At 41.1% G+C, this 72,089-nt stretch overlaps 1 non-coding gene and 1 pseudogene across 1 annotated transcript; one reads left to right on the top strand and one right to left on the bottom strand.

Moving 5' to 3' along the window:
* Window positions 1-14,781: 14,781 nt before the first annotated feature.
* LOC132652686 (U6 spliceosomal RNA) lies at window positions 14,782-14,888 on the bottom strand. Its single transcript, XR_009590263.1, has one exon. It is a non-coding gene; the product is annotated as a U6 spliceosomal RNA (small nuclear RNA).
* Window positions 14,889-52,623: 37,735 nt separating this feature from the next.
* Window positions 52,624-53,872, top strand: LOC110545148 (forkhead box protein J1-like; annotated as a pseudogene).
* Window positions 53,873-72,089: the final 18,217 nt, after the last annotated feature.

Raw genomic sequence — 72,089 nt, 5'->3', positions numbered from 1 at the left:
GAGGTGACTTCCCAACTGAAAGTCTGAAACAAAAGTGTGGTTAGAAGAAACAATAAGTGATATAACTGGGGCATAGTCTGGGCTTTTACTGAGAATGAACAGCATGTATGGAGACGGGAGGATCCTTAGCTCTTTGGAGAAATGAAACAGGGATCAGTGATGGACGTAACAACCCAAGAAGGAAGAGGAGATTACGAAAATGGGTGGAAAGCCTGAACCACGTTGTCAGTAAAAATAAGGAATTTAGACTTTATTCTAAGAACAGCTCTTATGAGTTTGTCACATTTAAAGATTGCTCTGCATGAAAGTAGGTAGCTTTAGCAATAGTTCCATGGGGATTATAGTGCTTAAGGCAGGACTGTGGATAGAGCAAATGGAGAAAAGAGACCCTGAGAGGTATTTAGGAGCTAGAACACGGAGATAGAGAGGGAGGAACACAGGGGATGTCCTTCAAGACTCATTGCATGTACAAATAGGTAAATAGTGCTGTCATTTTTTGAGAGGGAGTTGGAACATGAGATTCAGAATTTTGAGTTTAGGTGTAGGCAGGTTGAGTTTGAGATGCCTAAGGTGGGCATGGGAGGAAATCATTCTAGCAGAAAACGGAAGACATGGTTCTTACAAGACACAGAAGTTTCAATACTATGATAGTTTTGTTCATTCCTCTACAGAGAAAAGAGATCAAAATCAGCATGTCTTTGAAAGTCAGAGAGATGAACACAAACACAAGCCATGAAACTCACCCAGATACAAAACCAGCTTCAGAAACATCGATGAATATGGAATTAAACAAGGTCTTGTAGACATAAGCATCCCGCAGTCAAACTTTTTAGCTCCTTTTCAATATTTTATCACTTTCCCCAACGTTCTTTACTCAAAACAGCTACCTTATCCCTTTTTTTTTCTTTCCATAACCTTTATCTTCAAGCTTGCTTCTGCCCCCCACCTCATCTTCCATAAAGGATCCTTTATTTCTGTGTATAAGTTCAGTTGTGCTACATTTCATGACACATGTCAGTAAGATGAAGCTCTCTTTTAGAAGCTACCTGCCCAGGGTGATGGGGTTGTGAAAAGAAATGGAGAATGTAAATAATGGACAAACATTTTCTTGTAAATAACAATGTTAGTGGAGTATTCCTGATAGCACAAGTTGTAAGAATGGGGTTCAGAAATTGAAAAACTCAGGGAAGGAGGGAAAGAGCTATGGTCTAGTAATGATAGAAAGAATGTCAAGATACTTGAAAACCCATGAACCAAGTATCAAGGGCCCAAGAAGGATCCAGTGATCAATCTGTCAAATCCATTGAAGGCTCATTTATGTTTTTTGAAAGAAGAATGCATCAATTCTTTCTTTAAAATATCTACTTCTAATACTTTCTGCCAGTGGTAGATTGGCAGGACCCAACCACACAGCAGTGACTATTTGTTTTGTCTAGACACACCAACACAGCTTTTTTTTTTTTTTTACTGTTTTTTTTTTTTTTTCTTTTGCAGAGCAGAGGATGGTCATGAGAGTAGATGAGCCTTGTATCTCTTTGTATAGGGATCCTGAGATAAGAGAGGTAGTCAGGTCTTAAAGTGCTAAACACAGAGGTGGTCCAGGAACAACACTAAACTGCTCAACAGACAGCTGGGTAAAACAGTCAGATCTTCAACAGATGGCAGAAGTGCCAAGCTGGTTAGGAAATGCATGCTTCTAAAGAGAAATACCATTTTAAATGACAGGGCAAAGTAAAATTGGTGTAACTCTTTTTTTTTTTTTCAATGCAGTTTATTCAGGAACCTTGAACAATCATCTGACCCTGGGTAAAGCCAGCCCACTTTAAATAGCCTCTGGGTAGCCAACCTCAGCATGCCACGTGGGCAATGCAGATAGGTCCACATACATGGAAGTAAGCCAGATCCTCGGCCTTAGCCAAATATGGAGTTGTTCGTAACAGAGAGCACTCACCATCGGGAAAGTGGAAGGCGGAAACCAGCTCCATCTTTCAGGCGCGGCATTACACAGCTCTCTACAGTTCCCCCTTTTTGTTTTAGACGCATCAGGCAAGAGTAGAGGTCTGATCTCTGATATTAGAAATAAATTGGGACTTTGTACTGATGTTCATTTAGGTGTCATCCACCCAAAGAGCATCAGACCCGTCTGATACCTTTTTCTCAGAGGCGGTACCTGGGGCATCAACCCGCATGCAATCAGACATGCTCTTCTCTGGGTCGAAAGCGGCTGACCCTGAGTGCAGTGCTTAGCCTCGCATCCTGAGGTGTAACTCTTTCAAGCAGTTTAATGCTTCAAAAGGAGGAAAATGGGCAATTAAATATGACTTGGATTGGAATGTGCATTTATCTCACTCCTTTTCTATTCTTCTTCTAAGTGACACATTCAGAACTTCCTTGTGTGTCTATCCTAATCTCTAAACATTTTTTTTCTATGTACTGCCTTGAGTTATCCACGAGGGAGATCCTCGTGGGAGCTTACATCCTTCCTGTCTTCACTAACACAGTCTTTTGCCTTCTTTATTTGTTTCCATAGCTTAGCATTGAGAGTTAGCAGTTTCTGGAGTGAAACTCGATGAGCTGAACTGTTGACTTAGGCAGACAGAGGAATGGAGAAGAGGGATATGCCTAGTTTTTCATTAATGTTTTAAAGCACATACCATGACTTTCAGCCTCAGCTGCAGAAGAAAACTTCCTTCCTCTGAACAGTGATTCTGCCTGGGCATCATGCTCCATCTGTGGACTCTGTAGAATGGCTGAACATTTAAATTCTTTCCTGCTGGACACTTACACACACAGCCTGCTCACTATGGCTTCCCCTCTGCTCACTGTGGGTCTGCTTGGAATTCACGATCAGAATAGGAATTTCTGGATTATTTGAGTAAGGCCAGTAAGGTTTACTTTTCTTGATGTCTCTCAGGCTTCCTTAAAAATCTGACTAAAGCATTCCTCAGATACAGCCATGGCAAGCAGTGAGCTATTCCTCTGCTCAGGAAAGGCAAAGCAGAGGAGCAAGAGGAATGGGGGAGAGCTCATCTTTGGCTGCCTCTTTCACTGATGTTTTTAGCTCCTGTACAGAGAAGAGAGATGGGTGTAAATCAAACTTCTCTTGCCAATAAAATTATGACAGTTTGCCTCTTGCTGCACATCCTGCTTTATCACGATAAAGAAGCAGGTAGCTTAGAGTGGAAGTGTCCTGTGACTAGTCAGGCGATTGGCAGTTGATCAACCCTGTCTTAAGGACAGTCAGCGTCACTGAGCTGTGGCTGTTGAAAGAATGTGAAATGTGGCTGGTGGCACCGAGGCAGCGGATGGTAAATCAGCTCTGATTTCCCCTCTGAGAGCACAAAACCAACCTTGTCGTTATCAGGAAGAGAAATGAAATCTCTAAATATTTCTCAGTGTTTTGTCATCTCTGCCTGTCGGGGTGATTTAAACATAAAACATCCCCAAAGTAGGAAGTGCGGGTATTATTTCATCACATTTCTAAGATAAACTTCATAGATTTTAACTATAAATTACTTGAAAAGCCCCCCAATTTGCAACTGAGGAGGTAGGTTAGGATCAGTGGTGTTTTAAAGTAAAATATTATTAGTTAAAAAAAAAGCTCTTTGTGTTTCGCACCCTGCCAATACCTTGGCCATCCCTGAAAAAAATGATTTCCTGTTTTTGTTTTTTATCAAAATGGTTAAGGGAAGTTGAGTGCAAATGCTTTAAGTTGCCTCTGTTGCCAAGGAGTTTGTTTACTGGACTTTTGACTATATGTTTCTTGCATGACCTTTGTTTACCTATTTTCATGTTTTGAACCCCTCTTTGCCTTTTATCTTATCCTCCATTCTCTTTAGTGGATAATACGACTCTGGAGGCAATTATAAAATTCCTATTACCTCTAAGATCTAAAATACTGTTTCAAAGACCCCCCCCCTTTTTTTTGCTTTTTATTGTCGGGGTATGAATAATGAACGACCACCGCAGAGAACAGGGCGACATCAACAACCACATCAGATGAACCTGCTGCTCAGAAGGAGCCAGTGCTGAGGTCTCTGTAGGGGCCTCTGTGGGCTGTACACCTGATCGTGTTTTATTTAATTCTGGGTCATTTATTTTCCATGGCAGAGCATTAGAGAATGTGGCCTGGCAATTTTTTGTTCTTTGGTCTCAGGGGTCAAGGTGAGTACGCAAATGAGTTTATGTAAAAGTTCCCTTCAGTCTTTGATTACAGAAAGGGGATCTATTTTCTCTTCAGTTCCACTAATCACAGAAGAGGAAGACTGCCAAATACAATCAAGTGTGCTCAGGTTCTATGTCTGAAGTGTTTGCTGGTATTATTATTCATTACTGGAAAATGCCATATCTATTTCTAATATCTTACCATCTTCATCATCATGGACATCAATAATCATACCATTTCTTGAACAGCTGTCGGATTTGACTAAATGGCAACCAGCAAAAAGCTCAATTCCTATTTGGTGTGGGACTCGGTTGGAACAAATAGCTTCCATAGCTGGCAACCCAAGACAATGCCCATGATAAGGACTTCAATACACTGAGAACAGAATAGCAAAGTCTGATGAAAAGCAAAACTGATTGATGTTTTGCTGATTCTGTCCCATATTTCTCTTTGTCACACATTTGGAAGCAGATATTAGCATCAATATAGAAAGAGTTCATGTTGGCTAGGACTTTTGAGAATATCACACAAAATGTCTTTTCCCTGTAATTATAAGTTAGGAGGTTGGGCACTATTGCCATGCCTGTATTGTAGACTCAAGAGCAATAGATACTCACTAGCAATGGAGATACTCACTAGCATCTACCACATGCCTGCCATTGTGCCAGCTGCTGGAATATGATAGACTGAAGTTCAAGCACAAAACCTTGACCCTCCTGCAAGTTATAGTAATAGAGATGGAAAATAATGAGGTCAACAAACAACATTCAGCAAAAGAAAGTAAAAAAATAAAAACAGAGGAGAGAGATAGGGAGCATTCTTATACAGAATTTATTTTCAGTTTCAGATATCCTACCTAAAAAATACCTGTACTACTTTGATGATTTTTGTCTAAAATACTGTCCAAGATGCAGTCATAGGAAAGGATAATTTCTGAGGTTCATTATATTCTCTTTCAAATGAACAATAAAGAGGGAAGAAATGCCATAGAAAATGGTCTGTAATCTTTTCACATCTAAGAAAGCTAAACTTCAGTTTTCAAACAAATACAGGCACTGTTATTTGGCCCGTGTTGAAAGACAAGATCTGGATTTAGTCAACCTCAGTGGCTTGTTTACTTCTTCCACTGTGTCAACAGCCTCATGCAGGACTCAAAGCACCCTGGACCAGTGGATGTTGGAGATGTATTTATTTTGTCAAAATGTCAACATGAATTATTTTCATCTTGTGAATGCGTATCCTCACCTTTGAACTCTGTCCTAGTTTCTGCCTAACACAACCATTCCTCAATTTTTTCTCACTATATTAGCCAGTTCTAGAGAACTGGTGTCTTGTGATTTGTGTATATTGGATCACAGAACCATTGATTCTTTATCTATATTGCATTGTATAATTTTAAGAGAAAAATAATTATAGAAACATTAGTGAAGGGTCAGCAAGATGGCTCAGTAGGTAAAGGTGCTTGTTATCAAGCCTGAGGTCCCCAGATCTCACATGGTAGAAGGAAAAAACTGACTTCTTTGAGTTGTGCTCCGACTGACATACATACAAACACACACACACACACACACACACACACACAATGTGGCACATGCCACCTCTACCTTCCACACAAGATAAATAAGTAAAAGTAAGAAATAAAGAATTGAAAAAAAATTAAAGTGAAGAAGGAACAATATGAAATAAGAAGATGGTCCTGTCTGAAGGAGTTTAGGTATATCAGTTGAAATTCAACCAGAGAAGCAAGATCAGTGAGATGCTGCATGTATGATAGATAGATGGTATCTATAATAGATAGAAGATGGATACTAGACAAACAGATGATAAAAAGATGATAAATATTGAGGTAGATAAGTAGTTAGGTGAATGAATCAGTGAGAGGCAGCTACGTCATTGATGGGGATGAAAAGGAGAAAAGGGAAGGAAAGAAGAAAAGGAGGAAGATATGTCACAAAGACGTGGCTTTCACACTGTGAGCTCTGGCTGAGCAAGCCCACAGAGAGAGTGGCAGGAGGGAGAAATTCACCAGCAAACTTGCACATACCCATGAAGGTGGAAGCTATATGCATACGTGCAATTCTCCTCAGGGAGAATTTCTTCTCTCTGTCGGAAACTCAGCCTTGCTCTTAAGTTCTTCCTGCCACTCAGATCATTCCTCTCCAGAGTATGAGAGACAAGCTACCTAACTTGAAGTCCAGCTGGTGAGGGGCTTCCATTAGTCTACAGAAAGTCTTCAAAGCAATGCCTGGAATGCTGTTTGACTGAAAAACTCAGGATGTCAATCCAGCTTAGCCTACACAAACAGACACACCAACAACAAAGCAAAAATAGAAAAATTCACCTGATAAATTTGAGTTTTGAGAATCTTTATTGGAATGTCTATAGCAAACCCTTGAAGTGAATCACTCTCCTCTCAAAGCTTTTAGCTTAAAGCATACCTATTTTGTTTCAATGTGTTGTTTGCTTTTGTGTTTTTCAGCTGCTTACATGTCACAAACTAAGAAATTCACTCTCAAATGTCATGATAAATCAATCTATTCAATATCTTGTCTTTCAAATTGATTTTACATTAAAAGCCAAGCAAAATGAAAGATTACCTGCTAGTCACACGCAACATTTGTGCCCTCTGAGAGAACAGATTTCTTTTCTCTTATGAACCAGCTCCATCAAGAGCTTTTCTGAAGGCCAGAGAAAAAGAATGCCTGAGACATATACAAAACGCAAAATAAAGCAAAACAACGACAACAAAATAAATTCTAGTTTCCCCTGGCATGCAGGCTGGGCCTGTAAACCTGTCTGGGAGTTAAGAAAGACGGACACAAGTAATGTAAAGCTGGAATGCAGAGGGCCATGGGCTTGGATAGAGCTGCGCCAGCAATCTAGAAACTCAGCTCACTGATTACATACCGTGGTGGAGGCAGTAGCTTAGATCATCTTGACGAGGGTCTCTGGAGTCAGGTGGTCTCAGAAGCATTAATCCAGGATAAGGGGCTGCAGCTGGTACTTTTTGCTTATACTGCTTTTAGGTAATGATCAGCTGTCCGTCAACATTTGTATTCATAGGGGAAGCTCTTGCCATTTCCCTGAGCCTGACCCTGGAGAGGCTTTGTCATTCCATTGAATCCGATACATTGTGGTCTTTGACATGGCCATGCTATTGGAAACAATACACAGTCCCTTGACATCTCATCTGCTTTCCACACCAGTTTCTCTATTTTTTTCTAGGTGTGTGTGTGTGTGTGTGTGTGTGTGTAGATATGCACTCTATTCAGCCTTGGAAGATACGATTAGTTAAAACTAGTCCATGGAAATCTTGGGGAATTGATAGGTCAAGCCTGGTCATGTGACCCAGCTTTAGCCAAGGCAATGCTAAGCATCGCTAAACAATCGAAGCTCGGTAGAAGAAATAGCTTTTACTTCATCTGGCCTCCTGCTTGGGAAACCTAAGGTTATTCCGTAGGTTGGACATTATCCACCCCACGTGTGATGGGAAGAGGCACTGTAAACACGGTGTGGATGGCGAAGGGTCCAGATGACGCAGCTGAGCTGCCGAGCTGATACCGCACCCCATCCCCCCATATTTAACGTGCAGACTTAAGGAGTGTGAGCCATGTTATAGCGGCAGACACTAAGGAAGTGCTCACACTAAAACCAAACACAAATGAAAATAAAAACCCAGAAAGGTAAAAAATAAATAAAAATAAAACAATAAGCAGACTGCCAAGGGGACACAGGACCCCAATGGAAGATCTGTGAATGTCTTTCATTGTTTGAACAACAGAAGAGCAAAACAAAGCACACTTCCATTAGACTGTGCCACTGCTCCTCCATAATTATCTGCAAAGTAAAGGAAAACAGTTGGGAAATAAGCTGGAAAGAATGTAGATGCCTAATGGGGACATTTAACAGCTTACTGTTCTTAAAGTGAAGACATAATTTGAGCCATCTTGTAAAGATTGATTTCGTCAATTTTTTAAAAACACTGTTGTGATGGAAAGTAGAGAATAAGGAGAATAGTAAATGTTCACAGATAAAAGTTATGAAGTATTTATTTGCTAATAACCAACGAGTCACGAGTGAAATTGGGCTTTTATTTATGTCATAAAAAGCCAGTAATTCACAGCAAATGATGCCAGAGCCTCTGCTGTAGCCCAACAGTTGCAGTGTCTCTGTCTCAGAGCCCACAGATTCTCCCGTCTCCCTCCTTATTTCTAAGGCTCAAACACAGATAGCTCGTTCTTGAGTTTCAAATTTTAGATAGTATCTTCTGAGCTTTATCTGGAAAATGAACATTTTGTTGTCACGGGTCAGCCCATCATCCTGTCCACTCACCCCCATTCTTCTCTCCTGCTCCTGTGCAGCTATGTTGACCATTTTTGATGTGGTATACACATTAGTGATGTGTAAGTTTGGTGCATGGCTGAGCCACCTGGGTGACTAGGGCCACATTTCCCTTCTTGCCCTACTTGCTTTGTGCTGACTGTAATAATTGCCTCATTTGTTTACTTGTTGTAGCCTTTTCAGTGTGCTTGGGCTCTTTATCCTCCTCCAACTCAGAACAGGTGCTAGCTAAGCCTGTGTACAGAATAATACACTGTTACATCTGAGCCATTTTATCTTTGAAATGCAAGATTCTTCTTGTTTGAATTGACTCTACTTTTTAATTTTCTTTTATTTTCCTTATTCATCCTGCTTTCTTGAAGTATGATGGAGTATTAGTAGCCTACTATGTCATCTGGAACATAATATTTTTAAAAGATTAATATCTATGTACTATTGCTTAACTTGATATATAACACACAAATGAAGATTACTTTTTCTTAGAATTTTGAGGATTGGTTAAGCATCTCCTTGTTCTCAGGTATGAAACTGTTTGATGCATACGTAATTAACATATTTGTTATATCTCAGGGATTTTAGGATTTAAAAAGTTCTGTGATAGTCTTAAGCTGTTGATGTGGGAAGTTCTTTATCATTTTTAATGTTTTTTTCTTTGCTTTCTTCGTCAGTTGTTTTGCCCAATTTTAATTTCTAATATTTCCATCCAATAAAAATATTTCATACCCTTAATCTGGTTATGTTGTTTATTTTCTGAAAAAAAATTAAAGGTAACATTATTTCTGGTCTTATTTTATGGATATAATCCTTTATCTTTCTGTGGATATTAATTACTTCTCTGGGCATGTTTTTACCCAGAATTCATTTTCCCACTGGTTGTATTTATTCTTTTGTGTCCTCAGATGTCTAATGATCCTTGACATTCATTCATTCCAATTAAGAGTTCTGCAGACTCCGGTGAGATGCTTGGGAAGGTGAACAGATGGAATTTCTGCAGTCTTCCTGGGAACTTCTAACTGTCAAATGGATAGATCTTTGGGTTTTGACCATCTTAGGGGAAAATCCCCAAACCTCTGACATTCTGATAGGAATTCTGCTATAAGGTTTGAATTTTGAATATCCTCAAAGCTCTATCCTTGGCCCCCATCCTATTGTACCATCAGGAAGTTACAGAGCATTTGAGAGGTGAGACCACAGGAGAAGCAAGGCTGTTGACCTGGGACATGCTTTTGAAGGGGATACTGAGACTTGAGGATCCTATCTTCTTTCTTTTGCTTCCCAGCTATTTTTCCCGTCTTCTTGTCTTGATGTACTGTGATAGTACATGTTCACAGCAACAATGAGACCACGAAATGGAACCTTTGAAATACAAAGAAGAAATGGCGCATGTCTATAATCCTAGCCCTTAGGAGAGGTAGACAGGAGGCAACACATGTTCCTGTTTCAGTAAACTCAATCCCCAGGCTATACCTGAAAACCAAAGACGAGGGAGATGGCTTAGGATTTGACAGACATGCCACCTGAGAAAGAAGCAAAAAGTAAGGTGCTGCAGAAGGCACATCTATGACCCGGTGCTGGCAGGGGTGTGGTGTGAGACAGGTGAGACGGAGGGGATCCCTGCTGTTAACTGGCCAGCCAGCCTAGCTGAGTCAACTAGGCTCTGGGTTTAGTGCGAGACTCTATCTCAACAATAGCAACAACAGACAAGCAAACAGACACATGGGAGAGGTTGGCGAGGACCTTGGCCACTGGACTCTGATTTTTATGTGAGTGGAAATACTTCATCATTGACATCTGTAAGCACACACCTACAGTAACGTGTGCCTTTCCCGCTCCCTCCCCCACATCCCCAGAATAGGATCAAGCAAAAACAAAACAAAAGCAAAGACAACAATAAATCTTCCTTTCTTAGATCTTGGTTGTCTTGGACATTTTGTCACAGAAGTACAAAGCTTCTGCAGTCTTCCTGGGAACTTCTAACTGTCAAATGGATAGATCTTTGGGTTTTGACCATCTTAAAGCTTCAAGCACATGCCCGTTCCTCCCATCTGTGAACCTATGAGGAACTGGGGTCTAAGTCTCCTGTTTCAGGCTTCAGAATGGGTACCATATATGAGCCTCGTGGGGCAACACCTCACAGAGGCTAGAACTCACTTTGCCCAGAGCACAGGCCTCACAGGTTCTGGAAAAGGCTCATTACATAGTCCCATAATGTCTTATACAAATGCCTCAGGGGTAGATATGTTTGAGAATTCAAATTAATTTTTAGATCTTTAGAAAATAAGAAGGTATGTAATTGACACATCATCAAACAGGACTTTCCATAATTAAACATAGATTTTTTTTTTCCTGTCATGGACCATGAATACTTGTACTAGGAGAAGATTAGTAAAGATTATAATTAGCCTTACAACCTTTAGATCATATTATGAAAGCAAATAAGTTTAGAGAAAGAAAAATTTTGCCACCAAAAAAAAAAAAAAATTCTACAAGTTTACTTGTCAGAGATTTTGCATTTGGAGGTGTTAAGAAAAGGCTTGTTAAATTTTTATAGCTCACTTGGGGCTTTGAAAATAAGAGTACATCAGCCAGGCGTGGTAACCTATAATCCCATGCACTCAGGGAGGCAGAGGCAGGCAAATATCTTTGTTCTACAAAGCGAGTCCAGGACAGCCAAGGCTACACAGAGAAACCCTGTCTTGAAAAAACAAACAAACAAACAAACAAACAAACAAACAAATAACCCCCCCCAAAAAAAACAAAAAGAGAAGAAAACAATACCTCGATTTCCTAGCTTTTCTTGAATGTTTTTTTTTGTGTGTGTGTGTGTGTGTGTGTGTGAATCAGTGTACAGATTTTAAAGAATTATTTATTATTTGTGTTGTGTGTGAGAGAGAGACAGGGAGAGAGAGAGAGAGAGAGAGAGAGAGAGAGAGAGAGAGAGAGAGAGCACATGCACACACATGCTTGTGACAGCCAGAGGCACTGATTCTCTAGAGCTTGAATCCTAAGCTGCTTTAAGCTTCCTGATGTGCCTGCTGAGAACTGAACACCTGCCTTCTGGGAGAGCAGCAAGCCCTCCTGTCTACTGAGTCTCAGTCCCATCTATCTTCATTCTATTGGCTTCTCCTTTTGCGAGCTCTGGGTTGTGGTTTTTGCTGGGTTAAGTAGGTTACCCCTTGTCCATCAGCTTGCTATTTCTATGCATTTGATTCATGTGTTTCTTTCTTTTGCACCTTCTTTCATAATGTGTGATATGTTTTCTTCCTTAGCTTGTGTTTATAGGGGAGTTTTGGGAATATGCAGAGATCATTGGACATGTACATTCTGCCTTTTTAAACGTGACTTTCCAATGACAAAGTTGAGTAGAGCTCTTCCCCAAGACCTAGATAGAAATGGTGAGCTGAGTTCTCTAATCAAGCCTCAGTTAATTAAGAAAGAATGGGTTGTTGGGCAAGTGGCAAAGGGTAATTTCTTTTTAAAGGTTTTATCATGAAGCCTTTCAGAAGTGCCATCTCTATTTCAGACACACCCATAGGCTTGCTAGTACTAAAAGTTATGGTGGGCTCGATGTTCTTTTTACCACCTCTCTATCTTTCACTCTCAGATACTTCCACATCTTGACTAGTCCTTTGACTATTGCCTTAGAGAGTCAAGAGATGAATAATGCTTTCTGTGATAAATGTGATCATCCAAGGTTCTAGAGAGGAAACACTTCTGGGTTATTATTGTCCCCTAGGCGTTCTAAGTGCAGAAATTAGGAGTTATTGATGGATAGGAAGTATGGTTGAGAAATATGAGATGAACAGCAAGGGATTCCAGCTGCTAGTGAAAGCTGGAAGTGAGGCAGACACATGCTCCCCTGGGCCTCCCAGAGGGGACACAACTTTGCTTGTGTGTTGACTTGATATGAAGCCATCCAGTTTGTGTCAATCTGTTATGGTAGCCTTAGGAAACCAACTCCATGGCCATTCAGTGTCATACTGTTCTTGTCATAGGAGACCCAGTTATTTTTCTGTGAGCCATACCAGCAGATAAACCCACTTGCCTTATAATTTTGAAAAAGTTGGCTCTATTCTGTAGGCCTCAGTTTTGAAACTTGGAAATTAGAGGTGATGATTAATTATTTAAAGTGTTATTAAAACCCAATCGTACTTTAGATACTTAACAAGGTGATTAGGAAATTTACTCTTTATATCATTTATGTTGTCAATATGTAAATACTTTCCAGGTAGGCCTAATACCATTATTGGTATCTTAAGACATGTTTGTTTTTTTTCTTTGTTTTCTTCTCTTTCTTTTGAAATAGCTATTGACAAGTGCTCATATAGGAAAGATGTAATGTATTTTTATAGGGGCCACTTGCTTCATTTACTTGGCATAACTAGTCTAGGCCCATTTTAGTATGAAATTTTAGATAAGCCATTCTACTTTGCAGATATTTATATTAATCATAAAAAAGGCTATGTGAAAATCAAATTAACAGGTTTTTTAATCTCTATTTTTGTTGCCTAGATAGCTGTCTATCTTTTCTATAGGGCTTCTCTTAATTTAAAATTTAATGGTTGGCTGATTCAATCCCAGGACTTACAAATGTTCATTCAAAACACATTTAACTTCATTGCCTAGTTCAGCGACCTTTCTTCTTGCAAATAATTGACATCAAACAGCCTTGAGTTTCTTTCCCTTTTATGCATCCAAGGAATTTTCTATCCTTCATTTTTGAAGTCATTTTTGAATGAAAAGGTTTCCTTTCCCAACAAAACCACATAAACGTCTCATCATTTTCCCCCAACTGTTTCTTCTTACCCTCTACTCAGATGCCAATTTAGGCATAACCAAGGCTTAGGGAGTATTTTCTTCTTCTGTGTGTTATTCCAAGTATGTCACTTTTTAAAGATGTTTGTGAGGGAGATGCGTTAGTGTGCCCTCCCTGTATAGATAAAACAGTGGGGGTGCTGAGAGGTTAGGTAATTTTCATAGAACCCACGTGACCATTGACCATTGCACTTGGACCCCAAGGCCAACAGTTTCTCCAGGGCCCTGACCCACAGTACCTGGCACTGTTGAAAACTACAGAGACCTCAAGGACATTCGTTGGTGCCCTTACAGGATTCTCCAATAAAATGTAGAAATCTTGGTGGAACTGTTCTTCGTAAAAGTTTGTTTGTTTGTTTGTTGATTGGCAGCTATCTTTGGTCATTGAATAGGTATGTTGCATAGATACATGTGTTAAACATACGAAGCAATTTGAGCCGACGAGCACTGCCTCATTGTCTGACATGGGAATCTGCACAAACCAAGCACCAGCACTGATAAGAATAAACACACACCAATGACACACTTGATCTGGGCTCTTCAGTTCTCCCTTGCCTTTGGCTGTAGGCGTCTTACTTGAACAAGACACAAGGGAAAGGTCACATCAAGAGGAAACTAGTTAAATTTGTTTTCGTCTTTTCAGTTTTGTTGTGTGTGTGTGTGTGTGTGTGTGTGTGTATACTATATGTACTTGTGTCTGTGCTCCTGCTTTTATGCATATGTAGGTACATAGACATATTGAGGCCAGATGTCAACATCAGATGTTCTCTTTTGCTCTCCACCTTTTCTCAGACAGGGTCTCTCACTCTATTGGAATACACTCATGGGTTAGACTGGCTAGCTCAGGAGCTCCAAAGTTTCTCCTGCCTCCCTCCACCCCCTGCTCTAGGGTGACAGATGTGTTTTGTCATGCCTAGCTTTTTATTTTTATATTAATTACAGTTTATTCACTTTGTATCCCAGCTGTAGCTACCTCCCTCCTTCCCTCCTAATCCCACCCTCCTTTCCTTCATCTCATCCTATGCCCCTCTCCAAGTCCATTGATAGGGGAGGTCCTCCTCCCCTTCCATCTGACCCTAGCTTATCTGGTCTCATCTGTACCAGCTGCATTGTCCTCCTCTGTGGCCTGGCAAGGATACTCCCTCATCCAGGGGAGGCGGTCAAAGAGCCAGCCACTGAGTTCATGTCAGAGATAATCTCTGTTGCCCTTACTAGGGAACCCACTTGGATACTGAGCTGCCATGGTCTACATCTGAGCAGGGGTTCTAGGTTATATCCATGCACGGTCCTTTGTTGGAGTATCAGTCTCAGAAAAGACCCCGGTGCCCAGATATTTTGGTTCTGCTGCTATCCTTGTGGAGCTCCTGTCCTCTCCAGGTCTTCCTATCTCTTCATTCTTTCCTAAGATTCCCTGCACTCTGCCCAAAGTTTGTTTTTGAGTCTCATTATCTGCTTTTACAAAAAATATGGAAAGCTTCGTGAATTTGCATGTCATCCTTGTGCAAGGGCCATGCTAATCTTCTTTGTATCATTCCAATTTTAGTATATGTGCTGCCGAATCGAGCACATGCCTAGCTTTTTAAATGTGAGTGCTAGGAATACAAACTCATGTCCTTGTGGTTAAACATCAGGCATTTACAGATTGAGCCATATCCTCAGCCCCTATCTTTTCAGTTCTGACTGAAAGCATAGGAAGAATGATGGACCATTGCTACCAAGCTGAGGAGAGAGACAGAAGCTGGTGTCCAGGAATGACTTATACACAGGACTTTTTTGCCTAGGGTAGAGAGTCTACACGTGGGGATTTTCAAGCTTCTGATGAAAGGTGTTTCACTCCAGGCCCCCAAGCCACTGTAACGCCTTGCTGAGTGAGCCTGGAGATGCACAGTTTGGCTTCTCACCAACAGCATCCCACAGAACTCCTCACCCCTGTACAGCTGGTTGGGAGGCATAGAAATTATCATCCGCCTGTGCGCGAGAAACTGCAGAGGTGAGTGCATCATTTGGTGCAAACCAAGCTCTTATGTCTCTCTGCCTCTTTTGCTTTACTGAATCTGAAAGAAAACATGAAGGACTCTGAGAATCATGTGACATGCTTTGTAGTTTTCCTCTGCTTCCAGAGCTGCCTACTGGAAGAGATGCAATCTGTTAAACAAACAAACAAACAAACAAACAAAAAACCCAAAAAAACCTATCAGTGGACTTGGGGAGGGGCATGCATGCAGAAAGGGGAGGAAGGGTGGGATCGGAAGGGGAGGAGGGAGGGGCTTATGGGGGGGATATAAAATGAATAAAGTGTAATTAATAAAAAATAAAAAAAAGGACCTGGGCTCCTCTGTGTATGCACAGAATTTAATAGTAGAGGTACTTTCCTTGGGTTGTTCAGAATTTTTTTTTCATTGTTAATTCAGCCTTTATTTTCAGTGAGTCCCCACATTTCCATGTACCAGTCGGCCACTTAACATTTATTGAATATCCGCAATGAACTCTTGAAGGAGATTAATAACGCTTTCCCGTATTTCATGTTGCTCACAAACTGCAGGAAATTGTCCCAGGCTATTGGGGACTTTCATGCTTTTAAACGCCTCTAAAGTCCCCAAAGGTGCTTTTGTTTTGCTCCCTTGCACCTATTTAATGAGCCACTGGCAAGTGCAGAAGGATTAACACTAATACGGGCTACAGTCGCCCTTGTGACTTTGTGTCCACATATGATATTATCTTAAATATTTACTTCATGCTTCCTCATTCAATTCACCAGATTTAGAAAATACTGCTACTACGAAAGGCTAGATATTCATCCCTTGGACAGTTTTGAAGAGACAAATTAATAAATTCTTCTTTGACATTTGCTGTCTGCCAAGTACTTTGTGTTTCATGAGCCTTTTTTTTTTTTAATGTTAATTAACCACCTACTCACTCAGATCAGGAAAATGACCAAAGACCAACGAAGTGAGACTCCACTCAAGTCTCAGCTTGAGTAACCCAAGGAGTCTAATCAGGGTCACTCAGAGCAGCATGGATGAAAGGTTATTGACAGGAACATGGTCACTTTACCAATGACTACAACACTGAGGAAAACTCTCTCTCTCCCAGCAACCTATTAACTATATACACTTTCAAAGGGGCGGGGGCAGGGTGGGACCCTATCCCTCTCTGTGACAGTGGGCACAGTCTCAGTCTTGTGTGGGTCTCATGGGGGTAATCGCAGCTATTGAGAGTTCAAGAGGCAATTGCCACGTCATTCCCAGAGGTCAGTGTTTTCTCATGCTATGCATATTCAAGTCAGGCAAAAAAAAAAAAAAAATGGTTTTGTGCCTCCTGCAGAGTTCATCTCTATCAGAAGAACTCATGAACTGGTTTTGTCTGAGATAATTCTAATTTATTCATCGTAGTGCTACTAATAATCATGCCACGTGTCAAGTCAGAGACACTGTTTAACAATAAAGAGTAAAGTTGCGTAGTGGAAGACCAAAGGGCACCATTTGCATGCTCCCCTCTGTGAAATAAGCCTAGTTGCTGACTGACCAAGGCTGATGTGAGGATGGCTCATCAGTTTTCTGCCTTTACTTCCTCTTGACTGTAAGCACGTTCTTAGAAAGGCTGTCCTTTGAATAAGAATTTTGAGTTGCTTTTTGAAACGAACTGCATTTTCTACTAATGACTCTAGGCACAGCCTAAGGTCCATTTCTGTGGCTCTGAGTCCCCCTTTGTTCACGTTATAGAGATGATACGCGGTGATGATAAGGAGCCGATGCACTGAAAAGGAGGCGCTGGGAGTTAGGCGCTCCTTGGTAGTTATTTGAGATCTGAGGTCTTCAGCCAGTTTGCCACAGATCAGAGAAGGATCTGCGACATAACTACTGAGTGACAGGTGCTTAGTGATGTCTGTGTATGGTCTACAGCTTGCTTCTGTAAATGCAACTCTAAGAGAGAGGGCAGAAACCAAACCCTCTTGATGATACTTGGTAGAGATTTATGCAGAAAAGTTCAGAGAATCGGGACAGCATCTTTGTAATTAATGAGGTAGAATGCCTTTTGTAGAAAAAAGGCTTGTGGAAGTTTCTAAGAATCTGCTATTATAGCAGAGCCTGGATGAGAAGCAGAATCACCTATGCATCTCCAGGAACACACTTCTCTTGAATATACCATGGAGTACTTAGTTTCAGTATTTAATAAGGAGAAGTTATTGGGAACATGTAGTTTATGTATTTCAAAACATTTACTTACTGTAAGACTCACTAAGGTCAATATCCCAGGAAGGATATACCATGTATGTGGCCTCAGGTAGATTTTTCTTAATGCATTCAAAAGTTGTTTTGCACTCACATATTTGAGGTGAAATACGTTTGTGCTGTCTATTTCAGAACCTGCTTCCGTCAGCACGTGTAGCTTTTTGTGGCGTTTGCAAGGTGATTTTGTAGCATTGCAAGGGAGAAATATAACTAGAACCCAGAATCCTACCCTTGCATTCTGAGAGAAAAATACCCCGAGCTCTGCTAGTCCCAAATTACTCATACAGTTCTATGCCTCAGATCCTCCTCAATTGCACAGCTGTGGTAGATTACACCTTTGCCCTCCAGAGATGCTCAAATACAGCGTTGTTCGCCAAACAGACTTGCCACAGTGATGCAATTACCCTGCACTTTGAGACTGATGGCATATGGTCCAACTCTCAGAAATACAAACAAGTTTTGAATGTTTTGAATAGTTATTATTTTGCCTGTAATTGAAACTATGGCACCTTGACATTAAACAAACAACAGCCCTGAGTGTCATATTTTCATAGTGGCTTTCGTGTCTCTGTGGCTTAATGGCATAGACTAGAGGGTCTTGGAGTCTATGGAAAGGTATCTCCAGCTGATTTCATGCCCAGAAGTAAGCTTCAATTCCTCAGGCATGACTCAAGCACCTGCTACTGACCCTCCTGAAGGTCTTTTTGTTTGTAGGATGGTAGTATAAGAACTAGCACTGACGTACACATCAGATGCTTTGCTCACTTGCCTGCCTGACACTTTAAGGAAGAACATCCTATTCCCAGCACCTCTGTTCTTGCAGAGAATGATAGGATCCTTATCTTTTGGAATGCCATTGTCTTTTCTGTTGACCTTTAAAAACATCTGGCAAAGCCTAGTGAGCATAAAACACTCTTCAGTTGTTTGTAATCCATCTCCCAGGGGAAGGGCCCCTTTATAAACCCTACGGTAGACTCTTTGAGACCTTAAACAGGAGATAAAATACTCTCTTTTTAAAACTCTATTCTCAAATACATGTTGGGGCCTTCAATAAACACATACTATCTCTAATTGCCCTCTAGATACCATGTGAACAATGGCTCCTGTACCTCTCCCCTCATTTGAAAGCTATATAGACACTGTAGAGAGTTCCATTTTTTTTTAAGGCTGTGAGCCAAAATCATTCACATCTATGTTTCATGACTGTTGGGCTAAGCTAGGTCTGAAGATATTATCTCCATCGTTTCAAGTTCTGAATATTATATGTAGGTTACAGAGCAAGTCATGAGGGTGAATAATATTTCTTCATCATTAGAATTTGGAACTTATACTTCATGGCATTTCCTAGGGTAGGGAATTAAATCTAAAGTTATTTACTTATTATAAATGAGGAAAGGATAAGAGCTAACATTTACATGGCATTTCCCAACATTAATTAATTTAACAGCAAAATAAATATATCTTGTGACAGAGAGATACCTACATTTTGTAGCTAAATTATTTATTGCTGAGAACTACATTAGTTGACTGATGATTAGATAAGCAAGGGAAAATGAGACTGCATCACAAAATGTTCTTTGCCTTCAGCTTTATATGTAGGTAATTTGATGGGCTTCCCTGTTCACAAGAAATCCATCTAATAGTTTAGAGTACAGGAATGATAGTCACAGAGTGGCAGGTATGGCCTAATGAGCTTGTGCCTACTACCTAAAATTTAGATTCTAAATAAACTACAAGCACTGAGCTCAGAAAGCTGTGAAGCATATGATAGGTAAAAATACTAGCAATGTAAAATGAATTTGAAGACTATGGCTCTGTTACCAAAAACCAGATGGTAAATGTATTTCTTTTCACCGGGTGGCTGCTTGATCAAACCTTCACTAAGTTTGTGGCTTCAGAAATAGCCTACAGTTGTAGACATGGGTCTTGGGATGGTTGCACAAAGGTACACAGAGAACTCCCTTTTTTCCTGGAAGCTACGGGGAAAAGGATTTTCATGGCTTCTTTGCCTTCCAAGGCTGCCCATCTTGCTCCTATTCTCAACTCTCTTACACTTTCAAAACCAGCAGCGGGCCTTCAAGCCTTTCATAGCCATGGCCCCTCTGAATCCATCTTTTACATCTGAAGAGCCGCTGTGATCAGAGTAAGCCTATCTGGATGACCCAAGGCTCTCTCCCTATCTCAGGGGCAGCTGGTTGGCAATCCAATTCTGTATGGCATCCTTATACCAGTTCCAATGTAACATAATATTTAGTTTCTAGGATAAGAATGCAGCCATCTTTGAGGGACTTTTATTCTGCCTACTACAGGTGGCAGAATAAAGAGCCAGGGTAGACTCTTACATGACAGGTGTCAGGATCCAATTTGTCATCAAGCTTTGTTAATGTATTATATACCTCCTGAGCATCCTTTTCTGGCATCTTTTGCCATGTCTTAGTTCAGGTTTCTATCATCATTCATTATGACAACTGCGTTACATCCCAGCCGTTGCTCATGTTTAAAATCTTGGCAGTTAGTCCCTCTCTGTTTCCCACAGAAATATCAGGAGGATTCCTAAGATGCAAGTGTGTTTATGTCTTCCTTCTTAGAGTCACTCAGTAGCTTCCTGTGTCCTTCATAGCAGGAATTGTCATCTTAACAAGGACAATCAGTGTCATTTTATTTTTTGCTGTTGAATTATTATACAGATTTTCATTTACCTCCCTAGGTTGGTAAGATTCTACTGCTCAAGGGACCACATTCCTACCTCTCATTCAGCATTTGAAAGCTATCGTGTTTGTATTTAATAGGCATAGCTCTGGATTTGGAAGGACTATTTATCCTCCATAATGTTTTAACACTGTTCTATGAAACTATGTAAAAAACAGGAATCAACAGCAGTCCACTGACCTTTTGTCTCAGTCATTTATTTATTTATTTATTTATTTATCCATGTGCATGTGAGAGCGTGTGAGTGCATGTGTGTTCTTGTACATGTGGAGATGAGAGGTAAACCGCAGGTCCCATTCTTCAGGAGCCATCCAGTTTGTTTTTCGAGACCAGATACCTCATGTGAGCTTAACCTTGCCAACTCAGGTGGTCTAACTGGCTGGTGAACCACAGGAGTCCTCCTGTCTCCAGCCCTGTGCTGAGTCCACATGCTACACTGTACCATGCCCAGCTTTTACTGTGGATGCTGGAGATTGAAGTCAAATCCTCAGCCTTGTGGAGCAAACATTTTACCAACTGAGATGTCTCTCAGCCCCCATCAACCTTTCTAACTAATTTTAAATAAATGTCATAGCATCATTAAATACAGCCGGAGAGAAGTATGTCAAACAGGAACCTGTGCATGTCAATATGAACTGTCTTTCCCTCATCTGTTTGTAGAATATGTACATCAAAAGATGTCCACTGGGATTTTACACGTTAGAACTACTGTTTTATGTTACAGGTAAAATTCTAACTTCTTCCACGTTATAGTTATTCCCTTTTCATAGCTAAAGCCCAAGGAAAGGCATTGGCAAATAGTGACATAAATGTGGCTGACATTTCAATTTTAAGACAGCTCTTTATGCCTCAGGTTGGGGGTCTGTGGTTTCTACACATTTTTAGCTGTAGTGAGAAAGAGATAAGTAGGCCATCTCCTTTGACTGATATAACCAATGTTGACTTCCTGTTTTCAGCACCTGACTGAAACTGAATGTTTCCCTTTCTTGAATAATTTTTTTTGAACCCTGCATTTTTCTCAATACAGGTGATATATTTGCTGACTCTCAGAATGCTTAAATAGTTTGAAGCATCCCTATGCTGTATATATAGGAAGATATCTCTATACTTGAGTAAGTTTTGAAGTGTTAGTTTGTTTATGAGGATGACACCTTTGGAGCTAGAGTAATTTTAAGAAATTAAAATACAAAACAAAGCAAGACTTTCTGCTTAAGGTTCATTGTGATGTGGTGTTATGTTTAACATAACTGTATCTTCCTTCCACACTGTTATTAGTATCTGTGCCACATATGTACAGTTGTCACATCAAGAAAAATTTGTGTCCCACCCTTTTTAGAAAAAGGTAGAGAAAAGTGACAATGTGGTAGTTAACCTTGTGATAACGTTTCTTAACTAGCTCAGGAATCTGAACATATCCAGTGCTCAAGCTGCCAGGGAGTACCTCAACCTAAGCTAAACTGTGCAACATTTGGGGCAAAATGATTTCCCTACAAACTGTCCTAAGGTGGAGTACATAGAGCAGAACACTGTTAAATGGTCTCATCAGATAGAAGGTAGAATCCAGCTCTCTTACACAGAGTAATGTCCCTGACCTGATGGCAACCAAGGACTCCGGGCAGCAGGCTGGAATCCAGAGAGCTGGATCTATTTTCCCTGGTCAAGGTTGGGAGGGAAGCTGCAGTAAAGAGACTCATTTGCTGGAACATTTTACCAGGAAGAAGAATCCCACCTTGAACTTTGAAAAAAAAAATTCATATCATTGAACTGAATAAACAAATAATAATGTGATTGAGGAAAAGCTCTTATCCCTTCAGGAGGCCAAGGTCAAGTCCAGCTAAAAGAACACAATCATACTGGGCAGAATTGGCCAGTGGGCTGCACAGCTTCATGCTCAAGCGTGGGAATACCTGGGACTACTCTCTCCTTTTGACCATGCTTTTCTCCCCTCCCCCCCTTTTTTTCTTATTTATCTTTCTCCTGTATTACATCCCTGACCACAGTTTTCCCTCTCTCTTCTCGTCTCAGTCTTCCTCCTTCTTTTCCTCCTCCTCCTTCTCCATTTCCTTTCAGGAAAGGGCAGTCCTCCCAGGGATATTAACCAAACATGTCATATTGGATCTTGCTTTTCTTGATGGCTGACAACCTTGGTATCTATTAGGATAGGATCTTGTCATTGTCATGAGAGAGCCAACTTTCTGTCTTCTCTCACAGAGAATGGAGCTTAATCTGTGTAGTGGATTGAATGACATTGGCTCCCACAGGTTTGTATTTGCATGCTTAGTCACCAATTAAAGAGCTATCAAGGAAGGGTTAGGACGTGTGGCCTTGTTGGAGGTGGTGTGCCCCTAGCATTGGATTTTGAAGTTTCAGAAACCCATACTAGGCCCATTGTCTCACACTCTTTGCCTCCTCCTTGAGGAGGGTGGGGATATCAAGTTTTCAGCTGCTTCTCTAGCACCATGACTGCCTGAGCGCTGCCATGTTCCCTGCATGATGATAATGAACTCCACCTCTGAAAGTGTAAGTAAGTCACAGTTAAATGCTTTCAGTTATAACAGTTACCTTGACCATTATGTCTCTTCACAGCAATAGAACAGTGACTAAAGCACACTACATTTCCTGTCTCATTTTCCTTGAATCCTCCTGTAGTAGAAGACTAAGAAAGTAGAGTTTCCAGGAACAGCGCACAAGAGGCCAGAGTCACAGATACATTTTTAACTCGTACACACTCTTTGAAGTTACATTTGTAGAGTTCAGAAGGCCCAAGCAAATAAGTCAAGCAATGAGGTATGAAGAAAAATAAAATAGAAGATAGTGCAGCATTGAATAAGAACCTTAATATGGACTACAAGGTTGTAGGAAGTTACTTGGCTCTGAAAGATGAACTGATGGTGGCATCTTAAATTTAAATGTTATACAAACCTAGAATCCTGGCTCAGGTATAGAAATAAGGTCAATGCTAGACTATATCTTGCCTCTGAATTAATAATCTTATTTTGCTTCAATCTCACTAGATTTCTAACAGGTTGAGCATTTAGTGTCATGGCCATGGAATGGTGTTTTCTTTATCCCTTTGCTTGCTTCCTTATTCCCCTTTCTATTTCTCTCCCACTTATTTTCTTCTCCTCCTTTCCTTCCTATTCCCCTTTTCATCCCCTCCCTATTTCTCTTTCTTGTTTTCTTTGACTGGGTCTTGCTATGTTTTCCAGGCCTTGATCCTGACATCTTAGTCTCCCGAGAGCTAGGGTGACACATGCCCATCACTATAATGGGTTTGATTCAATTCTTTCTGTAGGCATATAGCTAATTTCAACCATGTTATTCCTGTATTGTCTCACCTAGCTTCTTGCGTCAATCATCATTGTGACCCTCACTTCCTGTGGTTTGATGCAGAGTGCACCATTGTTTGAGAGAGCTCTTTGGCTGTCTAATTCAGTTGCCTATGAAGGGGCTTCTCGAAGATCAATGAATCAGTATAATAGCGTTCTATCTTCGGAAAAATCTCATGCTTGCTTAATAATAATGTGCAGAGGCCATCATGTTGGGTCTCAGACTGGAATTGTATAGATCCATGCTTCCAATCTAAGAAGCTAAACTGAGCTAACTCTGTGGGCTTGTCAGTCCATGATTCTACAATGACTGTGGGCTTGTCAGTCCATGGTTCTACATGACTGTGGGCTTGTCAGTCCATGATTCTACATGACTGTGGGCTTGTCAGTCCGTGATTCTACATGACTGTGGGCTTGTCCGTCCGTGATTCTACATGACTGAACCTTCTGTTCTTTTTCCCCAAGGGAAGAATGCTGGAAGGATTCTGCTGTGAACACCAAATGATTAACTAAAGTTTTATGTTTCACAGTATTCTTTTCCTCGTCTTTTGAAAATTTCACTGTGTATTTTCATTGTACATGGTACTGTGTAGAATGAGGGCCCTTCTGTGCAAGGATATGTAACATGCGGACATATTTTCTCCACATCCTCCATCTTTTCTTTTCTCATCCATTTTATTCCTATTAGATTCCTTTGGTCCCCTAGACAGGTTCACTTCTATTTTCCTATCACATACACATTTCTGATTTTATAATTGAACATCAAGGAACCACAAAGGATGGCACAATACAATATTTGTTGTTTTAAAATGGCTTAATTCATTTAGTAGGATTGTTACTGGTTACATGCATTTCCTGCAAGTGACGTAGACTCACTGAGTGAAAAAGACTCTATGGCGTATGCATCCTACATTCTCTTTATCGTTCCTGTGTCGTTAGATACCTTTGCCTGGTTGCGCACTTTCATTGCAGTAATGTGGTATGTTGACTTGAAGCCTTTTGGACAAGCACAAGGACTTACCCAGTGTGGTCACGTGATAGATCTATTTTTAGATTTATGAGAAAACCGCATACTGATTTTCGAAGTGGTTTAACCAGTCTTTAGTCTCTCCAGCCCTGTGTAAGAGCTCACCTTTCACCTTTGTCTACACTCCTGCCGTCCTGTGTTACTATTTATTTTCTCAACAAGTGTTATTTAGACCAGGGTGATGGGACATCTCAAAGAAGTTTTAGTGTGCATTTCTCTGACCAGACTTTTTCTAAATATGGTACCTAGGAAATGGCTATTATAAAGACTCTAGCTTTTCTATATCTACAGTAGGCTAACACATAGGATGGTAGAAGTGTGTGTTTATATGCTTCATGACAAATGTATACATATGAATACACATCCAGTATAACAATAATATAAAACAATGTTATTATAAAACACACATTTGACTTTATTCTTGCACTAACAGGGGAGCATGTAGTTCGGAGTCTCCAGATTCAAATTTGTAACAAGGGTGGTTGGTGTACACTTAAAACCTATCTCCACAGAAACTTTATAAAGTGCTTAGTAGATCCAAGGTCATAAAATAAAGGCTGACTGCTGTTGAAATAATTTTCTTTGTCTAACCCAGGCTCATTCTTATCAGAGTTTAGATAGAGTATCATAGTCAAGTGGCTGTGTTAGCTACTTTTGTCATCACCGCCACCAAAGAGAGGTGCCGCAAAATAGGTGGCAATGCTTTATTCATGTTCAGGCCCCGGGGCTTCTTCTTGTTAATGGGGGTGCTAGCTTCTCCTCTCATACAATGCATCTTTTGTCTGTGCTTTGTCTTAAGATAGCTCGTGATTTTTCTGGGTCAGTCATTATTAAAACCCAAACGCATGTGCTCTTGGTTGACAAAATCTTCAAGGGTTGTGAAGTTTTCAAACTAGAGGCAATTTTGACAAAAATAAAATAAAACAAAATGAAAATAAACCCAAACCAAAACAAAAAACACCCCCCAATAGCTAAATGCACTTTTAAAATTATGCACAAATTCAGTTATGAAGAAAAAAATGATCTAAGAATTTGTTTTTCATACGAAAAGCAATGTTCCCATTTCTATGAAGTTCTCGATTCTGAGTTTTGGGAAGTCGTATTGTCAAACCTCTTCTGTGTTGCACTGAAGTAGACACAGATGACTAAAATAGTCCCTCCAGTACACCAGGACTAGATTCCAAAGACCTGGAGGTAGACCTCACTCTCTAATTGTAGTCATCGCCTTTGTGAAGACTGTGAACTCCGGGATATTGCAAAAGCTGGTGGTGATTTAGTAGACTACCATATTTCACATGACCTACAAGTTACAACTGCTAAGATTTCTAGCCAGCAAAGCTTATCATAGCTGAACCGCCTGGCTATTATGGCCTTGTAGAAAGGATTGGGTCTTAATCTTCTCCTTATAGTTTTGCTGTGTTGACTTGGAAAAATTATTCCAGCTTTGCACACTTCAATTTATTCATTGCTAAAATTAGGGCAAAGTATCCTTTTCTAGGCAGTTTTATATGGGCTTATACAGTTAAAGCACTAAGTAGAGAAACTGATAAAATATCCCCCAAATGGTAAATAGAATAGGAATAAAAATCATGATTGTGAATGTGTGCATCACTGTTTTCTTCATCTCTAGTTCTAAACGGTTATAACATCTTTACTCTAGTGACAGTAAATGACACACTCACATACACACACACACACACAGAGAGAGAGAGAGAGAGAGTATCTAATAAGCAACAGCCATTACATTGAAATGATTACTCCATTTCTTTCTAGCTGACACAGAAAGTCGGATCTTCAGTTGACAGAAAAGCAGTAGTTCCCTTTTAGGTAAATCCTTTAGATCTTGTAACAATCCTGTAGTTTCTTGATTTTAAAGACTATGTAATATTTCAGGATGAGAGAGTCTTCATGTTTGATATTTGTTGGTCAGAGGCTTTTTCATAGCTGCTTCGTAGGTTTTTCATAGCTGCTTCGTAGGTTTGGGTTGTTCAGCTATTCACTTTGCTGGAGACCACTCAGTTGGTGAATATCATGAAATCTTCTTCTGTTTCTTCATGTATTTATGCATGCATGTCCATCTGATGCCAAAAGTTGTGTTTTTATACTTCTGGAGACTGGCTTAGTGATTCTTTTTTTTTCCCCCTCCAAAGCCCGTGTGTAGAACATAAAATAGCTGTTGTGATTATGACATATTTAACACAAGTTCCAGTTTGCTGACAACCTTCCATTTTCTAGATGTCTGCATTCTGAGTTAGCACCCACGCCACGGTGGCCTGAAGGATGCTCATTTCCATGACGTGGGGTGGGGGGCTGTAATTGGTGCATTCCAGCCATTTGGTAGCAGTTAGAAACCCAAGTTAACACACGAGGTACCATCTAAAGCAGCCGCAGCACGGAGGCATTGCCCTCTCCTAAATCAACTCTTAAGTGTTCAAATAGAAGATACTGACTGATGGTTTGAAATTGGGAAAAAGAAGAAAGAATGCCTAGGGGAAAATATATTCAGACCTTCTGAACCCAAATGTGGTGACTGCAATAGTAAGATGATTTCTCCCTCTGAATTCGAAATGTTTTCTACTGAGCTGCTGGTATTGCGACACTGGATTAAATTGAAATCCTCACTTGAAGTGAAGACCAAGTGCATTGAGCTGCATATAGTTTCAGAGCAAAGTCTGCCCTTGAAAGCACTTCCTGCTGCCTCCACGATTTCTCTGGCTCTCAGACTATAGAAATAATGACTTCAGTAGAGTTGCTATTCTTCCAGGTCTGTGTTGTAGTCTTTCTCCCTGTCCGTGTTTTTTTCCTAATTAGGATGATCTGCCATTTCCCACCACCAAAAGTTATGTAAAAGCCATGATTCTCTGGGCTTCTAGGTAGCAAGCAACATGAGCAGCAAGGCCAACTTCTGGCAAAAAAATGAAATCATTTTTATGTTAAATAAAATGACTGCAGGATACTATCCATATCCCAAGTCTGACTGGGGAATGATAAAAGATGAAGTCAGAGGCTAGCACTCTTTGATCAAATGGATTGCCTTTAGACAAAGCTTATAAGAAAGAATCCCAGCGCCAATGCCACACAGCTGTAAGCCCAAATGAAGTATTTTTTTTTTTTTAAAAAAGCCACTTATAGGAGTTGGGGATTAACAAAGCAGAGTCTCATTAGGAACCCCAGTAGGTAGTTACAAAAGTACAGCTGTGTTTCCCTGTCCAGGAGCCTGAGCCATGGTAGAAACACACTTTGGGAAAATGCTGTGTGTGTTACACTTGTCTAAAGAAGTAATCTATAGGACCCCAAATGCCATATCAAACTGTTCTTGAATGCCAACCAAAACATCCAGAATTGTTGGACAAAAGGTCTGACCTATTCATTTGCTTTCATATTTGCCAAAAGACTCAGATTTAACTCATAGACATCACTGGAGGAGCTGAGTATCAATGGAATGAGCTGGAGCACTGTGGGAGGCTAGAGAAATCAGGCAGTCTGGAGAATTCTGTGCCATAATTCATTTCTCTCAAGTGGAGCTGATATTTGCTCTCCTTAAATTGCCACAGTGGAGGATACAGCATGGCTGTGCCCTCGAAAAATGAATGAAAGACCCACTCATGTGCCAGTATTCAGAGGACATTCATTTTCTCTGTTTAGGAAGCAGTTTGGCTGGGCTAAAATGCTGGTCTCTGAGCCACATGAAGACCAGCCCTTTCTGAATGAAGGTAGCATTTAGGAAACGTCAATAAAGGCTCTGGATGTGTAGTTTTCTGTGTGTTTGTTTTTGAAACATGGGTTGAAATCAATGCTGCAAAGATATTGGTGACCCACAGGATGTAGATAACTGTGGAGGGCATCACTGTGACACCATCAAGGACATTTTCCCGTGGTTTAGCAACAATTTAAAGAGATGATTTTGTCTGGAATCATGTTTATGCCATTTTTTCTTTTCTGTATTAACTTAAAGGTACTTGCAGATGTTGATCATTCCCATTCCCACCCCCATGAGAAAGAGAAAGGGAGACAAAGACAGAGACAGAATGACGAAGTCGATGGTGACCTTAATCTACACTGACTTCTTCCCTTTCCTCTAAATTTTCAGGCAACAATATAAATCATTCAGATGTGTACACAGGACAGAAAAGCCACAGTGTAATTATTAGCCTCAGGTGAGCAGAGGACCATGCCTCGAATTCTTGCTCTGCAGTGCTGACTGAAGAATGAAGGCAGTTTCAGCCCTCGGAAAACTGGGGCACACACCTGAGAAGCCTGTGGTCTGTAATTATTCGGGGGATGACAGTTGCTGAACATCCTCTAACAACACCTGACGCATGTCTTAACACTTTACTCAGGCAGAGAACAAACTACACTGCAGCCATCACAGAGGCCAGAGCTCACTGCCAGCTTCTTTGTCATCACTCCCAGAGTCAGTCAGAGGGAAAGAGTTCCAGGACTCCATCTAAGGAAACCCATATAAACTCACAAAATACCTTACAGTTATGATCTCTGCTGTTTAGATCATGGGACTCAGGGATGGAAGGTGATGGGGAGTCTTAGAGCCATGGACAAATTCCGAGCTCCTCAGAGGAGTGCCCTGTAAATCTAAGATATAATTATCTGGATTACTGTGGTCATCGTTTCTACCTCAGCAAGTTTGTAGATGTTTGGTTCGGAATGAAAAGAGGGTTATGGAATGTGCATCTGGGCAACATGTGGGCTCTGGAAAGCAAAGGCTGCCTTTTGGCCAAGTCCTCAGGGTCTGTTGACTCACAGGCAAGTGGTGACACTGTCCATTCCATTCTCCACCAGTGCTGGGCCCTGTATTTGGGTCACCTGAGTGAGTGTGACAATTATGGCTAACAAGCAGTGTGAGTTTGACTCTAATGAACAGCACAGAGAAATAATCAGGGAGAATATTGTGCTTCCATTATCTCATGAGATTGTATAGGGAAAGAAAGGAGAACATTTAATATAGAAGACTATTGAGACACAGCTAAAGATGAGCAGGGCAAGCCTTAATGAGTCTGTTCCAATACTCAGACGTGTTTAAACTATATTCTCAGTAATTTAGGAGGCACTTTTATATGAAGCAGTGCTGGGGAGAGAAGAGACAGGCATAGTGTCAGGGTGCTGCAGAAAGAAAAAGAAAACCTCCAGTAGAGGTTTAGCTGAAGTGGGGAGGCAGAGGCCAAAATACCTGTTGATACTGTTCAATGTGCATTGCAATATGTCAGCTGATCATCCACCTTGTTACAAAGAATGAAAATCCCAACCATTAGATTTTACCAATGAAAACTCAGGAGCCAGATACCGGGGTAAAAACCTACTAGCTCAGAGGGGAAGAGAAAACACCCAGCTGATCTTCCTGCTCAGCTCGCATCCCAGAAGGAAAAGGTCAAAAGCCCAAAGCTGAAAGCTTGCTAACTCAGCTGACAGCCCAGGGAGAAAAAGCTAACAGCAAAAAGACCAAGAGCTGGAAAGCTAAAGCACCCTTCTTCTCCATGCTATCTTAAATACTCTTCTCTCAAAGTCTCTTCTTCTTCCTTTTTTTTTTTTTTTTTCAATGCATTTTATTCAGGAACCTTGAACAATCATCTGACCCTTGGTAAAGCCAGCCCACTTTAAATAGCCTCTGGGTAGCCAACCTCAGCATGCCACGTGGGCAATGCAGATAGGTCCACATACATGGAAGCAAGCCAGATCCTCAGCCTTAGCCAAATGTGGAATTGTTCGTGACAGAGAGCACTCACCATTGGGAAGGTGGAAGGCGGAAACCAGCTCCATCTTTAAGGCACAGCATTCTGCAGCTCTCTACAGTTCCCCCTTTTTGTTTTAGACGCATCAGGCAAGAGTAGAGGTCTGATCTCTGATATTAGAAATAAATTGGGACTTTGTACCGATGTTCATTTAGGTGTCATCCACCCAAAGAGCATCAGACCCGTCTGATACCTTTTTCACAGAGGCGGGACCTGGGGCATCGACCTGCATGCAATCAGACATGCTCTTCTCTGGGTCGAAAGCGGCTGACCCTGAGTGCAGTGCTTAGCCTCGCATCCTGAGCATAACATTTTAGCTTTTTATGGTATCCAACCATGCTTGGGGAGAATGTCCTGCTTCAATGGCTGTAAAGGCCTGAATGATCATGGCTGCATCACACTGTTGTGAGACTCTAATCTTGCATATATACCACAGGCAAACCAAGGAGACCAACACCAGAAGGCCTGCTAATGCTCCCATGCCCTCCCATTCCTTCAGATGATTCATGGCTGCAGCAATCCATGATGATAATCCTGTGGCTAGTCCTGCGTCTAGCTATATTTTAGGTAATTGGACTGGAGAATTCGATACTACGATGGAGCAGCTGAGAGTGGCCATTGTCATGGTAAATTCTACCAGAGTGGACGCAGGACTAGCCACAGGATTATCAAAGTCTCTTCTTAATGCTTAATTCCTATCATCTGGTTACTTGCTCTGCCTCTTGATCTAGGGTTAACGTTATTAAAGCCTGTACACAGAAAACTCTTGGATTAAAGGTGTGTGGTAGGGCTGAGCCACACCATAATCACCTCTTTACAATAAACAGAAAATTTTGGATTAAAGGTGTATTAGGGGTGAACCACACTAAACAAAAGACAGGTTTTCACAGTTCACAATCTTGGGGATCACAATGGGATCAAACATCCTGCAACAATCTTCTTCTTACAAATGTTAGGATAAGTACATTACTTACTTGACTTATGTGTGCATGCTGTGTACACTCAGGCTTACTCAGAGGAAAAATGAGTTCTGAGCCCAAATTTACTCAGAGTGATCAGTAAGTGGACATGTAGACACACTCATGAGCAAGAAGATTAGCAAAGCACTAACCTAGAATCTAAAATATATCTTTTTCAATAACTGAGGAATCATTTAAACTAAAACAAATTCACAAGAGAAAGAATGACCCTAATTATGCTTTATGATATCTGGCCCAAGAAATAAGACATACAACTGCAATTGAAATGAAAGAGTCTAAAAGAAAGGAAGAAGTCAATGAAATTTTGTTAATTGCTTTTATTATAGTCACTAGTAATTATGTTAAAGAGAGTGATGCTATTTCTGCATCTCTTAATTTTTCCAGTGCTATTATTGTTATATTTTTAAAGCTTTTTGGTATCTGTATACTTGGTTTATTTGAATTCAAAATACTTCTTTTATCCCTGCAGGGTTTTTATGTTATCATTGAAATAGCAAGCTTTGTACTGTCATGATGCAACGGTTCAAACAAAAGGGAACAGATCAAATAAATAATATCCAAGTAACATGTGGAGATATTTATTAAATTGTATCTTATTCTCCTTTTCTATTTGTAAAGATGAAGGAAACCTCTGATGCATTAGAGGCCTGTGTACCATTAGTTTTTCTTTCTTTCTTTCTTTTGTTCTTTTCTCTCTCTCTCTTTTTTTTCCAGGGTTTCTCTCTATTCTCTGTGTAGCCCTGGCTGTCCTGGACTCACTTTGTAGACCAGGCTGGCCTCAAACTCACAGATACCTGCCAGCCTCTGCCTCCCTGAGTGCTGGGATTAAAGCTGTGTGCCACCTCACCTACTGGACCAATTAGGTTTAAGAACTATCACAACTTTAGGGATTATGGATTTTTCTCAGTCTGTGTTGGAGCATCAAGTGGGTCTTGATGATCTAGAATTAAGATCTAGCCTGTTCTTAAACCTGAAGTTTAGATGTTGACTGTGATCCAAGTTGAAGAACCACTTAAGAACTACTTAAATTGAAGAAATACTTAATAAGATACAATGTATTCAATGGAATTTCTCTCTGTGTCTTCAGAGACACATATTTGAACAATGAAACATTATAAATCAAGGTGTAGACTTGGATAATTGGTAGTTTCAAGCTGGGTTTGCTCCTACTAGTTATCATAGTGGAGACATGTCTACTGGACTGTACTTACCAGCCATTAAGTGAGAGGGATCAAAAGAGGACCAGGTGAACACTCTGTGATAGTCAGTTTCCTATTAGTATAATAAACACTGGGAAAAGTTAAGGCTTGCATTGACTCAGTTTTGGAATCTTAGTTTAATATTGCTCCACCCAGTTACTTTGGGTCGGCACTAGTACAGCACAGCAGAGAAGCAAAAATAGCACCACTCTGTTAAGCAAATCTCTACTGTATGAACACTGGGGAAAATGGGCAATATTCAAACTATGGCAAACATATAACTCCAAAGAATCTAATAAAAATTTATCAGAACTAATTAAATTTGCCATATCCAAAGATATAAAAATAATATACAAAACTCAGCATTTCTATATGACAATACCAAATTATCTGAAAATGAAATCTGTTGCAGAAAATAGAAATGACTAATAATTTTATTATTAAATGTCCCATAATTATCACAGTGGTATTATTTAACCTGCTGTCGTAATTAATAAAAGACACAGACACCCAGTAGATTTTAGAATAAGGCTTGTTTTACCTGGGGCTGGGCAGGTATTTTCACCTAAGCTATCTCATTGTCTTTCAGGCTCCATTCCATGCCATCTGCTTTAATCATTTCTCTCTGGGCTACTTCCCCTCCATAATCCTCAAATACTTGCTTATTCTTTTCCCCTGGGCCATTTCTCTCCATGGGGGATCTCCATGGGCGACTCTGGTACCTGTCTCCTCCAGTGAGCCTTCTCTCCTTCAAGCCTGAAAACCTTAGCTCTGCCTCTCACTTCTGCCCTTCCCACGTGTAGCCCTTTTATTCAGCCAATCAGGGAGGCAAGGTTATATGGCAAAACTGGAGGTGAGTATCTGCTCGTAAAGACAGCAAGCAGGCCTCAGGGAGCAACTTAGTTAACAATCAAGTACAAAGCACCAGACCATGCTGTTACAGAAATCAAGGGAGCAATCTCACTTACAACAGATATGGAAATATTATCTAGGAATAAGTTTAACCAAAGACATAAAAGATCTCTACAATGAAAACTGTGGATGTGGGACAGAGAAGAGGAAACAAAAAATCAAAACAAGAAGGGAAGGGGAAAATACATCCGATGTTCATATATTGGAAGATTTAATATGTTTCGTAAAATTTAAAATTAGATTTATTGTGTGTGTTTGTGTTGTGTGCATACTTGCACATACCAGGACACATATCAGGAGGTCAAAGGATAACTTATGGGAGGAGTCTGCTCTTTTCTTCTACCATGTGGGTTCCTTAAATCAAACCCTATAGAAGGTTGGTGGTAAGAATCTTTACCTACTCAATCATTTCGCTGAGCCCAGACTCCAAATGTTTCAAACGTCCATGTTATTCGAATGTGATCTACAGGTGAAGTACAATCCTTGTAAAACTGCTGATAATATTCTTCTAAGAGCTGGGAAAAATTCCTAAAAATTGTATCATCACAAAAACCTCAAATTGTCAATGTAGTTTTGAGCAGAAATATAACAAGGCAAAACTTTCTATATTCTTTGACTTTAGTAGGAAGCTGTAGTTATCAAAAGAACACAGCACTGTAAGAAAAAAAAGAGACAGAATTAAGCAGTAATGAGAGTCTAGAAGTAAAATCACATGTCAACAGCCAACTTATTTCCCACTAAAATGTGGAAAGCACTCATCATATAAAGGAGAATGTTTTGGTTTTGGTTTTGTTTGGTAAATTCAGAATGAAACTAGGCTCAGATTTTCACCATTTCCAAAATGCAATCCCAACTGGATTACAGACATAAATATGAGACTGGAATCTATGACATTATTGGGAAAAAAAAAACTCAGGAGAAATGCTGCCTAGAAACAGAATGGAGAAGGCTTTTAGGGGGAAAGCTCAAGAAACAACACAAAACAAAACAAAAATAGAAATGATGACATCAAACTAAAATGTTGCTACACAGCCAAGGAAGAGATCATCAAAGTGAAGGGACAGTTGATGGACTCTGACAAAACATTCCAAGCTATACATTTCACAAGAGATTTTAAAAGAATTGAAGAAGCCCAATAGCAAAAAAATCAAAACTGAAACGGTCTAACTAGGTATTTCTCAAAAGAAAATATCACTAACTTCACTAATAACCAGGGAAATGAAAATCCAGACCTTACCCCAGTAAAAAAGACTGCTATTAGAAATGACTCAGTATGGCAAGTGCTAAATGGGCCTTGCATACTCAGTGCTCTCCAGAGCATCATCCGCTTAAGCACACTCAGTGGCTGTTCTTGGTGGTGGTTGTGCAAACTTTGGGTTGTGAGGCTCCCACTGGTAGAAATGAGTCACAGAAGACTATAGTTGCTCTGGGGGTCTGGTTGCAGTTTGCCTTCTGTCTACTGCTGTGATTCAATAAGCCGGGTTTGTTGCCATATTTTTTTCCCCTATGATGACCTGAGAGGATGTGAAACCGTGGGTCCAGATAAATCCATCAACATTGACTCTGCTTTTGCAAGCTATTTTGTCACAGCAATGAGGAAAATAATTAATCTGTGTGGGAATTTATTGATTCCTTCCTACATTAAAATCAGAACTACTGTGTGAGCTAGCAATTACAAGCCATAGGAAAAGAAATTAGCATGTTACAGAGAAGTCCACACTTCCATATTTAAGGCCGCATCATTCAAAGTTGCCAAGTAATGGAAATACTCTTAAGTGTCCATCAGATGATAAATGGATTTGCAAAATGTGGCACACACTTCAATACAATTATATTCAACCACACGGCTGATGGAATCTTGCCACACATAACAACCTGAATGGAAGGGGTGATTGTCATACTAAGTGAAGTAAATCAGGTAGAGAAAGACACTACTGCATGTTCTCACTCATATGTAGAATCTAGAACAGTCAGTCTTGTAGAAATTGAGAGTAGATTTGTAGTTATCAGAGCTTGAAGAGTATTGAGCTGGGAGAAGACAGTATAAAGAAAAGTTGATTACTGAGTAGGCAAGCCATAAGTAGAGGGACTAGATATTCTGGTGTGATATTGTTGGCGGGGGGGGGGGGAGTATCAAGAATGTACCATGTATCTCAAACAGAAAGATTGTGACCATAGGAGAATTTGAGGAGATAAATATATTTATTCTGCCCAGTTCATGAACCCCAAAAGACCAGGAATAAACAGACTCTGCTATAAATACAAGAGGTTCTTTTTATTACAAATTACAAGCTGCAGCTTGGACCCACACCCCCCCCCCCACCGAAGCCATGAGAACTGAGAGAGCTCTGTGCCCAGGTTAGTTGTGTGATTTAAAGATTCTGGTCCATGCCAGCATGCCCAAGGCAGGGGCGATTCCTGCCTGGCAAGCATCTATTGGTCAAAATGCTACATTTTGAATTGATTAGCTATAGGAAGGTCCCCAGACCTTTAATGACCTGGTGTCCCTCCCTAGGGGGGATGGGCCAGTTTCCTAGCAATTGTATATCTAGTGGATGGGGAAAGAATGCAGTAAGGCGGTCCTTCCCCTCAGGGCATTACTGGACTTCTCCACCCACCTAGTTCAAGCCTTAATTAATAGTAATAGTTGATTTTTAATCTTTTGGTCTCTCATATTCACCCAATTTGAATACCACATGATGTATATGTATCTTGAAACATCAAGTGGTACCCACCAAGACGTGTAGTTGCAATGATTTTTAGATAGCAATGAAAAATAAATGCAGTAAGGAATAAAGTTTGAGCCTGTAGTGGTCATGATTTTGACGTCTTATGAAGGGATGGTAGAGGTGTTCCACCTGAATTGTCCTTTTTTGGTAGTGGAGGGCATGTCTCCGATGAATGAGCTGTGCCCGATCCTTTAAAAACAATCCAACAGCACTGTTCTTTGGAATGAAGAGGATAGAGCAACCTGTCCTGAATGTAAGGTGACAGAAAGAAAAGAGCTGCATGAGTGAGTGTTTAACTGGTTGGGAGTGAAATACAATTAAACACAAGGGTTATTGATTTCTTCTTGCTTCTGTTTTGTGTTTATTTCTTGTCTCAGAAGACACAACCAAATGGCTCACTCAGTTTCTGTATTCAAAGATTTGAGGAGAATGCTTGTAAGATCCCTAGAACCTTCCTTATTCAAAATCTAAAACCTCCCATTGCCCCAGTTGTCCTGTGCTTTGCAGATTTCTGTCGCTCCCCTTAGGATGAGTCTTGTACTGGGGATGAGAGAGCACAAAGGAGGCTGTTCCTGACTCTGACCTTGTCATGCAGTAATGGGCTTTATCGTAAAAACCCTCCTGCATCAGCAAGGGAGGTAGCTGAACACCTTTTAAAAGCCACACATTAAGATGGAAAGCACTCATCTTTCAATATCAATGCCAAAGATTCCGATTTGAATCAGACATGCCCTCCAGAAGGGACTGAAGGGATAGTGGTTCATTTGGTATTTTCCAATGACCAAATGTGTGACATTGGAAAAGTCCCTTACATTCCAGAATATTATTTTCCCTAATTGTAGAATAAGAGGCTGGGCGTTCCGAAATTCCATAACTATTAATTTGAGTCCTGTGCACGTGATTCAGTATTACCCTTGATAACCTAAGGTTTCTTCCTGAAAGGTGTGAACGCAGAGAGGGAAATAGACGGATGTGAAATAATATTGGTGCAGAGCAAGCAGGGATAAAGCGGAAGAAGTTAAGTAACAAGAAGGTCTATATTGGCTTCAACAATAGATTTCTGAGGACAGTGGGGGAGCAGGTCAGCTGTGGATCATCTGCTCAGCATGCACAAGGCCCAGGATTCGGTCCTTAGCATTAAAAAAAACATAAACAACACCATTCAGTTGAATGAGCAAACCGGATAAGTGAAAGGCAATGCAAAGGAAAGTGTATCAAAGCCCTTTTCAATTCCCAAATTACAGTTTCACACTGACCTTTATGCGGTCTCAGAGAACTGGAGACAGGAGCTTCCTGACAGGGAAGATGAACAAGAAAAAGGAGAAAACAGTGTTCAGAAAAGGGAGCTCCAGACCAGTTGGGAATGAAAACTATATTTACTTCCCGAACGTCCTAATGTTTTCACTTAGTTCTATATCATCGAACCCTAGATTGCTTGGTGTATTTGTTCCTTAAACACTGCATGTGCTCTGAAAGTCCATTAAAAGTGACAGAGTTTAGAGCCATGGAGTTGCAGCTCAAATCAAGGTTTGATAAATTTAACCTACAAAATGAAAACTAAACAGAACCTGTTGATAAAAGATCCTGTGAGAACAGAGAACACTGCTCAAAGAGGCAGCGACCGGAGCGGGTGAACTCAGGAACTAGCAGGCTGTGACTCTGAGTTTTTTCCAGGAACAATAGTTTTAATCATGTGCTTCAGGAAGTTCTCATGGTTGGTCTGATTTGAGTATAAGTTCTAAGCAAGGAGTGAGGGTTGAGAGTCAGTACAGGCCTCCTCGGGGCATCGAGCGAGAGTAACTGGCAAGTAAGGTGGAACAATGCGCGCAGACAATTTCTTTGGTGAGAGAGTAAATGACTGCATGGCACTCAGCCCTGTGGGCTGAGTGGGCCACTCCTATCACTACGGTCTCCACCAGGGCTCAGGGCTCTTCACTGGGAAGAGGGCAGAAATAGTGTAAGAGCCAGAGGGGGCCAATGAAATCAACGAAACAGTGTTTTCAGGAACAACAGGGCAGATGAACTTAGGGAACTCAAGTGATTGTGGAAGCTGGCACAAGACCTGAAGAAGCTCGATCCAGACCAAATCCCAGCGTAGAGCTGAGAAAGGAGGACAGGCATTGCTACGGCCATCTGAGGAGCTGCGGGTATTTGATCACTGTCGGGAGAGGGAGAGTCAGTTTTCTTTAATCACGTGAGCCCTGGAAGGTTGACTATATCCCAGGCTACCGGGTCAGGGCCCATGACTAACACTAACTGGGCAACACAGACTAGACTCAAGTGGGGGGAGAAAAATAAAGAGGAGAAGGAGCAGAAGGAGGAAGAGGAGGAGGAAGACGAGGAGGAGGAATGGAGGTGGGGTGGGCGGCAGGAAGTATGAAGAAGAAATACCAGGTTGAACGGGAAGGGATGGGAACATCAAGGACATGGTAATGGTAGAGAGTGAAAAACTCTCAGGGAAAGGAAGTGAATATATTTCAAATACGTTGAGCTGGTGGGGCATTGGTAGTATGGTGCCAGCATAGCTGTCTCTCAAAATGCATATGAAATTCTCAAAAAATCTAATGTAACCTCTAAAAAAGAAAGTTAGGTCATTGCTATTTTAATCTTTATCCTGTTTAGTTGTATTTAGCTAGCCCCTTGCTGACTCTGAGATTATAGCTTTTTGCTGTTGCAAGTGTATGATGTGTATTTTGGGCATAGATAGAATCAGAGCTTTGGAAAGAAAGTAGATTTAAGATCAGCATTGTGGACCCTGGAAACCTGAGTTTCCTGGAGAAATGTTCTTCCCACTTTTAATAAATACTGTTACCTCCCTAAAAGATGTTTGAAAAACCTCCTAAGGCTTTAAAATCTTTGAAGTGGACATCTATGATTTTGGTTGAATGTAAATGTATGTTGGGCCTGTTACTCCTGGCAGATGTTTAATACAAATTTCTTCTAATTAAATCATGACATTAAACAAGGCCCTTTTTGGAATCAAAATACGGTGACTTGATGTTTCTCTCTCTCTTTTTATTAATTGTAAAAGCACAGCCCTTACAGTCAATGTTCTGTTCTGGACACATGCAATTCCATATAAGTTCTGATACAGTTTTATGTTGGCAGGAAAAATGAAAGACATTATCTGGCAGGATTTTCAAAAGATAATGGAGCTCTCATTCCTTTCTCAAGTAGAACTCACACAGCTCTTAGCACCGAGCAGTTGAGAGATCGGGAGTTACTCAGTGGGCAGTAGTGTGACCATAAGACGTTAATGCCTTGAGTGACTGCATATACGGTCATCTAATTCTAGCGTTTTATTTTTGCTGTGCTAAGCTAATTTTCTCAAAAAAAATGGTGCAACAATATTTTACATCCATTTGCATAAATCATGTGCAATGAAAAAATGTAGATATATTCAATAATTCTTAAAACATCTATTAACTACTTATGATTCCTGGTTTTTCAGATTATTTCATCCCATTTTCCTCTTTTCTGTTTGTTTTTGGTTCTTTTGTTCTCATCTGAATTTCACCAATGAGCCAACCAGGCAAAAAACATTAAAGTAAATAATTGTACAAATTAATTGATTTTGTTATTTATGTGAAAAAAAAAAACAACAACTCATACATTGGCCACAGGCTGATTATAGTCTTCTGTCTAACTCAATGACTTTGACTACTAAACTTTTAGACTCATTGATAAGTATATTGCATATTTATGAGCCAATAATACCACATGGTTTTTGTGTTAGTGATCGTCTTGCTTGCTCATACTGATGAGACAACAAAAAAGGCACCAGCTTCTTTTGACGCTGGATACTTTAGTCTTTCAAGGATAAATTTTTCTGATTAAAGATGTGGTCGACCTTCCCTATCAGTGGGCTTGGAGAGGGGCATGGAAGGAGAAGAGGGAGAGGACGGGATTCAGAGGGACTACTGCTAGGATACAAAGTGAATAAATTGTAATCAATAAAAAAATAAATTAAAGGATGTGGTTGATAAGTGTTTGCTTTCACATCATTACTACTTGTCTAGTCTCTGAACTGAAATAAAGATACACAGTAGACAGACAGACAGACAGACACTTGGTTATTTCAGCTACAGTTTTAGCTGAGGTCCTAATAAAACAGATGCCAACTATATCTATGTTCTAAAAAGAGGTGTAGAGCCATCTGTGTGGGTCTTTAGAAATAGATATGAGTGAAAAGGAGATGGTTTTCTTTGACCTCAGATGCAAGGAAGGGCCTCTCGAACTATTTAGAGGATGAAGAACACTGCATAGAGGCATTTGGCTCATGCCTGGGACCACTGAACGCCGAGCCTGAGGATCCATGGCAGTGAGCTTTGCTGACGTGAACCAAGACATCACTCCTTAGATCCTTGTCTTTCGATCACTGAGGAAACTGTCTTTTTTTTTTTTTTTTTTACCTTTAGAATTGTTTTAATAAAAATTTAGATACATGACAAAACTACATGGTTAAAGCAATGGCTAAAAATAACCAAAGGAACATAGGTAACATGTCTAAGAATCTTGTCCAGGTCAAGTATTACGATCCATGTTTGTCTGCCTGTCTGTGTGTCTGTCAATTAATCAAGTATCGATCATCTATCTGTCTATATCTAGCTTTTTTTTTTTCAATGCAGTTTATTCAGGAACATTGAACAATCCTCGGACCCCAGGGAAAGCCAGCCCACAGCTTAAATAGCCTCTGGGTAGCCAACCCAGGCGTGCCACGGGGGCAATGCAGATAGGTCCACATACATGGAAGCAAGCCAGATCCTCAGCCTTAGCCAAATGTGGAATTGTTCAACATGGATTGCTGCAGCCATGAATCATCTGAAGGAATGGGCGGGCATGGGAGTGTTAGCAGGCCTTCTGGTGTTGGTCTCCTTGGTTTGCCTGTGGTATATATGCAAGATTAGAGTCTCACAACAGTGTGATGCAGCCATGATCATTCAGGCCTTTACAGCCATTGAAGCAGGACATTCTCCCCAAGCATGGTTGGATACCATAAAAAGCTAAAATGATACGCTCAGGATGCGAGGCTAAGCACTGCACTCAGGGTCAGCCGCTTTGGACCCAGAGAAGAGCATGTCTGATTGCAAGCGGGTTGATGCCCCAGGTCCCGCCTCTGAGAAAAAGGTATCAGACGGGTCTGATGCTCTTTGGGTGGATGACACCTAAATGAACATCGGTACAAAGTCCCAATTTATTTCTAATATCAGAGATCAGACCTCTACTCTTGCCTGATGCATCTAAAACAAAAAGGGGGAACTGTAGAGAGCTGCGGAATACTATGCCTTAAAGATGGAGCTGGTTTCCGCCTTCCACCTTCCCGATGGTGAGGAAACTGTCTTTGAAAGGGAAATATTATGGGCTGGAGAGATGCTCAGCCATCAAAGGCTAAGTTCACAACCGAAAATATAAAGAAGGGGAAAGACGAACTTCAGCTCATGGTTTCAGAGATTTCACTGCACAGCCTCTCGGCCTTGTCCCCAGAGCCTGCGGTGAAGCAGTGTACCATGGTGGAAGTGCTGGAGCCACACTGCTCACTCTCATAGTGGCGAGGAAGAAAAGGACAAGGGGATGAGGACAGGGAGAAAAAAATTCCTCCCAAACCATTATGACCTGAGTCTAAACATATATTAATCTACGTTTGAGATCACAGACTTCATGGTTTCCCCACCAGCGAAGGTCCTGCTGCTCAACACTGCTCTACGGAGGAACCACATGAACTTTGGAGGACACTTACAACCCACGCCACCGTAGCTCAAAACATTTTTTTTTTTTTGTTTCGTTCTGAACTTCTTCACCAACGTACCGTTTATTTAAGAGAGGATTATTTCCTTTCCAAATATTTGGGGACTTTTTCTGGGTTCTTAAGTATTGTTGACTTCTAAGTTAATTACAGTGTGGCCTGGGATCGTCTGATGGCCTGACCCATCTTCTGCTGTCAGGGTCTCCTCTCTTCGTGATGTCCTGGAAGCTCCTTAGGGAGAGAGAGCTGCAGCTTTCCAGGCATTCCCTCATTCCTAACCATGCAGGGCTCACTGCCCTTTGCTGCCCCATGTCTTCAGAATTCTGTTTTATAAACTATTTTCAGTTCTTTCAGACAGGAAGGTAAATCTGTTCCTTGCTACTCTTTATTTTTTGCCTACAAGTTCACACTTCTGGCTAGGTTGAATACTCTCCATGTACTTACATGGAAGCTTGTACATCTAGGTTCTTTATTCAGGTCTATGTTTACATATAAAATAACAGTATTACCAGAAGGAGTCTATGGAATGTGGTTGAACTATTTGTTTCCGTGGTGTCTTCCAGAGAGAACGAGAGTTTAGGATAAAACAGTTGAAATTTTGAACAGTGGATACTGAATTAGAAGATACAATTAATAACAATATAATAATAATAATAATAATAATAATAATAATGACATATTTCTAAGTTTGGCACTGGCTGACCATAGAGAGAAAGTGGTAAAATATGAGTTCATACAGGCACACGAGACACGTAGGGTTCAAGGTTCTGTACTCCACTGTAAGATATTGACAAGTGACTTAATCTATCTAAAATATCATTAATGAAAAAATACCTGGTAAAGCAGAAGTAATATTCTGGACACCACTCACAGAAACTCTGATTGAATAAGTTTGAGATAAGACTCCCAGATCTCTGGTTTTATGAAACTGTGTACAGGTTGTATTGACATAATACTGATTTGAAAATCCGTTGATGATCTGACTTCTTACACTACTTTTCAGTTCTAGACATGCCTGTGTTTAGCTTTTAATCATGATAGCCATCATTTGACTGACAGCAGACATATATGTGTCAGTCACTTTCTTTATGAAATGCAGTTTAATTCTTTAACCTAACAATTTTGTTCAGTAGTTCTTATTACACTCATTTTTTTTCAAAGAAAGTTGTCATTTATTGCTTAGTTTCTTTCTTACCCTAGTAATTTTTCTAAGACTGCATGGGGAATCCAGCTGGACAGCCGTGAACTTAGGCTTTGTTTGAAGTATAGAACCAAAGAGGTACTTTTTAAACTTTATTGTGATAGCTGTCAACAATACTCTGTACTTTCTCAGGATTTTATAATATTGGTTGACTTGAGTCAAATTTGTGAAACCTGATAATAAGAAGTGATTCTCTAAGCTCTACCTAAGAGAATCAAAAAGAGACCTTCTCGGGTAATCTTAAGATCCCAGCACTTCATAAGAGCACCTACACATTTGTTCCAGTGAGGTTTCCTGGGCTGAGGTCATGAGGAGATTTGCCTGCAATCTAGTGACGCAAGTGAAAGCCCTTTCCTGTCATCCTTAAAAGTATGTTGGCCATTGTCCTCCAGGAGCTTTGGTGCACTTTTGTGCCATAGTCTCTTTCCTTGTGTCCACTCGCACTGACCACTCTTTCATTTTTTTCTATTCATGTCTTTCATTGTTTTGTCACTCAAGACAATATTTCCCTCCACTTACACATTTCTCATTTACAACCTTAAAACGCTTGTCAGGAACAGGTGGAGCTGTGAACAGCATGCATGCGTACTGCATGGATTTGACAGTTGCCAGTCCCGTGAGTCAGCTGCATTGGAAAATGTAAGTCAGGAGCTCTACCCAGATTCTAAGGAAGGGTGACAATGAACAAAGTTAGATTTGCTTATAAAAGTTAAAAAAATAAAATAAAATCTGTCCTAACTGCATTTAAAAAACAAAACAAAACAACAACAACAACAAAACATTGAATGCTTATGCCTGAGTGTTGTGGGGGGAACACATCAGGCTGTGGCTACTCATTTAAATTCTATACATCCTTCCCTTCCCACCCAACTGCCTTTGTCTCCCTTCTCCATCTACTTAATTGGTGCTTTCTTCAAACCAGAGCTGATCTGAATGGTGGTACAAAGTGAAATTAACCAATTCCCTTGGAAGATGTAGGGTAGTAGTATGTTAGAAAGCTTGTTAATTCCTCTTTTCTCTCTTCCTCCCTGCTCTGCTCTCAGGCCTCCCTGGGAACCCCAGGAGAAGGAGAATTAACAAAGCCCAGAAGCCTAACGGTGCAGACTCTTCTAGGGAATTGGCTAATTTCTTCTTCCTGCACCATTTGGAACAGCTGGGGGCACTGGTCTTGGGGGAAATAATGCAATGCAGTGTTTAACACCCTTTATGGTTTAAAATACAACTGTGCCCAGTTTGCTTACCAAACTAAAATATAAAGGGTGTTCACCATATGCTTCTAACACTGCTTTAATACTGTGACAAAAATTGTATTTCTTCAGTTTTGACTTTGTAAGCCAGTTAGACCTTTCCAGATTATTTCTGTTTTTTTTTTTAATTCTACACATGTGCTGTATAGATTATTTTCACTATTCCCAATGACTATGTTTTTCAGAGATTAACAGACCATTGAATCATTTCTTCCTCTAGTTAAAGTCCCAACTTGACTGGTTCCTGTCCCCAGCCCTACAAAGCCCTTTCAGAATCCTAAATGCTTTCTTTGGTTAGAAACTTTAGCAGTGGTTCCAGTGCAAAAGTATTTTCCATCATGCCTGGTTCTGTCCGTCACCTAGAGGGCACCATGGGAAGATTCCTCAAATTCCTTTCACTCCTGGATTCTCTTAGCACTTCTGCAACATTTGTACACATTTAAATTTATAAGCCCTTCTTTTTCTAGGGTAATAGGTTCATTAAACACTAATGGTTTTAACCTGTACTTTGGGCATGTCCCATGTCCCACTATGAATTTCTTTCTTTACAGTCTGAGCTGTAACCATTTAACTCTTTTTAGTTCATTACAGAGATGCTTGAATGATAGGTCTTCTTCATCTTTTGACCCTTAGTTATTACATTTCCTGAATTCTCACTTGTGGGGAAATTTCATAAAAGTTCTTCTCAGAGCAGGATGTAATATAGTATGTGCCTATAATCCCAGCACTTGAGGGGTGAAAGCAGGAGGGTGTGGGGTTTACAATAGTCTATATAAAGAGTTGGAGGCCATTTTAGATGACTGAGTCCCTTCCTGAACAAAATTAAACAAAACAAAACAGAGCAAATTGAATAAAGACAAAAACATTACTCAGAATCTTGCCTCAATTACTTTTTAGTCTAAGTATGCCTCTCCAATTAGTTTCAGTATTAAGGGAACAAACTTGAGATAGTTTGCAAACGTTAAAAAAAGTCGGCATTTAAAGTGACTCTAGATTACCCACAGGTATTTCCCAACAAGCAGAGGCAGATGCTTCATTTTAAAATCAATTTATACACCTTTCGGTGCATCATGAAATGCTGTTGATGCTGCTGTGTTTGAATGTATTAAAAAGAAGACATTGTGGAGAATACTTCATGAAGATCATGGAACTCTCTGGCTTTGACATCGGAGCCCCTGACAAGCGAATGTGTTCTCATTATCTCAACATCTATCTTAGCTTGTAAAATTCCTGCAGGTTTATGATGCAGCATGATACCCTTCAGTACCTGCTCTGGTGCTTCAACATAAAGCTGCCACTTACATTAAAGCAAGCCTGATAAGATTGTCTTAGAGAGCCAATTCATTTAAAGAGAACACCGCTGCAGACACTAATGTTCTTTTGCCACTGTGGCTTTCCTCTGCCGGAGTTAGAATATTATGCTCTGGAGTTAGGAAGATGTGGCACAGATGTATTTCTACGCACAAAATCAGCACTCTTTCCTACAGGGTGAGAGCCTTAAATATCAAGATACTCATTCTGATATGACTGGCATAAAAGTGCTGTTTTTGCACTTTCACAAATGAGGCCCTAGACTTCAACCATCTCCTATACTATCCTTAGTAAATGGACAATAAGAAGAATAATAAACCATGGTTCATTTTAGATGTTAACCCACATCCAAATACCTGAATGACCTTCTCTCAAAGCTGTTTTAAATAAATGGTGTATAAAATAGACACCAAGAGAGTCATAAATGGCCAAGGTGATATTTGGGGCCTTGTGGGAGGCACTCATTTCAGACACGCCATGCTCTGTCACCTCTAATGATCTTTGGCACTTCATTTAGTTTCGAGTTGCTTTTTAATGAACAAATGCCTTAACCACTCTATATGGCATTCTTATTATGGTCATATATTTTGAAAGTGTGGTGGGGAAGAAACTGATATACTGCAAGTAGAGAATCCCTGAGAGATGGGGGCGGGGGGAGATTTGTGTCCCCATGGAGTGAGGACAAACTTGTTGCTTCTGGTCATGACTGTCAGTTGGTTATTTAAAATGATGAAGCTCTGCTATTTTTTCCTGATGTAAATCTGAACTAATGGGTATACAATCCAACCCACAGACAGGATGTGTATGTGTGTGTGTGTGTGTGAGAGAGAGAGAGAGACAGAGAGAGACACAGAGAGAGAGACAGAGAGAGAGACAGAAACAGAGATAGAGGGAGAGACAGAGGCAGAGGGAGAGAGAACCCGCTTATTCTCTGGGCTTATAGAACCATGTGGCAGCCCTAGGAGGTGTACTGGGAAGTTTGATATCAAGCCCGCAGCTCTTACATTTTTCAGACTGTCTGAACTCTTACAGCTTGGGTTGGGGTAGGGAGAGATTATTCTTTAACAGTATCTTAGTTATTGTCCTTACTGGAAAGCAATTCCCAATGAGGTAGCCCTGGGGGATTTTAGCTCATCTTTGTTTCACAAGCTTTAGGGGGATTAGAGATCCTGGAGCAGGTACACATAATTAGTGGGGCAGCATCATGGCTTTTTAAGTCCAGTGCTGTGAGGGGCCACATAATCATCACTCGCTCAGTCAACTTGAACCATAATGCAAAGAGAAACTTGGTTTTCTCTGTTGCTTAACCCTGGCTTGTAAACAGCTCTGCTCCATATGGAAACATCCTTTCTCTACATTTAAAACACCAGTGGGCTACTTGATTTATGTTCGCTCCTTCAACTACAATTGGAAATTGCATTTTATAATGCTTGGTCTTTAAAGGTAGCCGCATACCATTTTAAAATATCCTGTGACAAATGAAATAGCTCCAATTATAACTAAAGAGCTTGCTGTTTTTTTTTTTCCATCATCAAACAGAGGTATTTGCTTTTATATTACATGGGGATGGTAGGCTAATTAAAAAGCATAAATGACATTTTATTGAACATGTGGATTACATGTCACATAGATATACAATGCATTTATATGTATGTTTTCAACATACTAGTTGCACTTGATTGCAGCACATTCTTTTTTTGAGAATCTAGGAAGTCTATGGTTCTTTTATTTATTTATTTTTATTAGTTACATTTTATTAACTCTGTATCCCAGCTGTATCCCGCTCCCTCATTCCCTCCCATTCCCACCCTCCCTCCTTCCCTCATCTCCTCCCTGCCCTTTTCCAAATCCACTGATTGGGGAGGACCTCCTCCCCTTTCATCTGGCCCTGTTTTATCAGGGATCTTCAGGACTGGATGCAAAGTCCTCCTTTGTGGCCTAGCAGGACTGCTCCTCCCTTGGGGGGTGGGGAGGTCAAAGAGCCTGCCATTGAGTTCCTGTCACAAATAGTCCCTGTTCACCTTACTATGGGAAACCAATTGGTTACTGAGCAACCATAGGCTACATTCGAGCAGAGGTTCTAGGTTATATCCATACATGGTTCTTGGTGGAGTGTCAGTCTCAGAAAAGACCCCTGTGCCCAGATATATTTGATCTTTGTGGAGCTCCTATCCTTTCCACGTCATACTAACTCCCCTTCTTTCATATGATTCCCTGCACTCTGCTGAAGGTTTGGGTTATGAGTCTTAGTATCTGCTTTGATAAACTGCTAGGTAGAGTCTTTCAGAGGCCCTTTGCAGTAGGCTCCTGTCCTACATCCAATGCACATCCCATTTGTCTTTCTAAGTGAGGACTGATCATCTTACCCCATGTCATAAAACCAGATACTCTAAATCGGTTAGAAGAAAAAGTGGGGAACAGCCTTAAACTCATTGGCACAGGAGACAACTTCCTGAACGAAACACCAACAGCACAGGCACTAAGAGCAACAATCAATAAATGAGACCTCATGAAACTGAAAAGCTTCTGTAAAGCAAAAGACACTGACCTCAGAACAAAACGACAGCCTACAGACTGGGAAAGGATCTTCACCAACCCTATATCTGACAGAGGGCTGATATCCAGCATATATAAAGAACTAAAGAAGTTCAAAAGCTATAAATCAAGTAATCCAATTAAAAAATGGAGTACGGAGCTAAACAAAGAATTCTCTGTAGAGGATTGTAGAATGGCAGAGAAACACTTAAAGAGATACTCAACATCCTTAGCCATCAGGGAGATGCAAGTCAAAATGACCCTGAGATTTCACCTTATACCCATCAAAATGGTTAAGATCAAAAACTCAAGTGACAACACTTGCTGGAGAGGTTGTGGAGAAAGGGGAACTCTCATCCATTGCTGGTGGGAATGGAAACTGTTACAACCACTTTGGAAGTCAATCTGGCACTTTCTCAGACAATTAGGAATAGTGCTTCCTTAAGACCCAGCTATACCACTGCTAGGCATATACCCAAAATTTGGGCAAGTACACAACAAGGACATTTGTTCAACCATGTTTGTAGCAGCTTTATTTGTAATAGCCAGAACCTGGAAACAACCCAGATGTCCCTCATCGGAGGAAAGGATACAGAAATTATGGTTTTTTTACACAATGGAATACTACTCAGCAATCAAAAATGGGGAAATCATGAAACTTGCAGGCAAATGGTGTGATCTAGAAAAGATCATTCTGAGTGAAGTATCCCAGAAGGAGAAAGACAAACATGTTATATACTCGCTTATATAGACCTATAAGATATGATAAACATAATGAAATCTATACACCTAAAGAAGATAAACAAGATTGCAGCACATTCTTGACTTATTTTTAATTTGCATACTTTTTATTTACTCAGATTACTGAGAGGCAAGTCAGGTAGTACCTGGGCATTCCTTTTCATGTGTAAGACTCACAGCCCAAATAGCATTCACCGAACCCTTTTATGTAAGCATTTCAGGTCCAAATAGCACTTACAATACTATATGATGTATTATTTCATAGTCTTTCTGTTTTGTGGATTTATAGTACAGCATGAATAGATCGAGATGGCTTAGCCAGAAACTATAGTTTACAACCTAATTTGTGTTTTTAACCCCTGCCATCAGGAGGAATAATTCAGGGATCTGACAACAGCATTGGGTAGATTATCTGTGATTCACCCTTGAATATGTCTTAATCTATATTATGTTACTGTTCTATGAGATTTTCCATCATTTAACACATTAATATACTCATGCCATACAGGGGACCCACCACAGACCAATTGTTATCATAACATAATAATATATACCAATGTGAATATATTAATATTCACCAATAAAATATCAACAATATATTAATTATACCAATGTGAACCAATGAGTTTCTTGGGATTACTAGCAAGAGTAATCTGGGTGTGAGGGCAGCTACAGGGAGGACTCAAAAGCAGCTGTATCTTCAAAAGCCCATCCACTCCACTACTGGTGGGAGCATAAACTTGTACAACCACTTTGGAAATCAATCTGACGTGTTCTCAGAAAATTAGGAATAGTGCTACCTCAAGATCTAGCCATACCACTCCTAGGCATATACCCAAAATATGCTCACCTACACAAGGACATTTGTTCAACCATGTTCATAGAAGCTCTATTGGTAATAGCCAGAATCTGGAAACAACCTCGATGTCCCTCAGCAGAGGAATGGATACAGAAATTGTGGTACATTTACACAATGGAATACTATTAGCAATTAAAAACAAGAAATCATGAAATTTGCAGGCAAATGGTGGGAACTAGAAAAGATCGTCTTGAGTGAGGTAACCCAGAAGCAGAAAGACACACATGTTATATACTCATTCGTAAGTGGATATTAGCCGTTTAATATAGGATAAATATATTAAAATCTATACTCCTAAAGAAGCTAAACAACAAGGAAGACCCTAGGGAAAATGCTCAATAATCATTCAGAAGGACAAATGTGATAGACTTTGGAAGCAGGAGAAGACGGTGAACAGAACAGGAGCCTACCACAGAGGGCCTCTGAAAATCTACTGATCAATGTATCAAAGCAGATGCTGAGACTCATAGCCAAACTTTGGGCAGAGGGCATGGAATTTTTTGAAAGAAGGGGGAGATAGAAAGAACTGGAGGGGACAGGAGCTCCAAAAGGAGACCAACAGAGGAAAAAAAAACCAAGCCCTGGGAGCCCGCAGAGACTGATAACCCAACCAAGGACAATGCGTGGAGAGGACCTCAAACTCAGGCTTAGATGTAGTCCATAGACTCAGTATCCAAGTGGGGTCCTTGTAAGTAATGGGAGCAGGGGCTATCTCTGGCATGAACTCAGTGGTAGTCTCTCTGATCACCTCTCTCTGGGGTATGCAGCCTTGCCAGGCCACAGAAGAATACAATGCAACCAGTCCTGATGAGACCTGATAGGCTAGGGTCAGATGGAAGACCTCCCCTATCAGTGGACTACGAGAGGGACATAGAGGGAGAAGAGGGTGGGTGGGGCTGGAAGGAGACCACAGCTGGGATACAAATTAAATAAATTGTAACAAATGATAATAAAAAAAGTAAAAAAAATAATCACTTTGAAAAAAACCAACAACAACACAAAGAAAATCATCAAATTTAGTATTTCAGAACATGACAATTTATTTTACTAGTCCTTACTGCTCTTGCTCATTAATATAGGCTGGGCTCGGCTACACTAGGTCTGCACTCAACGGTTCATTCTGCTGAGGAGTAGCTGGTTCACAAAGGAGTGAACTGAGGTGGCCCCTCATGGTTCTGTGTTTGTTATCATCCTACAAGTCTTGTTCTCATGGTGAGCCACTAGGTTTCCGAAAGAATGCGCAGAGGAGGACTAATCTTTCGGAGCAGTAGACCTGGACCTGGCAGCTCATCACTGTTGCACTTTATGGACTAAAATAAGTTATAACAAGACAGATGTTGCAAGAAGGGAAAATGGAATACCAATAGTGCTTTAAGGTCCTTGAAGTTCAAAGAGCAAAGATAAAACGGCATGCGAAGACAGAGCACAGAAGGATGAGGGCTGATTATAAACAAGCCATATGGCACTTCCTATCAGCAACTTTTGCCATAACTCCTATTTCCTTAAGAAACATGACAAAACAATATCTTTCGAAAAGAAAAAAGAAAGCCTGTCCAACACAGGCAATGACTCACAAAAACCAACCAACCAACCAACCAAACAAACAAACAAACAAAAAAACAACCCCAAACAAACAAGCAAACCCAATTGCAAGCCCAAGCTCTCTGCATGGATTTAAGCAGCTGATCAGGTCCTAGAGTCTTCTCTAGGCAGCTCAGTTGGTCAGTACTCGTTTACTGATTCTCTAACTGTGGAGAAGTGCCCTGTGAATCTTTCAGATTTCAGGTTTCCCAGAAATTCGAAGTTGGTTTAGTTCCCGAGTCTCATGAGCTGCTCCCCCGCCTCTTCTCAACTTTCCTGGAAGGAATATTTCAATTCAGGAGAAACTGCTATGCTACATTGACTTTAGCAGAACACTGTATTCTGTAATCTGTGCTGACACGGTTTACTGGATGACCACTGATCCTGGATCTAGGAACACCTAGAGCTGAAGAAGCACCCCAGAAATCCACTGTCATCTCTGAAATCCCAGGTCATCTCTATCCCACGGTCTTTAGTCATAATTTACTGGAAAGTCATGAGTGTGAGAAAGTGTCTCAGAAAAATAAGTATTTTTCATAAAATACCAATCCTTAATTTTTTGGTATTTCCTAGAATGATTAATGATCACTATCCAAAAATTATCATAGTTTAACATCTGTTTTCTTCCCTGTTCTCAGAATAAGAGGAAAACATGAAAATATCGCACATTCCATCACATTATAAGAAATAATTAATGTTACCAACAGGGAGATCTTCCTTGTAAATATTCTACCTGTAAGACCTGGAGACCACAGATGAGTGGGCACCATCAGAATCTACAGGATCATTGTGGACCCTTTAGCATCACTTCAGGGTAGATGGTTGTCAGAAAAGATAATCCCAGTCGCCTCAGTCAAGTTCAGGGTCTATTTTGATGTAACTGAGATTGTGAGAAGGAGACATAAACACATAATGGGAAAAGAAGGCAGGAAAGAGAGCATGACTGAAGGAGAGGGATGGAGGAAATGAGAAGGAAAGGGAGGACAACATAGGATACTTCCATGGGAGGTACTGGACTGACCAACTTCTTTTTTTGTTGTTTGATGTGATGGGAACACAACACCTTGAGTTTAAGAGGGACAAACTTACCAGGTTGCATTTCTGTCCAGAAGTGACTAGGCAAACAGCAGATCTGTCAGTTGCTTCAGTGGACCTCTTTTACTGGACTCTGACAGCAAACTGTGCAAGTGTGTTGCCATGCCTTCCTGTGACAAATGGGTACGATGTTTGACGAAATGCGAAGAGGGAATCGTACAGTAGATGCAAGAGTGAAAAAGAAATGCAAAGCTGACTGGGGCCATGAGGAGATAGCTGACCAGGAAAAGATGGACTTTGTAGTCGCTTGAGAGTTACTAAATATGAGTCCCAGGGGAGTCACTGAATGAAACTACATGAATGAGAAGAAGTTGAAGGTAGCCTGGAGGAAGTGGCCCTGGCTAAGAAACTTCACACTGAAATCTCCTGGACACAAAGAATAAAATGCTACAGGCTTCTCTTACTTAGAGGGGAATATGACCATCTCCCACCATGATAAGATTTTGTTTACACTGTTAGTTGTATGACAATAATCAGGTACAACTCAGTTCTTTGTTTTTGTTGCTGTTGTTTTTACACGAGGCCTCTCTGTGTAGTCTTGGCTGGCCAGGAACTCTCTGTATAGACCAGGTTGGCTTCACACAGAGATCCGCTTGCCTCAGCCTCCTGAATGCTAGGATTAAAGGCATGCATGCACCCAAGCTGCCCTCTTCTTCTGCCACTCTGGCCAGACAAGCTATCGAGACCACCTACTTAGATCACTCTGTCAGCCATCTACAAGTGGATCGCAGACAACCTCCACTGCTTCTGCCCTGCAGATCCTACCTGGCAGAATTCCATGTGCCAGACCCTGCTCCTGAACAGGTGCTACAACAAAGTGCCTCAGGAGAGAAGGATGGAGCGGCAGGGATGGGCGTGGTTGACCGTCACATTGACCCTCAGCATCGAAACACTGGCTCAGCGGGGCCTTCAAGTAGCGGAGGCTGCTCCAGATCACATTCACCTAGCCTTTTCTGCCAGGTATCACAGGAACCCAGCACTGCTTGCTGGGGTGGGCCTCTGACCGTGAACACAGAGGCCCGGCAACTTAGACTGGGAGGCCGTCTTCAAGGCTGGCACTCTGGGTGAGGAGCTGAGTTCACCAGAGGGTCCGGCGCTAAGGTCGTCGCTGAGTCCTGCCTCATACAGACAGACACGCGGACGTTTCTCCCCATGACCGCCACTCAGACTTCCCTGCTGTCTGGAGACCTCCAGCGGCACAGGCTGTGGACAGCTTGGACTTCAGTGAGACTTTCCTGGCCACATTCTTTCTTCAGCATCCCTGGGATGGAAGTGGTAGTGGCTGCCTGCCTCCAGAGTCCCTCACTGAAGCTGACAGAGGATGCCACCTTGACTGCTGACCTGCAGGGCTGAGCCAGTGTGGGTACCTTCTTGTAAGGGGCCAATTCTCACCTCATCTCTGGATAGTGCCCATGTCAGGGCCCAGAACTGCACCCAATGTCAGGACCGAAGACATCTCAGCACCCAGGCAGGGAGTGGGTCAGGTCTTTGAAGACTGGCTCCATGAGACAACATTGCTGCCAGCTGGGAATGTCCTCATATGCAGGCCCAGAAGACTCTGAACTGGGGACCCATGACCGGAATAGCTGCCTTCCCCTCATCAGCAACCCCCAAACACACATTGTCTTATTGACCCATGTTCCCCCAAGCCCAAGAAATGTCAAAATCACCATGGTGCCTGTTGCCTTCTGAGAGCTGAAGCCTAGATGGGTCCTACCAGGCCAAGGAGGAACTGAATAGGGCTCTCATCAAAGCTCTGTTTCATCTCACCCACTCCTGCTGCTTCCTTGGGTCTCTAGCCAGAGAAAGTTCATGAGTACAAGTGCTAATTCTATGACAGCAAAGTAACTTCTTGCAGCCCCTTCCTAGCGGAGCTTCCCTAATCCCCCAAGCCTTGGCTAGGGAGGATGGTGTCAGGAGAGAGGAGGGGACAGAGAGAGGAGGAAGAAATAAGGTATGATAGGCAAGATGGGGCAAAATGGTCTCTGAGGATTCTGGGACCATGTCCTGGCCCCATCACTAGCAGATAGGAGGCTGCAAACCTTTGAGCCTGACATGAGGCAGAAGAGGTTTGAAGTACTTGTGGCAGGGACTGCCGAGCTGCTAGGTGACAGGAAGAGATTAATACAGAGTATAGTTATATCTAAGACGCAACAGGGAGGAATGCCCAGCTTGCTGGACACACTGGGATCTGGAAGGGGACAGCCCAAACCCTCTCTGCAGTAGGGGGACCTGGTCTTGCTCTACCCTGACCCCTGAGGCTAGGACCCTTGTTTATCCCCATATGGGGCAATTTAACCTTTAAAATGTAAATTTCTTCACAATAACTAATCTGAAAAAGGAGGTGGTATTGTGCCACCAAAACTGGCCTTCAAGCTAGTTTTGATGTTTTTACATAGGGAAGTTACAGTGAATATACTCTATTCATGGAAATTTAAGCCAGGTTAATTCCATGTTAACTGAAATATGTGTGTGTGTGTGTGTGTGTGTGTGCACACAAATATGGCAAATCAGCGGTGCCAGTGCATGTATTAAGTATGCACGTTCTTTATGATTTTTCATACAGTATTACTATGATTTCTATTTTATAATTGAAAAACTGAGGTGTAGTTACATCTTGTTACTCCCCAAATCTCACACATCTGCTAGGAGTGCGGAAAAGGTTTGAAACAGGCAGGCCCGAATCCATGCTTTAAAGTTCTAACCTAGGGCTCATTCATTCGTGTACTCATGCATTCATTCATCGGGAGCGGATTGCACCAAACAATGCTATGGGAGAAAGAAATGTGTTTCTTAAACGTGCAGAAATGGGTAGCCGGTGGTTAAGCAGGTAAGGGTTAAAATAAGAACATGGAGAAGTGAGTGGCCGAGTATGAATGAGGGGCATGGGAGAAATTTAAAAGAGACAAGTCTTGAAGCATGTGTGGGCAGTTACCTGGGAAACAGGGCGCTGGGTGTCAAGGGCAGGAGCATCTGAGATGGAGGAGGGGTGGATAACAGAGGCACATGGGCGTGAAATGAACTGATGCATTTGGACTGTGTTCACCGGGGTGAAGAAAAGAGTTGAAAACACAGGGAAGGGGCAGCAAACGGGGTACAGACTCGGATCTGTCAACAAAATTGGAGTGTCTGTCAGCTTCCCACACTTCTGACTGGGATGTTCTCCAGAGAACCACAGAGAGCTCATTTTTCTCCATAATAAAGCTAGTCCATCCCTATTCACGCTTCCCTTGGAAAAGCCACTCCCTCCTTCATTTCTTTTAAATGAATAACACCCTCCTTCATTTCTTTTAAAGGGACAAGTGTTTCACGATCCAGGACTACGCATTTCCACGGCGCAGGCCAGTGTGGTTACCGCGAAGGAAAGGGAACAAAGAGATCAGCTTTTAGAAGCATGGCATAAAGAAATCTGAATTTTCATCATGTCGTAAGGGTGTTTGATGGTGTCCTAAATTTATTTGTTTGAGTAAAAGATCTTAATGTGTGGATCCTGCTAACACTGGCTTCCATTTGAAATGTTGCACAGGACATTCTGCATTCATGTGTAGGACTTGAGACATCAGTTAGCATTCTCATGGCTCATGAGATAGCCCAGCAGACCTCACTCCTTCTGAATCTAAGTGAGTTCTTTCTTAAAAGTTTTTTTTCTTCACAATTTATTCATTATATATCCCAATCGAGGCCCACGCCTTCAACTTCCCCCAGTTTCATCCTCCCTCCCTCTTCTCCCTATCCCTTCCCCCTAGTCCACTGAAAAGGGGAGTTCTCCACTATTGCCATCTACCCATAGCTTGCTAAGTCTCATCAGGACTGCCTGGATCCTCTTCCTCCATGGCCTGGCAAGACTGCATCATCAGGAGTAAGTGATCAGAGAGCAGTCAGCTGAGTTCATGATAGAGGCAGCCCCTGATCCCCTCACTCATGAATCCACATAGAGACTAAGTTGCCAATTGGCCACATCTGAGAAGGGGGTCTAGGTCCTCTCCATACATGGTCCTGCATTGGTGCATCAGTCTCTGAAGGACCTCCAGCTCTGATCTTTTCGTTTTGTTGGTCTCCTGACTTGGAGACTAAAACTCCAAGTGAATTCTTAACTTCTTCCTTTTCTGTGTGGTCTTTCTCCCTCTGAACATCACATTCATCTTGATCTCTTCTACAGTCTCCTTTCCCCTCCTTTTTGCCTGTGGATATCTGCTGACCTTCAGCAGAAGCCATTTCTTTGCAGGGCCTTGTATTGAACATATGGTTAGGAGCCCATATACCCAGTTTTTCCCTAGCCCATGCTTGTCTATCAGTTTGTACACTTCAGAAAATAAATATCTACTTGTATGTTCAGTAGGAAACCAGGACGTGAGTGATTGAAGCCTACTGACCTTGTTACTTCTGTATTCTCATTGCAAACTGATCCCTGATCGCATAATGGGCTTCTCTGGGGATGCTTTGATGTTTAGAAATTAATAAGTGGATGGAGGATGTATTGTCAGTATTTCTTCACACAAGGAAGGAGTTAATTCATGGTTCTTCCAATAAGCCCAGAAGGGACTTGCATTTTAAAAAATGTATTAAGGGTGGGTGAAGGCTTTTACTGAAAAGTCTGATAACTTGTATATGCAGGCAAATGGTGGGATCTAGAAAAGATCATTCTGAGTGAAATATCCCAGAAGGAAAAAGAAAAACACGGTATATACTCACTTATATAGACCTATAAGATATGATTAAACATAATGAAATCTATACACCTAAAAAAGATAATCAAGAGAGCGGACATGGGGTAAGATGATCAATCCTCATTTAGAAAGACAGTTGGGATGTTCATTGAATGTATGACAGAAGTCTACTGAGCGCATCTGAAAGACTCTAACTATCAGTGTTTTTAAAGCAAAGACTCATAACCAAACCTTTGGCAGAGTACAGGGACTCAAAAGAAAGAAGGGGAGTTAGTCTGATGGGGAAAGGATAGGAGCTCCACAAGGACCAAATATATCTGGGCACAGGGTCTTTTCTGAGACTGACATTCAACCAAGGGTCATGTATGGATATAACCTAGAACCTCTGCTCAGATGTAGCCTGTGGTAGCTCAGTAACCAATTGGTTTCCCAAAGTGAGGGGAACAAGGACTATTTCTAACAGGAATGCAATGACTAGCTCTTTGCCCTCCCCACCCCCAAGGGAGGAGCAGTCCTGTTAGGCCACAGAGGAGGGCTTTGCAGCCAGTCCTAAAGATACCTGATAAAACAGGATCAGATGAATGGGGAGGAGGTCCCCCCCCATCAGTGGACTTGGAGAGGGGCACGGTGGAGATGAGGGAGGGAGAGAGGGAGGGACTGAGAGGGAATGAGGGATTGGGACACGGCTGGGATACAGAGTTAATAAAATGTAACTGATAAGAAAAAAATAAAATTAAAAAAAAGAAAAAAAAATAACTTGTATATGATCCCCTCAGTCCCAAATTGTGGAAGAAGAGAACCAATTCAAACTGTCCTCTGAACTCAATTGGTGTGCCATGGTATGCTTACACACACACACACACACACACACACACACACACACACAGTAAATAAAACGCAATAAAAATTTAAAGACATTCAATGCTAAGTAACTGCCTCGGTATATAATTCAGTGCTGCTTTTTTTGGAATAATATTTGACATTGAAGATTACATTAAAATTGATGTTAGTGTTTGCACAGGTATTTTTCAACATTAATCAAACACATGACAAGGGAAAATACCAGTGCAGCTTATGAAATTAAGCATCTGAGAAGTGCTACAATCACACAATAGCAACCCTACTTGTGCTGGGGCTAGAAGACGCAGGCCTGAAGCCCTCAACCTGCCTCCGCTTCTTCCTGTGTTTCTGAAATAGTAAAGTACTCACTTTAAAAAAATCTTCTAACTTGCTGGGTGGTGGTGGTGCACACCATTAATGCCAGCACTTGGGAGGCAGAAGCAGGCAGATCTTTGTGGGTTTGAGGCAGGCCTAGTTTGCAGAGCAAGTTCCAAGACAGCCACGGGTATACAGAGAAACTCTGTAAAAAACCAAAAACCAAATCAAAACAAAACTACCATGAAACAACAGCAAACAAGCAAGCGAGCAAACAAACAAACCAAACAACTTCTAATTTACAACTGTAGAAGATTTTCTGTAATATCTGGTGAGTGTGGCCTGAATAGCCACAGTCTTAATTGCAAGAATGATCTCCACATCTTACGTTAACTTTAAAACTGAAAGAATTAATAGGAATGATATTAATAACTGGAATTCCTGAGTAAAGTGCTGGAGAGAGAAAGGAGAAAGACTGAAGAAAAGTTCAAGGTCTATCAAGCAATTGCCACTAATGATTAGATTTAATATTATATATATTACTGCAAAATTCAAAGCCATCTTATATACAGATGTTATACAGAGTCTCAAAGAAAGCATTCTTATATTAAATGTAAGTTTTTATTTCTCTGACTATGTATCTCAGTTTTGTTTTGTATTTTAGAACATTCCTGAAAAATTGCATTGTTCTTTTCCAGCTCAACCCTTCAGAAACTTGAAAATAGTTATATTCTTACATGGATGGGATTAATTCCATTGCAAAAGAGGACACATGTGTGTCCCTTGTACTCTTTGCCATGTAAGGGCCCAATAGCATGACAGCCACCTCTCTAGAGAAAACACTTGCCAGATAGTCTCCCAGCAAGCACACTGATTCTGGTCTTCCCAGGCCACAGAATTGTTTTTTTCTGAAACACTGTTCAGTGTGTGGTGTTTTGTTATAGATTACGGCAATGTTATGGGGACTTAGCATGCAATTCAGTTAGTAGTGTGCTTGTCTAGCATGCACAGAACCCTAGGGTCCATCTACAGTGTCTAAAGTGGTGGCATATGCGCAAAAATCCTTGGGATGTAGAGGCAGGAGGTCCGTAGTTCAGGGTCATCCTTAGTTACAAAAGCAAGTCTGAGACCAACATGAGACACTGTCTCAACAATAACAACAAATAGCAAACGTCTCCTCTAGGTTGAACTGTGGTCTTCCTAAGCTCATGTGTAGAAATCCTCATCACTTGCTTTTTAGAATTATTTGGCGAAAGTGGGTTTGGGGTCACAGAAGTAATTGAGTTAAAAATAGTTCAAAAGGTTGAACTTTAATCCAGCAGGATGATATCGTTATGAGAAGGGCCATTTAGACACAAGCATGTACAGAGTGGTGATATGAAAATACCGGGAGAACACCACCTACAAGCTTAGGAAAGAGGCCTAGAACATATGTGGCTCTCCAGGCTCAAGGCAAGATGTCAAACATTGAGTCTTCAGAATCTAGAGACAATTAATCCCCGTGGCTTAAACCCCCAGGCCGAGGTGGCACTAGAAGCAGCCTGACGAACCAGTACTGCATACACGTGTGCTTCAGCTCTCTCTTGCCACTTGGTTCTCTGAGGCATTGGGCCTACTCACTTCCAAGCTGATCCCAAGATTGACAGATTATTGTCTTACATGTAAAGAGAAGAAAGCGGTTAGCGCTTCCTTTCTCTGTCCTCCCTCACTTAACTCCGTGCATGCTGCGGTGAGTTGCAACTGTTGACTGCGAATGACTTTCCACTTTTCAGATGTATAAGCGCTGCTTTGAAACCCTCACGGAAGGGAATTTTTCTCTACTATGTCAGCAGCTAATTCATCAAAGACACAAAGTCTGAAGGAAAAAAATGGACTTCCTATTTTTCTTCATCCTCTCCCTGATGATGCAGAAATGGAAACACGTCTTCTGAAGTTCATCTTATGCTCTAAGTAGCCGTGTGTTTGGAAACAAGCAGGCACAGAGCATGCAGAGACAAGGACCACTGCATTAGAAGTGACTACCAGTGAGGAAAGCGTCTGCTCTAACAGGACCTGAGTGATGAACATTCGATGTAGGGCTCAGAGGGCAAGAGCTCCTGCTGCTCAAGCATGAGGACCCAAGTTCAGATCTGCAGCAGCCACGTAAAGCCAAGTGTCCACGATGATGGGTTTGTGGGTCTTCCTCTCTACTAGCCTAGCTGAAACCGTGAGCTCTGGGTTCGAGGAAAGACCCCATCTCAAAAAATTAAATGGAGAATGATGGAAATGGGCACCTGACAGCCTCTTCTGACCTCTGTAGGTGCACAACCCCCCCACATGCACACATACATTTGCACACAAATACATATACATGCACACACACATATATATGCACATGTACACACAGACACACACATACATGCACACACACAAACACATACACACATGCATATACATACACACATATACTCACACAATCACACACATGTGCACACAACACACATCTTAAATATAAAAATAAAAAGTACTTTTAGTGAATACATGTTTAACAGCATCTTTGGGAAAGCTACATGGTGCTCTCAGGTCAGAATTATCTTCAGAAGTAAAGTTCTTAGTCATCATATTTCACCTCGCCAGCTGTGAAGCTTGAGTTGTTTTCATAAAGGAGATAAGATGGTCTCTGAGCTCATGCTTTCCACAGTCCACACACAATCACACATACGTATGCTACCCAAGTGTGTATATTACTAGGACAGAGTTGAAAAACATTTTAGCAATAACTTCTTTTCAAAACTATCCTTGAAATGCTTTTGAAATCTGATGGGGTAGCTCATTTTGACCACAGTGTTCACTCAAAATTCTTTGCTTGGTCTTCCCATGGACACAGATGTGGAATGCAAACCTTGTTTTCAGAAACATACTTATTCACACAGCATAAGACATGGTGGTCCTACTTCACACAGCTCGAAAGGGTCCGGGGGAGAGCCCCCAGGGTATCATGCATTCTTGGTAAATTCTCCACTGCTGAGCTCCACCCGGAGTCTGCTAAGCTTCCCTGCCCCCACTTTTCAAGGGTTGATTCAAGAGTGGTGTTTGAAATTCAGCCTGCAGGAATTGTGAGATAAGCTGATACCATTGCCCCACTGAGGCTCTCTGATCCATCAGGTAGAGCCTCACCCTCCTACCTTGTCGACCTCCTTCAAGCTACCATTGGTGAGAGTTCCGTGATTCCCCCAGTGGTCTCACTGACTCTTTTGCTGTTATTTAGACATTCACTATGCTACTTTAAAAGATGTTTTTACATTTTATAACAATGCTTTTCAAGTATGTATTAGCTGGTAAGCCTTAAGAAAAATGCTCCAGAATATTAATAGTGTTGAAAGGAATTTCGACACAGTATTTAGTATGCAGAAATCCATAGTTCGGTACCTTCAGATGGCCTCAGTGATCTCCACCTTCTGGTATTCTGCTGTAATCTAGCCCCTGTGACTGTGGGTAACCTGCTGCCAACTGTGTTTCAGGTCACCTGGGAAGCAGACCCTGGCACTGAGCTTGGCGACGAGTACAACTCCTCTTGATTGTACCATGATTTTGAGTCCAAGGGACCCAGTTGTGCCCCACCCTGATTCCTGGCCAAGAACAACTTTAAAATAACAAAAGTTTTATTAAGTCATTACATTTTGGGATTAAGTTATGGCCTAGCAGTGGATAAGTCATTCAAGGACAAATTCCCAGGACTCTACTCTACAAATTCAGAGTCTATTCAGTGGTAGAGTGCTTGGCTAGCATGTGTGAAACATAAGATCCTCAAGACCACATGAAGGACAAATATATTGCGTGTCACACTCTGTTCTTAGTTGGGGGAGAAAGCCCGGACAAGAGATACAATGCTTAGGAAAGCCAGGTAGCATGAGAGAAAGACATTATTTTGGTTTTGAAGTCAACCATTTCCAGAATGTGTTGTTATCTCCCTCCTCACAGGAAAGTCACACTTGATTAGAGGGAATTTGGAATTATGCTTAATCTTCCACCACATATCTCTCACTCACTCTGAAAGCTATTTGATTTTTATGTATTTAATTGTATGGCTAAGATAATGATCTTCTTATTCTGCATAGCTCCAAACGGTGCTTTCAACAGACTTTCTAGATATTAAAAAAGTTTTCTCTATTATTAGTGATCACAACTGAATCATTCTCCAACTAAATATGTCTATAAACTACCACGATACACACTAAAAATATGCTGAAGCTCAGCCGGTGGTTCAGGGCCCAGAAAGGCCAGCCACTCTCCCCAAGCTTGTTAAGGGCCCAACTCTATGCTCATTACAGTGAGGGAATGGATCAGCCAGGCACGATAGTTTGGGGTGAAGTAAAATGTTTTTACAGCTTGCTTGTTTTTGTTCCTAGCTTTCTGTTTCTTTCATTTATGAGTCTGCCTTCCTTTAGAGGCTGCTGGAATCAGATATTTTTCACCTCTTTCACAGAAATAGTTCTTGCTAACCAGCATTGAAAGAGTTAAGTGGGTCTGCTTAGTTCTGCTGGATTTAAAAATGAGGCCTCACGGATGTTTAATTCATACACCAGCCTTCTGAGGTCAAGATTATTACCCCTATTTAGAAGATCTGGAAACCAAGGCAGAGAGGTTGAGTAATTTATCCCCGGGTGCAGAAGGGATCAGTGTCTGAGCTAGGATTACAGTTCTGAGAGCCTCAGATTCCTGGACTTGTGCTCAGACCACTGCATGTATTGCAAGCCGCTTGGCCTCCTTAAACTAAGCCCTTCTCCCCTCCTGCCCTCGCAGCCCTCTGGTGATCACTTGAACTGCTGTCAGCATGTGCGCAGGAGGTCTGAAGGCGTAGGCTAGACAGTGGACCAGGCATTGGCCCGTTGCTGCTGGCTTCTTCGCTGCTTAGCAGGCAGTTTCTCCTCCAGCATAGGTGCTCAGAAAACTATGCTTCAAAGGCTTTTTCTTTTCAGACAGAGATATCCAGGCAACTTAGTCAACCTTCATTAGCTGTCATCGTGTGCTCTGGAACTCTTATTTAGGAGTAGAAAACCTCAGCAAAGGAGGATTCATGGTTACAGGAGGTTTGTATACAGGGTTCCTTCCATTGAGGGTTTTCCTAAAAGGAGCCTCAAATCTACCACCTACCTATATACTACTTTCCCCTGAGTTTTTTGAGGCATACTTTTTATTAAAAAAAAAGTGCAATAAAATATGTGTGTATCTGCCACCATTGCTAATGTTAACGAAAATATTCTTGAGCTTGGTCAAAACAAAAAGAACCTTAGAAAAATATTTTTAGCACACTGGGTTTGGAGGCTGTTGGAAGTGTTGATCTGTGTGTTTTTGCCAGTGTTTTGATCTTAAGCCAATCACTTAACCTCTTTGAAGGTACAAAGATAAACCAAAGGGCTCTTGCTCATTAGAGGGTTCAGTGTGGTGGGAAAGATAGATCACTGGCTATGACACAGTGTGATTCGTGCTGTACTAGTGTTATGATCAAAGAGCGTAGGGAGCACAGAGGTAGCAGCATTTAAACCTGACCTTGATTTTTCACTGCATACCAAACAGAATGTATTTTAATTGGAATGACCCTAGCAGACCCAAGGTGGAAAACTACAGCCTATGTGAGAAAGAATAAGTCCTGGAAGACTGGACCACTGGGTGAGCAGACAACTGAGAAAAGTTATGGGAGAGGAGGAGAGGAGGTAGGGGGCAAATCTGGGACCAGCTGGCAAGTCTAGGCTGTTCCGTAGGGAGAAGGAAATTGTTTATGAATGTAGCCATTCCCTCACACTGAATGCATTTAAAGTGATAATTCAGGCACCATGATAATATCTAGTTCTGGGCATGGTTGTGCCAGAACTGTTTGAAAGACAAATGAATAAACAGACAATTGCAGAATAGCAGAGAGCGCCAAGTAAGGTCAGTTTCCAGGAGCACAGAGAAAGACACAGAACACATAAGACCTGGTCAGAGGCAGGAAGGAAAGAGACTTGCTATGCACCTTCTCTGGAAGCAGCCTGATGAGTTCTCTTCAGAGAACTCCACTTAAGTAAAATCAGTTTTCCTAGTTTGATGCACAAAGGAACTTTAGGATGAGCAAGTAAGAAGCAGATTTGGAGTTTATTAAAATTTAAAGAAAGATTTTTGGGGAGAAGGATAATACACTCCTGACAGGATGGATATGAACTCAGGAGCATGGGGGTTTATTAAAAGAGATTTTTAGTATTAACTTTATGAGGAGCAGAAGAGAGATACCCAGGGAAGGAATGAGACATACCTAAGAGTGGGCATGGTCTTCTTGATGGAGGGTCACAATTCATCTTAGCATTAGCTATACACGCTATTAGGCAGCCCTCAATTTCTATATCAAGGGACTGGTAAGAAACATTTCCCCTTTCTCTTATTTGGCGAACTGTGATTGATTATAAGGTTGGCTGCAGGGATGATTAGATAAGCTTATAATCCGATATGCTAAAGCCAGGGTCCACTAAAATTGCACAAAGGGCTTGAGATATATCTTTTACTGTAAATGGGGATTCCAGTAAGATTCCTAGACAATTGTAGGTTTACATCTGAGACAAGAGAAACGTTGTTGACCATGTTGGAATTCTTGATGTTCAGCTGGTGAGAGGTTTCATTTATTTTATATAGTTCATATGAAATGTATACTGTTTTCAATATCTATTCTTTTCATTAATGCTTTCTAGTCTTTAAAATTCTATTTATTTTCTCCATTTTTTTAAAGACAACTTCACAGGTTTTTTTCCGTGGAGCTAATAATTACTTTTAGGAGGGTATTAATGGTACCTTCAAGTAAGTGCCATTGCAACCATGAAGTTCCTAAGTGGAAACCATTGATATTAGTAATGAATGAATATAGTCTTTGACCAAATAAAACAAGTGAAACAGGTGAGATTACATGGGGTTTGCTTGTCATCTGGACTTCACATAACAAACTAAAAGTTTAATAGTCTAGATTAAGAATTTGAGATCCATACTTATCACCCTGCACAAAACTAAAGTCCAAGTGGATCAAAGACCTCAACATAAAACCAGACACACTCAACAGCTTAGAAGAAAAAAATGGGAAAGAGCCTAGAACTCATTGGTACAGGAGACAACTTCCTGAACAGAACACCAACAGGACAGGCTCTAAGAGCAACAATCAATAAATGGGACTTCATGAAACTGAAAAGCTTCTGTAAAGCAAAGAATGCTGTCATTAAAAAAAAACAAAAAACAAAAAACAAACGAACAACAACAACAACAAAAATAAAAAAAAAGACTGCCTACAGATTGGGAAAGAATCTTCTCCAACCTTTTATCTGACAGAGGGTTACTATCCAGTATATATAAAGAACTAAAGAAGCTGAAAAGCAGCAAACCAAGTAACTCAATTAAAAAATGGGGAACAGAGCTGAACAGAGAATTCTCCATAGAAGAATATCAAATGGCAGAGCAACACTTAAAGAAATGCTCAACATCATTAGCCATTAGGAAAATACAAATCAAAACGACCCTGAGATTTCACCTTACACCCATCAGAATGACCAAGATGAAAAAGTCAAGTGACAACACATGCTGGAGAGGATGTGGGGAAAGGGGAACCCTTTGTCCACTGCTGGTGGGAATGTAAACTTCTACAACCACTCTGGAAATCAATCTGGGGCTTTCTCAGGCAACTAGGAATAGTGCTTCCTCAAGATCCAGCCATACCATTCCTAGGCATATACCCAAAAGAGGCTCAAATCACAGTAAGGACATTTGCTCAGCCATGTTTGTAGCAGCTTTATTTGTAATAGCCAGAAGCTGGAAACAACCCAGATGCCCCTCAACTGAAGAATGGATGCAGAAATTGTGGTACATCTACACAGTGGAATATTACTCAGCAATGAAAAATAAGGAAATCATGAAATTTGCAGGTAAATGGTGGGACCTGGAAAGGATCATTCCGAGTGAGCTGTCCCAGAAGCAGAAAGACATACATGGTATATACTCACTCATATAGACATGTAATATAGGATAAACCTACTAAAATCTGTACATCTAAAGAAACTAATCAAGAGAGAGGACCCTGACTAAAATGCTCAATCCCCATCCAGAAAGGCAAAGAGGATGGACATCAGAAGAAGAAGAAAACAGGAAACAAGCTAGGAACCTGTCACAGAGGGCCTCTGAAAGGCTCTGCCCTGCAGACTATCAAAGCAGATACTGAGACTTATGGCCAACTGTTGGGCAGAGTGCATGGAATCTTATGAAAGAAGTGGGAAATAGTAAGATCTGGTGAGGACAGGAACTCCACAAGGAGAACAACAGAACCAAAAAATTTGAACACAGAGGTCTTTCCAGAGACTCATGCTCCAACCAAGTACCAGGCATGGAGATAACCTAGAACCCCTGCACAGATGTAGCCCATGGCAGTTCAGTGTCCAAGTGGGTTCCATAGTAATGGGAACAGGGATTGCCTCTGACATAAACTGATTGGCTTGTTCTTTGATCACCTCCCCTTGAGGGGGGAGCAGCCTTACCAGGCCACAGAAGATGACAATGCAGCCACTCTTGATGAGATCTGATAGACTAAGATCAGAAGGAAGGAGAGGAGGACCTCCCCTATCAGTGGACTTGGGGAGGGTTATGTGTGAAGAAGGGAGAGGGAAGGTGGGATTAGGAGGGGAGGAGGGAGGGGTTGTATGGGGGGATACAAAGTGAATAAAATGTAATTAATAAAATTTAAAAAAGAAGAAAACCAAAAGTATGCTAAAAGGCAACCACGGTGACATTCTCTCATACAGTTTGTTACAAAAATGAAAAGACCAATATATAAAAAAAAAGAATTTGACCATCACACACACACATCCAAATAGTCAGATGTCTAACTCAGATGATGGTAACAGTATAAAACTTCCCCATAAAATTTGTACCCAGCAAAAATCCCTGCTCACACTTGGGTAAGTTTTTAAAAAATTAATTAATTATTATTTATTGCCATTTATTCATTTTAAGCATCGTTCTGTATCTTCTAATGCCTACACTTAAGTCTGTATTACAACATCATTTTTTTTCCTGTATGTGCGTCTGTGGGATAGGTGTATTTTCATATGAATGCAAGTGTGTGATCAGATAAATGTGGGGGCCATAGTTCAGTCTTGTGCCATGCCTTAGGAGCTGTTCACCTTGTTCTTTGAGACAGGGTCTCTCAGGGCCTGGAGCTCAGCAGTCAGGGCTAGGCCAGCTGCCAGTGAGCCACAGGTACCCCCCCCCCCCACGCCGTCTCTACTTCCTCAACTCTTGGATTATAAGTGAATGTCATCACATGATTGTTTAGCTTGGGTTCTAGGAATCAAATGCAGGTCCTTCTCTACTCTTATAATGACTGAACCATCTCCCCAGCCCTAAAAAACGTCTCCTTAATAAACTAATGCTGCTTTTAAAAGTTTATGTGAAGTTCCCTGAACACTCAAATTTTCCTCCTTTGCTATCTATTAAATGCTTTTGCAATCTTATAATTTCTTTAAGATAAAGCAAGCAAAACAAAGGCTTTAGTTATTATTCCAATTTTAATAGTTTTTTTTCCAAGAGAAAAAAATTGTCTATGCTTTTTTTCTATTCTGCAAATTTAAAAACAGGAAATACAGTTGTTCGAATAATCTCTAGGTGTTGAAGGGAGAAGATAGCACCCTGATGTTCCATTGCTCTGAAGTCTGAAGAGTCAGCTTCCTCTGGGGAGAGTTTCATAACTTGCCAAGATTCAGTTGGGACATCTTCAGAGCCAAAGGATGTGGCAGGGATTCAGTGTGGAGGTTTTCACTGCCATCCTTCCAGCAGGATGACGTTGGTTTAAATATGGGCAAAGACAGACAGACATAGCACACTGTCTGGCTCTTGGACTTTTTAGGAAAGAGAACTGTGGTCAAACATGAATTAGGAAAGATTGGGAAGAAAAGTTTAAAAACACTCAAAGTCCTCAGGTGTTGAGAACATCTTTAAAACATTTGATTGTAAGGGGAAGAGAATGGGGACTGAGAGAGCTCAGTGGTTTGAGAGTACTCACTGCTCCAGCAGAGCCCTTGGGTTTGGTTCCCAGCAAGTCACGTGGTAGCTCACCTCCACCTAGTTCCAGGGCATCTGATACCCTCTTCTGGCCTTCTCAGGCACCAGGCACACATGTGATGCATATACATGCACATGGGTGAACATTCATATACATAAAAATAAGTCTTAAAAACCGCTAGCAAATATTGAGAAAGTCTAGTTACTTATGGACTCCCTGTGTGTCTAAATTGTAATGAAAAAAAGTTGGAGATGGCTATAAAGCACATGATAACTCAGATAATTAAGGACTTAAGAGGCAATCAATTGTGGAAATCATATCAGCCAGACACCAAATCAACCCGTATTCCTTAGTTTTAATGTGCTTGTCATTGCAGAGGATACACAGGCAGGAGTTGCTGTTGCTCCTGTCTTGAAGGGAATCTAATGTGCTGCAGAGATAAGATGTATGATTTAGAATGCAGAACCCTGTGAGGGATCAATTTGAAGACATGATCTTATCACTGAAATGATAGGTGTGGAGAGACAGGAGTTTCAGAGGAACGTCCTGGACATGGTGGTAATCAAGGACAGACTTTAATGAAATATAGCATTTTGGGTCAGTAAGTAGGAAATGGAGAATATTTGCCTATCAGGACCAGAAAAACCACCACAAAGAAATTATAATTATGCAGTGCCATAGAAGCAGAACCTGTGTATAAAACCAGAGAATTATTTAGTGTTGTTCTAGCAGTCTACCTGCAGCCTTTACTGAGAGCACGTTTTCAGCCCCTTGTTACAGAGGAGTCTAGTGTGGAGGAGAAAATTCTGCATTCACGAAGCACAGAGTCATGTATACAAGATGAGACTGTAATAAAGAATTATTTATATTACCTCAGACTGTGAGATGCATGCTTGTGTCATAGATTCACTTTCGCAACAAAGGCATACATTTTTAGATGCTAACTCCACTTTTTTGATATTACAATTACATTTCCTCCCTCCAAACCCTCCCATATACCCTTCTCTGCTTTCCTTCAAATTAATGGCCTCTTTTATTAATTGTTATTACATGAATATGTACATGTATACTCATACATGTTCCTAAAGATAACCTGTTCAGCCCATATAATGTTACATGGACGTATATTTGCAGGGCTGACCAGTAGGTTCTAGACAGTCAATGGTTGTGCTCTTCTCTAGGGAAGACCATCTCTCCAGCTCCCAGGTTGTCTCAGTTAGTTGCATATAGCTTTTCTGTAGGGCTGAGGCCTTGTGGGGTTTTCCCCGTCTACTTTGGCACATCTATGGATAGCTTCCTTGTTCAGCTCATGGTTTGGTGGTCATACTGGTGGGATGCTAAGGGTATAGCTGCTGACATCACCAGGAAACGACCTCACAGTAAACGTCCTGACCCTCTGTCTCTTACAATATTTTCCATGTCCTTTTCTGCACGTTCCCTGAGCCTCAGGCATGAGAGTGTTTTGTAGATATATCCACTTGGAACTGAGCTCCACAGCTCCACAGCTCGGTTCATTGTGGTTTTCTGTAGTAGTCTCCTTCTGTTGCAAAGAGAAGGTTCTTTGATGAAAGGTGGAGATTTTGCTTATCTGTAGGAATAACGACCAATGTTTGCACATTATTCTTAGGGGTACAGTTGTACATTTTAAAGATCTTAGTACCTTCTTTGCTTCTGGAAGAAACTTTGAGAAACTAAACTCTGAGAGATGACTAGAGCCAGTACAGGTGCCCGAGAGTACAGGGACATTCCCGAGAGGAACTGAATGCGGTATTTTGTGACTATTTTGGTAAGAGAGTACAGATATAGGGGATCCAAGCTTAATTCTATTTTGAGTGTTAGACTTACTTTGCCAAGTTCACATCACCAGTTTTGATTTTGTTTGTCTTTTCTCTGATTATAGTAGATGGCGCCAATTGCCTGTCTGACCTTTGAGAGGGGAATTTCTAAACTCTAAGGCTTCCTTGTATTGTTCAACTTTATTAAAGGGAAGCCATTCACGATTTTTAAAAGGTGCCTGTTTTCTTATATTTAAGCATTAAAATGTATTAGGTTGATAAACCTACAGCAATATTCATCTATTTATTTTCATTTTAATCTCTTTGACTTTCAATAAATGTCATTTATTGAACCCTTGACTCTCAGTTGTCCACATAGCTAGAAGCCCACATAACCTGAAGACATGTTGGTCATAGCACACAAAGCAATCAAGCTGTAACTGATCTGAAAAATTCCTCTGTGCTGGCCAGCTGTCATGGTTTCTGAGGGTGCCATGTACTGTTGCTGAAGGAAAACACACACACACACACACACACACACACACACACACACACTCACTGATGGTACTACCAAGTATTGCACCCTGAATTCTGAGATGCTGGACTTGCCAAGCAAAAGCTGTCCACTTAGTGTGATGGTGGTACAAAGGTTATGGGGTAACCAACTGTTTTTGGTTTGGATTTGATTGCTCTACCACAGAAGGAATCCATGGCTGGTACTGTAAATTTAGTTAAACGCTAATAGCATGGGAAGTTATAGGCCCTAGAGGGGAGTATGCTAATGCTGGCTTGCTAACTAGGAATGATATTCAACTGTCCTCTGGGTATTCGTGTTTATCTACATCAGTTAGTGGTGGCAGAGAAACTTCTCTCTGTAGTGGTCACTAGTTATAAGTAGACTTATGGCAGGTGAAAATACTGATAATAAGTGGCTGTTGAGTGCACAGCTGTAAGTGGTTTATCTATGTTAACCCTCTCCCAAGGCTCAAGGAGCGTAACTGAATGGGGGGACATAAAGAATGTAATAGCAGAAGGACTGAAAGGAATGCCGTAACATGGCATGGATACCGCAGTTGTGAAATTTCTGCAGCTATGGTTATCTGCACAAGATGATGCCAAGATCAGTCAACATCTCAGCAGGCAGCACTAATTGAACTCAGTGGCTTATAAAAATATTAGAGAAGGCATGAAGGAGTGATAGTTACGTGTTGGGTGTGGGAAGTAGGAGGGATACTATGGTATGAAAATGGCAGATACAATATTTGCATGTATGGCATTGTGAATGAATAAATATAAGAAAAAAAGAAAATAAAGAAACATGTCATTGGATGTACCAATATTCAATAAAACTATAATCTAGATCTTTAAGTATCCTACATGTCTCAAACCACCTTATTTCTAGTCCTCAGTGCTTATTAAGAGTTTATAAAAAAAAAAAGCTCACTCTATGGAGTCTCAAACCTTGATAATACAATTTGGCTGTAACATTTTGCCAATGTGAATAGACTTGATCAGTGTGGCAAATAGACTTTGAAATTCAAACATAAAGCTGTGTATTTTATTTGAGGTGAATGAACTTCCTATTGTATTCACAAGGACCCAGAGTGTGTCTGGCAGAAAAAGTTTGATTGGTCCCTGGAGGCATGGATGGTAAAAGTGGCTCAGGATTACCTGAACACTTCAGTCCTAAGGAAATCTTTGATCTAGTAAATGGTTGGTCACCTAGAAGGCCAAGGGATTAAAGCATTCACATACACATTAGAGCTGAAAAACTCAACACATACCCTGTGGTTCACTCTCTGGTTTTAGACTAGCTAAAAGCCAACATGTATCATCTATCTCTGGCTCTGCTGACAGCAATGGAAAGACCCTGGCAGCCAAGCTCTCAGTAGAGCCCCATTGGATCCTGCAGTAGACAAAGGCTGGTGAAAAGGCCAGACTCATGACCAATGGGA

This window comes from Meriones unguiculatus, chromosome 2 (genome assembly GCF_030254825.1).
Source record: "Meriones unguiculatus strain TT.TT164.6M chromosome 2, Bangor_MerUng_6.1, whole genome shotgun sequence".
NCBI classification, from domain to species: domain Eukaryota; kingdom Metazoa; phylum Chordata; class Mammalia; order Rodentia; family Muridae; genus Meriones; species Meriones unguiculatus.
This window is presented reverse-complemented; position numbering and strand designations above follow the sequence as displayed.